The sequence below is a fragment of the Callithrix jacchus genome, chromosome 2, assembly GCF_049354715.1.
Source record: "Callithrix jacchus isolate 240 chromosome 2, calJac240_pri, whole genome shotgun sequence".
In the NCBI taxonomy this organism is placed as follows: domain Eukaryota; kingdom Metazoa; phylum Chordata; class Mammalia; order Primates; family Cebidae; genus Callithrix; species Callithrix jacchus.
The window spans coordinates 17,573,653-17,626,393 of record NC_133503.1 but is presented as its reverse complement, the minus strand read 5'-3'; the positions used below and the strand labels follow the sequence as shown (position 1 = coordinate 17,626,393).

Sequence of the window (52,741 nt, the reverse complement as noted above, 5' to 3'; positions counted from 1 at the left end):
GCCCTCAGACATCACTGGTCACCCAAGGGCATCTCAAAACCATCTATGGAACTCCTGCAGAAAGCCCTCCCTCCCTCCTCCTCTTCCTTCCTTCCATCAGGTGTCTTTTCGGGACTTACCCCTTCAAGGCCTAACCCTGACACACTATCTATGGAACATTGATTCCCACTCCCCACCCTAATCCCCAGAACCTTCAGCAGTGCCTAGCGCAGGTAGGACTCAATCATCACTTGTCCACTGCGTGAATGGCTCTTGGCACAAACTTCCCTGTCCTTTTCTGCCCCAGCACCAAATGAATGGCACCACCCAGTGCCCAGGCCAGAAACATGAAGTTACGCTTGATTTCTCCACTTTCTTCCTCCTGCCTGCAAATCCATCAGTCAAACCTCCCTCCCCTGGACCACAACTGTACCAGCCTTCTCTCTCCCTCCGGAGCTTCCCCATCCATTCTCTCCCCTGTGGCTAGAGGTCAGTTTCTCCCTGGGGTACATTTAAGCCTCAGGAAGCAGATCCCTGTCCTAAGCCCACCCCATCTCTACCCCTTGGTCTGGATACCCTTGGGCTCACCATGACGCTGATGTGTCGCCCTGTGTCTCCCTGCCGTCTGCAGGGTGGCAAACATCCGCAGGCCCCAGCACATCCTGGGCAATCAACACATCTATTAGAATGAACAGAAACTACCCCTTTCTGAGCCTGTGGTCTCATCTGTAAAATAGAGATTACTAATCCCAGCACTTTGGGAGGCTGAGGCAGACAGATCAAGAGGTCAAGAGATCGAGACCATCCTGGCCAACACGGTGAAACCTCGTCTCTACTAAAAATTCAAAAATTAGCCGGGTGTGGTGGCGCGCACCTGTATTCCCAGCTACTCGGGAGGCTGAGGCAAGAGATCGTTTGAACCCAGGAGGCGGAGGTTGCAGTGAGCCAAGATTGCGCTGCTGCACTCCAGCCTGTGCGACAGAGGGAGACTTGGTCTCAAAAAAAAAAAAGATCGCGAGATCCCATAAATAAGGGGTTGAATAAGGAATTTTTATTGTTTCAAGCAGCAGACAGTGCGGGATGGGTGCTCAATAAATGGGAGCTCAAAAAATCCGCAAAACTGTCCAGAGCCGCGGCAATTCCTTGCAAACTGTTGGATGCTGCTGGGCTCAGCCCACCAATGGCGGAGTTTGTGTCAGATTCTCAGATCTTACTAAATGTAGGGACTAGAGCACGATAAAGCTGTTAACGAAACAGACACCAGAACCGGGGCAGTAGCACTTTGGGGCGAGCGACACCCTCTCCCAAGGCCCCAGGCGCCCAGTTTCCGCCGGAAGGGTTTCCGCGGTCGAAGGGCGCTGGGATCCCGAGTGCCGAGGTTCCGGGGTCGCTGCACTCCGCAGTCCCCAGGCGCCGACAGTCACCCCAGGCCAGAGCACCTATGCCCCGCCCCAAGCGCTCCACGCCAAAGCCCATTGGCCAGCAACCTGGCCGTTAGTCCATGTGATGCGTCACGTGACGCAACCGCGGAAGCCGGGTGCACTCACGTGATACGGTCCGGGAAGTCGGCCGGGTTGCTGGGCTGCTGGGCTGCTGGGCTGCTGGGCTGCTGGGCTGCTTCCCGTGGAGTCTCCGTGGTTCATGCCCGCTTGGAGGCGGCGGCGGCGAGATGTTCTCCGCAGGAGCGGAGAGTTTGCTCCACCAGGCCAGGTGCGGGACAGCTGCAGCCCCGGCCCTCCTTCCCGCACTTCTCCCTAGGGGTTCCCGGAGGTGGGGCTCACAGGGTAGGGGACCGGGCGCGCGCCTTGCAGGACCCGACTGGACCCGTCCTCGAGACTTGGGGATCCGGGAACGCAACATGACAGCCAGGCTTGGGGTGAGGAGGTCGGGGAGGGCCATGGTGGGTCCTCGGAAAAGGTGACACCTGAGCAGTCTTGGCGATTGAAGGCTGAGTGAAAGCAAGTGGGGCGGGGCCCAGGCGGCAATTTGGTCAAAGGCTTCGTGGTGAGAACCCCGCGTCTGGCGGGTAATCGGGCATCCAGGAGCTTTCGTGGCCTTACAGTTGAGGACACAAAGTCACAGAGAGGTCGGAGGGCTGCTTAGGAGTAAGGCTGTGTGCCACGGAGCTGGACGCCATCGAGGGCTTCAGGGAACCGTGGGAAGGTTTTATCACTTAGAAAGGTCGCTCTTGCGCGGTTGTATTGACTAGGCTAAGAAATCCCCCACCAGGCTGGTACCAGGCTGTCTCTGGACTCCCACTAACGAGTGGGTTGCCCCTTCCTCACCTCTAACCAGTCATGGGGGAAAACAGTGTAGGCCAGGACTGAAAACACTCACAGTCCACCAAACAGGCAAAGCTTGATACTACATGCTTAAAAGCAGAAAATGCAGCCAGAACTACAGCCCCTTGGTAAATGCAAACAAACAAACTTGGGGAGGCGGGAGGCTGAGACAGGAGAATTCCTTGAACTCAGGAGGTGGAGGCTGCAGTGGGCCAAGATGGCGCCACTGCACTCCAGCATGGGCAACAGAGCGAGACTCCATCGCAAAACAGACAGGCAAACCTGGATTCAGAGCTGGAGCAATTGGGAAAGATTCGGATGGATGAAGTTGCTATGATTATAGTGAGTGAGGGCCTGAAGGCAAATCAAGTTCTAAAGTCCGAACAGGACAAAAATCTCAGATCAAAATAACCCTTAAGACTCCACTCATAGCCAGGCGTGGTGGCTCACGCCTGTCATCCTCGCACTTTGGGAGGCTGAGGTGGTGGATCACCTGAGGTCAGGAGTTCAAGACCAGCCTGGCCATCATGGTGAAACCCCATCTTATTAAAAAAAAAAAGAAAAAGAACAAGAAGATTCCACTCATTAGGAAAGTGCTTGGTGAATATGCAGTATCATCTCCCAGTAGCTCAACGCCGGCAACCTTCCCTTTAGTCCTCGACAGATATGTCATTTGAATTTAGGGACTGTATGAAAATGAAAAATATGGGCATCTCACTCAGCATGCAATATATTCATCCCAAAGTCCTTATCAAGAGACAAGGAAAAACACCAACTGAGAACTCCATTCCCAAGTCACCTGCTACTCAAGGTCATAAACTTGTAACATGAAAGACAAAAGGAACAGTCCTCACTAGTTATTTATTTATTTATATTTGAGAAAGTATCTCCCTCTGTCACCCAGGCTGGAGTGCAGTGGCACAATCTCAACTCACTGCAACCCACGCTTCCCAGGTTCAAGCAATTCTCCTGCCTCAGCCTCCCAAGTAGCTGGGATTACAGGTGCCAGCCACCACGCACAGCTAAGTTTTTGTATTTTTAGTAGGGAATGGGTTTTGCCACATTGGCCAGGCTGGTCTGGAACTCCTGACCTCAGGTGATCTGCCCGCCTTGGCCTCTCAAAGTGCTGGGATTACAGGCACAAGCCACCAAGCCCGGCTGAGCCCTCACTACTTAAATACCTGTTTCTCTGCCTCCTTGGCTAGGGTGGGCAGGCATTTTTGAGGATAGAGTGTGGTTGAATTTCCCTACGTAACATACATGAGTTCTACAGTTGCCCTCTGTTAAGGTTTAAAGAAGGTTAATGTATCAGGGCTTAATGGTTTTCACAATAAATTTAAGCCTGTGATTTCTGGTGATGTTTTAAAATAAACAGCTATAGTTTGAGGGTTAAGGTTTGGAGTGGGCCAGGTACAGTGAGTGGCTCACGCCTGTAATCCGAGCACTTTGGGAGGCCGAGTTAGGAGGACTGCTTGAGGCCAGGACTTCAAGACCAGCCTGGGCAACATAGCAAGACCCATCTCTACAAAACAGAATTTTTTTTAAACTTAGCCAAGTGTGGTGGCATGCACCGTAGTCCCAGCTACTTGGGAGCCTGAGGCAGGAGGCAGTATCATCCCACTTGAGCCAAGAAGGTTGAGGCTGCAGTGAGCTATGATTGTGCCACTGCACTCCAGCTCAGGTGACAGAGGGAAGCCCTGTCTCCAAAGATAGCCAAAAATATTTGGAGTGAACTTTAGTTTCTCTCTAAATGTGCCAGAGATATGGGAAGCAAGGGTGGAAAAAGTTATCAAAGATAGCTCTGTAAGCTGAAGGATAAATGGAGAAAGCAGAAAGCGAGTCAAGGATTGAGGCGTGGAGCGATGCCCAGCAAGGTCAGGATTTCCAGGAGGTAGAGCCACTGACCGGAAGCTGGGGTGTGTTTCAGGCAGAGGGTCCTTGTGAAGGGGCAGAAGCAAGAGAAACAGGACATGGAGGCTGCAGAAGGAAGCCGGGGCAGGGGTCTTCTAGGCAGCATTAGGGTCTGTAGGGGTTTGGATTTGAAAGCAGTGAGGAGCTATTGAAGGGTTTGGGTGAGTTGGCTTTTTAGAAGGAAGCTTGGGATTTGGAGAATATGCTGAAGGGAATTAAATTGGGATGAGGAGTTCCACCTTCTGGGAAAGATTCTCCATTTTTTTTTTTTTTTTTTTTTGAGACAATGTCTCACTCTGTCAGCCAGGCTGGAGTGCGGTGGCGGTGGCGCAATCTTGGCTCACTGCAGCCTGATCTTCTAGCTCAAGCAGTTCTCCCACCTCAGCCTCTCAGGTAGCCAGGACTACACCATGCCTAGCAAAATTTGTTTTTAAATTCTTTTGTAGAGACAGGGTCTCACTGTGTTGCCCAGGCTGGTCTCAGACTTCTGGGCTCAAGTGATCCTCCCGCCTCAGCCTCCCAAAGTGCTGGGATTACAGGTGGCCTGTAGAGGGCACAGCCACTTAGGGGACTTCTCAGGGAACCTCCAGAGTCGCCTGGCACAGCAGACCCTTTGCACATTATCGCCTCTTTCTTTTAGACTGGAATAGAAACCTAAAAACAGGTTTCCATTTGGGAATTTATTCAGTATCTTACCTGTGACTTACTAGAGAGTTTTAAATTAAGCCAGTTACTTATTCTAGTTACCACTTATAACGGGCTTACCTTACAATATGTCATAACACTTGTTCTTTAAGATATGAGATGTTATTCTCGTTCCCATAAGTGAAAGGCTCTCAAGAGTAGGAAATTTAGTCTAGAATACGTTGCTTTTCAAAAGATGTCTTCAATCTTTTTACTCCTAAAAAGAAGCAATTTAAGTCCTTCTGCTCCTGGAATAACAAAATCTAAGTACCCGAGTCTCCGTGAGTGAGACTGTCAGTAAGTCACAGTGATGGATGGAGAAATCATAGGGTGAGAGGCGCCGGTTTGGCGAATCAGTGAATTTGTCTCAAGAGGCGTTGAGTGGTGGAACCGTGTTCCTCCCAGATACGGCTTCTCTCTGTTTTTTATTGTTTTTTTTTTTTTTTTGAGATGGTGTCTTGCTTTGTATCGAGGCTGGAGTGCAGTGGCTCAGTCTCGGCTCACTGTAACTTCCGCCTCCCAGGTTCAAGCGATTCCTCTGCCTTAGCCTCCTGAGGAGCTAGGACTACAGGCATGTGCCACCACACCCGGCTAATTTTTTGTATTTTTAGGAAGAGACGGGGTTTCACAGTGTTAGCCAGGTCTTGCTATCCTGACCTCATGATCTGCCTGCCTTGGCCTCTCAAAGTGCTGGGATTAGACGTGTGAGCCACCGCGCCTGGCCTCGGCTTCTCTTTTCTAAAGAGGGATTTTTCCCCACTCCAAGAGTTATTCTTTTTTTGGTTCAGAGCAGTGAGTGCTTCTGGGTCCTGAAGTCCTCTTCTCTGTCTAGGGAAATCCAGGACGAGGAGCTGAAGAAGTTCTGTTCCCGGATCAGTAAATTGCTGCAGACGGAGGACTTGGGGCCAGACACCATTGACTCCCTGCAGAGGCTCTTCCTCATCATCTCAGCGACAAAGTACCACCGGAGGTGAGAGTGGCCACGGCTCAGGCCAGCTCCCAACGCAGCGGCCCCAGGAAAACCCGCCCCATGCCCAGTAGGTCAGCGCAGATGCTCCTTCGTTGGGGGTGGGGAGATTGAGTTATTTGTCCACTCAAACTGATGCTGAAGGTCCATCCTCACATAAAACACTCTGTCTCCCTGCCCGAGGATGCCTGGCCAGGTCCTCTGGGGCGCTGGATGCTCCTGCCATGGGCATGATGTGTTGCTGCCCACTGTGGGCATCTGGCCTTGCAGGCTGGAGAAGACGTGCATAGACCTGCTGCAGGCTACCCTCAGCCTGCCTGCATGCCCCGAGCAGCTCCAGGTGCTCTGCACTGCCATCCTGCGAGAGATGTCCCCCTGCGACAGCCTCAGCCTGACCTGGGATCACACTCAGAACAGCCGGCAGCTGAGCCTGGTGGCCTCCGTGCTCTTGGCCCAGGTAACATGGCAGTCACCACCCCAGTGGGCCATCCAGCCCCAGGGTTCCTGGGGCCTCAGGTGCACCCATCAGGCCGGCCTATGTCCCCTCACACGCACCAATGTGCCATGTGGGCCTGGTGGACTCAGGTCCCTGTGCGACTCAACAGGGCGTGTCACGGCCTCAGGTGTGCCAGACACTCAGCACCAAGATGCGCCTAGAACAAACAGACACCTGCCGGTACCCCTGCCTCCTGTGCCCCCTGTTCCTGGGGAAGCTGTCATCCCAATGCCCTGTTGATGACTCAGTGAGGTTGCAGAGCCGGGGCTGCTCTGGTGGCATTCTGAGACCCGCGTAGGGTGGCATGGATGACGTGGATAGAGCCGCAGGTTCAGCTCCCTGGGCCCTGTTCCAGGAGTTTTCAGACCTGGATTTGTGCTGTAAGGGGCACAGTAGAGGTGATGGAGTTCGGTTTCTCAGGCCTGGCCTTGAGGCAGCACATCGGGGAAGGCCAGGCCTCCAGACCTTTTTTGTTTTTGCTGTTGGTGGTGGTTTTTTTAGAAACAGTGTCTCACTGTTTCTGCTGCCCAGGCTGGAGTGCCATGGCATGATCATAGCTCACTGCAGCCTCGACCTCCCTGGCTTAAGCAATCCTCCCACCTCAGCCTCCAAGTAGCTGGGATTACAGGCATGCATCTCCACACCTGGCTAAGTTTTGTATTTTTTGTAGGGACCTGGGGTCTCACTTTGTTGCCCAGGCTGGTCTCGAACTCCTGGGTTCAGGCAATCCATCTCCTCGGCCAGGAGTTCTTCCCAAGTCCATGTCCTCCCTCCCTCTGTGTTGGGAGCAGGCCTGGACACTTAGTGTGGGGATCTAGGGGTTCACAGGCTGCCTTTGTGTGAGGGAAGCTGCTGCCTCTGCTCGTGGGTTGCCCAGGGCTGTGGAGTCTGCAGGAAGGGTGCCACAGAGCCTGTGGTTGCTGTGTGAGTGAGAGCTCGTGGGCACCAGTGTACCGGGCGCTGTGCTCCATCATTGGGGTCATCCTCATGGTGCCCAGCTCCCTCACCTCACGGAGCCCCTGCAAGCCACCTCCAGGCCCCCAAGACCCCGGTAACGCTGTGGTGCCTCCTCGCCTTTGCGGCAGGATGACTCTGGCTCTTCTTATTCATTTCCTGCCCTTGCCTGGAAGCAGCCCCTTTTCCTCCAGCAACTCTCATTTATTTTGGTAAAAGATGAGCTTGCAGAACTGCTGCCAGGCGCCAGTGGTGTACCTCCCACGAGGCACCTGGCCTCCCGGCCACCCAGCGGTGTACTTCCCACCAGGCACGTGGCCTCCTGGCCATCCAGCGCCCTCCTCCGCTCCCTGACTGCCTGGCCCGTGTGCCGGGTGCGCCTGGTGCCGCTCAGACATTTCAGCATCTGGCTGTGCAGAGTGAGGTGGGCGGTTTAAAGACAGGACTCCACACTGGAGGCCCCGCAGGATGGGGTGTCCTGGGGCTGCAGCCACACCCACGGTAGCTTCCACTGTGTTTTTAGCATTGAATTAGCTACGTACCCCCCAGGCCTCCTCCAGCCTCAGGGATGCAGTTTGCAGGAAAAGAGGCTGGAGGCAGAGCAGGCAGCACCTTGCTGCCCTGGGTGGGCCTGGGCACAACGGCCGACCTGACACCCCTTGGGCCTGGGGTCTCAGGGACCGACGCTTCTCAGGAGTGTCACGCGGACTTCCGAAATGGGCGGAATTGGTCTCTGGCAGGTGACATGGGCCAGTACCCCAGCGTTTGCCCCATGTTTGATTTGAAGGGTGACAGAAATGAGGAGGTCCGAGCCGTGGGCCAGGGCGTGCTGCGGGCCCTGGAGAGCCGGCAGCCAGAGGGGCCCAGCCTCAGACACCTCCTCCCCGTCATGGCCAAGGTCGTGGTCCTCAGCCCAGGCACCCTCCAGGAGGGTACGTGGAGCCCCTCCCAAGAGGCTGTTTGGGGTCTGCCCTCCCAGGTCCTTCCCTACAAGGCCTGTGGTGGGTGGGGGCGTGGGGGTGGGTGGGGGGACAGGGAGGCTCAAGGCCTGGGACCCTGCAGGACTCTGTTTTCTGAGGAAATCAGCCAGCATCCCAACATCCAGAGGATTTAACCTCCTCTCCCCATGCCACCCCACCCGCTGCAGGCCAGACCACCCTGCTCAGCAAGCGGCTGGTTGACTGGCTGCGCTATGCCAGCCTCCAGCAGGGGTTTCCGCACTCTGGCAGCTTCTTCTCCACGCCCAGGGCCCGGCAGGTAAGGGCGGGGCTGTTCTGGGACCGTGGGGAACAGAGTCACAGACAGCCCCTCCCTGGGAGCTCCTGTGCCCACTGCAGCCAGCCCTGCCCAGCAGGTCCCCGTCCATACCTGCTGTCCTTGCACAGGGTCCAGGACAAGCCTGTCTCTGCTGTGGGGCTTGGTTCATGCAGGGCCACAGTCCCCCGACCTGTGTGGCTTTGGGGGTCTGTGTGTGGGTTCATTCCCGGGGCCTGCGCAGGAGGATGTGGGATGTGCGTCTGCCTGGGGGTCAGGTGGGGACGGGTTTTTGCATCACACAGGGTGGGCCGCTGCCCTGGCTCACGTTCAGGCAGCTTCTCCTCCACCCTCCTGAGGAGCTTGTGTTCAGGTCGGCATTTTCCCGGCCTCCACCCACCCCTGCCTGTCCCTCCCACAGCCAGGCCCCATCACCGAGGTGGACGGGGCGGTGGCCACCGACTTCTTCACAGTGCTATCTACTGGCCACCGCTTCACAGAGGACCAGTGGCTGAACGTGCAGGGTTTCTCCATGCTGCGGGTGTGGCTGCTGCACAGCGGCCCCGAGGGCCCAGGTGCCCTGGACACAGGTGTGCTGGGGATGGGGCGGTGTCAGACGGGTGGGAGGTGGGTGCACTGTGGGTCGGTCAAAGGGGACACAGGCAGAGGTTGGGGGACACAGGTGTGCCCAGAATACAGCAGAGGTCAGGGCTGGGCAGAGAACACTCCTGGCCAGTGTGGTTGGGGTCCAGGGTCAGCACTGGGGTCCTCTGTGGACGCCTCGTGACCATCACGCAATGTGCAAGAGAAGCAGTCACCGTTTAAGGCAGGCGCCCTTCAGACTGTTGGAGTGGGAGTGACACCGCTGCTCCTCCCAGCTGCTCTGTGGACTTGCTGGGGAAGAAGCCTCAGCTCTTCTGAAGGGCGGTTGTGATGGGGAAGCTGCTGGGTGGGTGGACGTCTCAAGATGGCGACACTGCACACCCCTGGGAGGGGCCGGGGCCGGTGCTCCCTTCCTGCCCTTCCAAGCAGGGGTAGCAGGCATGTCCCAGCCCAGGAGCCACATGCCAGCCTGCTGAGCATCCCCTCCTCTCACAGATGATGGGTCAGAGCAGGAAGGCTCCACGCTGTCGGTGATCTCTGCCACCTCCTCCTCTGGCCGCCTGCTGCCACCCCGGGAGCGGCTTCGGGAGGTGGCCTTCGAGTACTGCCAGCGCCTCATTGAGCAGAGTAACCGGCGTGAGTCCCCCACCCAGGCACTGGCCCCCCCGGCTCCACCGACCTGCCATGCAAGGTGACCCAAGGCCCGCAGATTTTCCTCAAGCTGCTGCTCCAGAGGGTGGGCCCTGGGGAGCCAGTTTGGAGCAGGGGCGTTTTGTTTCTGGGGTCAGCCCCAGTGCTCTTCAGGCTCCAACCCCAGCCCCCAGCCCGGCCCTGTCCTGCCTGGGCCCCTCAGCCTCAGTCCCACTCAAGTCCTCCTGGGGGCCTGTCTGCCCCTCTGCTCGCAGTCCTGCCTGGAGCTTCCAGGACACACGCCACCCCCTCATTGGGCTTCTCTGAGGCTGAGGCAGAGCTGGCTAACCTATTCCCATCCTTCCAGGAGCCCTGAGGAAGGGGGACTCCGACCTGCAGAAAGCTGTAAGTGGCTGGGGACGGGGGACGGGTGGGGGGGAACGGGGCGGGGTGTGGGAGGCGATAACTCAGCCCGTCTGACACGGCCTGTGTCCCGCAGTGCCTGGTGGAGGCCGTGCTGGTGCTGGACGTGCTGTGCCGGCAGGACCCGTCCTTCCTGTACCGCAGCCTCTCCTGCCTGAAGGCCCTGCATGGGCGGCTGCAGGGGGACCCAGCCTCTGTGCGGGTGCTGCTGCCCCTTGCCCACTTCTTCCTGAGCCATGGTGAGCCCCGGGGGGGTGATGACAGCTCTCGGGGCTCTGCCTCTGCCCTTCATTTTAGGACAGGATTTCTTCTTCCCTTTTTTTTTTTTTTTTTTTTTAAATTGAATAGAGACGGGTCTTCCTGTGTTGGCCAGGCTGGTCTTAAACTCCTGGCCTCAAGCAGTCCTCCTGCCTTGGTCTCCCAAAGTGCTGGGATTAGGGGCATGAGCCACTGAACCCAGCTCATTTTTTTTTTTTTTTTGTGAGATGGAGTCTCACTCTGTCGCCAGGCGCCAGGCTGGAGTACAGTGGCACAATCTCGGCTCACTTCAACCTCCGCCTTCCAGGTTCAAGCCATTCTCCTGCCTCAGCCTCCTGAGTAGCTGGGATTACAGGCACACGCCACCACACCCAGCTAATTTTTGTATTTTTAGTAGAGACAGGGTTTCACCATGTTGGCCAGGATGGTCTTGATCTCTTGACCTCGTGATCCGCCCACCTCGGCCTCCCAAAGTGCTGGGATTACAGGTGTGAGCCACCGTGCCTGGCCTTTTTTTTCTTTTTTGAGACGGAGTCTCACACTCACCCAGGCTGGAGTGTAGTGGCGCGATCTCGGCTCATAATCTCCCTCTCCTGGGTTCAAGCAATTCTCTTGCCTCAGCCTCCCAAGTAGCTGGGACTACAGGCGTACGCCACCACACCCAGATAATTTTTTGTATTTTTAGTAGAGACAGGGTCTCACCATGTTGGCCAGGATGGTCTTGATCTCTTGACCTTGTGATCCGCCCGCCTTGGCCTCCCAAAGTGCTGGGATTACAGGTGTGAGCCACCGTGCCCGGCCGTCGTGTTTCTTTTTTATGGATCCCTGTGCTAATGTTGGTAATTTTCAACCTTTTAAATAGGAAAATAGAAACTCTTTGCTGTGTCCCTAGCCCATGAAATTCAAAAGTCTAGGAACTAGCACATTCCAAAAAATGTGCCATAGTTTGTGTGACTCATGAGCTGGCCGTGTTGCTGGGAGAGGGAGACTGAGTGCGGCTTCCCCAGTGTCCCGGCGTAGGACGTAGGACAGAGCCCTTGGTGTCCTGGAGAGCAGGCCTGAGACTCAGGGGCCCTAACCAGCCACAGAGCGGTGCTGCCAGGACCAAGTCTAGGTCAGGACATGTGCGTCCAGCAGGCGTGCACCCTAACGGGCCCTGGTCTTGCAGGGGAGGTGGCTGCAGTGGACTCGGAAGCCGTCTACCGGCACCTGTTCACCAGGGTCCCATCTGAGCAGTTCCACAGCCCCATGCTGGCCTTCGAGTTCATCCAGTTCTGCAGGGACAACCTCCACCTGTTTGCCGGGCACCTCAGCACCCTCAGATTGAGCTTCCCCAACCTCTTTAAGGCACATTTGGGCATCCCTGGGTGCCAGGGCGGGGGTTGGGCTCCTCTCCTCTTTCCAGTGGGGTTCAGGGCAAGTCCTGACTGCGCATAGCACCCTGTGGATCCTGGGCCTGGAATGTGGGGTGCAGCACGAGGTAAGGGCCCAGGGTGCCCATGCAGCGTCACGCCTGCCCAACAGCTCTGAGCTCTGTCCAAACCACTGCGCTGTGCCTGCAGTTCCTGGCCTGGAACAGCCCACCCCTCACCTCCGAGTTCGTGGAGCTCCTCCCAGCCCTGGTGGACACCGGCACGGCGCTGGAGATGCTGCACGCGCTGCTGGACCTGCCTTGCTTGACTGCAGCGCTGGACCTGCAGCTCAGGTGGGCCCCGACCCTCTGCCAGCACCACCCCGCCCAGCCAGCTGGTTGTGCACACTGAACTCTCCTCACCACTCCTGACCCCTACACTGGGGACCCTCCTCCCCACCCCCAACACCCAGCCAGTCCTGCCCTGCAAAGTCACCTTCAGGACAGGGCGAGTTTGTCACTCTTGGCCACCTGCCAGGGGCAGCCCCTGCACCCTGGAGTTCTCACCCATCTTCATGCCCAGGCCTGGAGCCTTCCCGTGCCCCCAAGCCCTTCCCAGCATCCAGGCGCTGTGATGTTACAGACACTTGCTGTGTGTCTCCCAATAAGGGGTGTGCCTGTGGGGGCAGGGGCTGCATGGGACCCTGAGTGGCCTGTGCTGCATCCCGGCCAGGCCTTGGGCATCTGTTCACACAGGTCATCGCCAGCTCCATCCGAGAGGCCACTCTGGGACACCTCTCTCAGGGTCCCCAGCTGCCTGGAGGCCTTCCGGGACCCACAGTTCCAGGGTCTTTTCCAATACCTGCTGCGCCCCAAGGCCAGTGGCACCACTGAGAGGTAGGGGCCCTCAGGCTGGGGAGCCGCCAGAATGGGGCTTGCTGCTGGGCCCTGGGCTGAGGCTAGGGTGCCTTATGCCCCAGACGAGGCTGTGTTCCCACCCCAGGGAGCAGCTGTCACGACCGTTGCAGAGGCCCTCCTTCTGCAGCATGGTCTGCTGGGTGGGGGCCTAGGGCTCAGCTCTCTCTGCTGCCCAGATCAACCCTCAGAAGCCTGGGGGTCGGCCCTGTGGGTGCTCCATTTTGCAGATGGAGAAACCAAGGCTGAGCCCAGGAAGCAGGAAGCCCAGGACTGGTCCACAAACCTCCTGCCCTTGGCCCACACCAGCCTTTGCCTCACCGGCTCCACTGTCCCCAGTATGCCGACACCGGGGGTCTCCCTGAACCCAGGAGAGCAGGTGGTCCTGAGAGGCGAGAAGCGAGGATGAGAGTGGGCACAGCCACATAAGAGGGGGTAGTGGTGACGTGGCCCCGATGCCGGGCCCTGGCCTGCAGTCACCAGGTAAGGGAGTGGGCGGCTCTCACAGCCACACTGTGTCCCCAGGTTGGCACCGCTCCACCAGCTGCTGCAGCCCATGGCCGGCTGCGCCCGCGTGGCCCAGTGTGCTGAGGCCGTGCCCACACTGCTGCAGGTGTTCTTCTCAGTGGTGACCCAGGTGAGCCCGCTGACTGGAGCCCCCCATTCCCACAACCAAGGGGCAAGCCAGAGCCAGCCAGCAGGTTCCCCTGAGCTCTGCAGAAGGCTCATCCCACCACACCCACCGTCCACAGCCACATGCTGCAGCCCTGGCAGGCCCCGTCCCCCATGCTGGCAGATCACATCCCCAATCCTGGCAGGCCCCATCCCCACTCCCGTTCCAGCAGGCCCTGTCCCCGTCCCAGCAGGTCCCTTCCACCTCTTTCCGGCAGGCCCCATCACCCATCAGCGGGAAAGTGAGCAGCCCTGGTGCTGGCAGCACAGCTGGGGCAGAGCAGTTTGTCCCCCTGCTGCCCTGATACCTTTAACATCTGCATCTGAGGCCAGAATAAAGGCTCCCAAAGGCTGGTAGCTGCCTCCACCCACACCTGGTCGCTGGCTCCCACCTCTGGGAGCGCTACAAGTGGGATGCCAGCACAGGAGAGCCGAGAAAGGGGCAGGCTGGCAGGGGGCTGGGCACAGGGCTGGGCATCCCCTGGGCATACCCTTGGCCAAGCAGGACATGCCCCCAGCCTTGCAGAGCAGGTGTTGGCAGAGGAGCCTCAGAGCAGAAGCAACACTTCTCCAGGGGCTCCTGGGTGTTGGAGAAGGCAGTGGACGAGAAGTTTCCCGCCTCTCGGCTGCCCCCAGGCCTCACCCCAACCCTAGGGCCTACAGTGGGGGTGGGGCTGAGCCTGTCTCTGATCCCAACCCCCAGGTGGCTGATGGGGCCCTGACCAACCAGCTGGCGCTGCTGCTCCTGGGCAGGAGTGACTCTCTCTACTCGGCGCCAGGGTACGCGGCCCGTGTGCACAGGTGGGTCCCTCCTGCGCTCCCGCCGCAGCCCTGGGCAGGCACCTCCTGGACCCCTCCCCTCTCCCTTCCCTTCAGTGGTTGCAGCTTCACCCCTAGCTGGGCCCTCAGCAGCCTCAGACCCTGCCATCCCCACCCTCGGCCCCATGCCCAGTCCTGGGCGCTTCCTCTCTGTCCCTGTCCTTCCCTCCGCTGAACCTGTCATCTTTGGGGCTGGCTCAAGTCCCTCTTGCACACCCTGTCCCCCGGGTCCTTCTCTCACTCTGAGCTGGGGCCCCAAGGCCAGTGCAGGTGCTAGCCTTCTCCCCAGTGAGGTGAACAGTTTCTCTAGGGATGGCAATCATCTGTTATGTCCCTATCTGAGGGTGCAGACTGCACCTGCCACTGACACTTCCTGGCTCCCTCTGAGCCCTCGGCCTGGATGGGGTAGGGGGTGGGGACAGGGTCAGGGGTCTGCACAGAGCAAGCACGGACCTGGCCCTTGGGCAGGGTGCTGAGCTCCCAGTTCCTGGACCTGTGTAAGCTGAAGCCCTCCCTGGTGGTGGAGCTGGCGAGAGACCTGCTGGAGTTCCTGGGCAGCGTGAATGGCCTCCGCAGCAGGGCGAGCCTCGTCACCAGCGTGGTAAGGCAGGCGCTGGCTTCCCTCCACCACTCCTGACCCAGGAGGCCTAGGTGGGGGCTTAGCCTGTGTCCCTGGGCCTAGGTGTGGGCCATCGGCGAGTACCTGTCAGTGACCTACGATCGGAGGTGCACCGTGGAGCAGATCAACAAGTTCTTCGAAGCCCTGGAGGCCCTGCTATTCGAGGTCACCCAGTGCCGCCCCTCTGCCACCCTGCCCGGCTGTCCCCCACAGGTGGTCACTGTGCTGATGACAACGCTGACAAAGCTGGCCTCCCGGAGCCAAGACCTGATCCCCAGGTGCCTGGGTGGGGAGGCAGAGAAGCCCCTGGCTTTCCTGGGGAAGGAAGAGCTGAGGCTTCTGAGGTCTTCCTGTCCAGGTGTCGTGAAATGGCCTCAGCAGCTCAGGTTCTGGGTGGGCACAGCTGGCTGGGCTGAGGTGGGCCCTGCTGAGCTAAAGCCACACTGGCTGGGCACTTTGGGGCTTGGCCCCTCCACACAGACCCTATCCCTGGGAGAGGAGTATCTGCAGCTCACAGCTGGGATCCTCTTCCCCAGGACCTCTCTGTTGCTGTCAAAGATGAGGAACCTGGCTCAGAGCCCAGCCGCCAGCTCCACGCACAGCGAGGAGGGCATGGAAGCCATCCGCACCCGGGCCACAGAGCTGCTGACCCTGCTGAAGATGCCCAGTGTGGCCCAGTTCGTGTTCACGCCCAGCGCGGAGGTGTGCAGCCCCCGCTATCACCGTGACGTCAACACAGCCCTGCCCCTGGCTCTGCGCATAGTCAGCCGGCTGGTGGAGAGGGAGGCTGGCCTCCTGCCAGGGTGAAGGGACAGTGGCCAGGGACACCGGCACAGATTAAGAACCTGGGGCTGCCAGCTTGCTGTTAGGGCCAAGCTGTCAGCTTTCGTGATGGAGAGGAACTCAGGAGGACATGGGAGTCCTGGGAGAGAGGCAGGGCCCAGGCTGGGCTTGGCACCCTCAGAGACACTCAGGGCTGACCCCCTTTTCACCCTCTGGGCTTTGTCTCCAAGCCTTTTGCTCCTTGGCCATGCTGAGCTGAGCTGAGGGGAGCTGTGGAGGCTCTAATGGGAGGCTGAGGCCTTGTGGCTGGGCTGGGTGGAGGCTGCTGGGTCTATTTCCTGTTCTTTGTTCTTGGGCAGTTTAGGGGCAGGAAAAGCTGCAGTAAAAATAAATCTCCTTTAGCAAGTGTCTCTGTGAACAGTGCTGTGCACCCTGGGGAGAGGGCCAGGGATGGGAGCCCCTGCAGCTGCTGCCAGTCCTGGGGGCGCTGCCAGGCCAGGCTGCTGCCAGCTGCTGCAGAAAACAGGGCATTCGTGCAGTCCAGAAGGCAGTGGCACGAGTTCCCGGGGATGGTCACTCTGCTGCGTGGTGCACTTGGTCAGTGTCCCTTTTGATGCTCTTGAGGAAGGGGCCGGGGAGGGCTGCAGCCTCCGGCCATTCGGAGGGGAAGGCTCAGGGAGCCACCTGCACGAGGGCTGAGCTCGGAGCACTGGCTTTGCATGAAAGGGAGCGCCTGAGCGTGCGACACCGGCCCCGCCACCTTGCCGGGCCCTGCGCTCCTATCTGCCGGGCCTTGGAGGCACAGCTTTGTCCGGCGTTCTGCCTGGCGCCTAGGACGGGCTCAGCCACCAGGGGGCGCCATCGCCTCCCACCCTCAGACCCATCTCGGGCTCTGGCCCCGCCCCCAGATTCCCCACCGCTTCGCGGCCAAGAAACCACTGGCTGGAAACGGCCGGGGGATCCTGCCCCTAGCCCGGCTTCTGGACTACAAAGAGGGCGGCTGACGCGCAGGGGGCAGAGCGGGGGACACCGTGTGGGCTCTGGAGCTCCCCAGACGCCCGGGCCCAACCCGCTGGGTCCTCACCGCTAGGTTCCAGCCCAGGGAGCGCTCGCCTGCCCCGCAGCCTGGGGTCGCGTTCTGAGCGCCAGGGCGGATGGTGTCCCCCGCGGCGGGGTGGGCTGGCCCCAGAATAGCCCGGGGCCGCTGAGCCCGGGGCCGCAGGAAAGGCAGGCGCTTCCGTCAGCTGTGTTTGTTTTTCCACGTGGAAACAGCAGCGCACGTGTAGAACTGTGCACACCAAGGTGTGCGTGCGCACGTGCATGCATGTGCGCGGGTCTCGGGATCGCCTGCAGCAGGGGGTGTGAGGGCGCTGCTGGGCCAATCCTGAAGTTCAGAGAGCGTGGGGCCGCCCCTAGCTTTAAAATGAGTCTCCCACAGAGTCCCCAGCTCCCCTCTTGCCCTGAGATGGGGCTTCACTGACCTGAAGACGTCGGTGCTGTCCTGGCTCCCAGCTCCCAGGCACTGATGGGGCCACTGCCCAGGTCACCTGGTACTACTACCACAGCCTGTGTAGCTGCGCCGGGCTTAGGACGGGGAGTGTGGCTTGCAGGGCTGCCCAGTTCATCTTGGTGACTCGGAGGGCACGACCCCAGCCCAAGGAGGAGTAGCCTCCTGGAGGGGAGGGGTTCCAAGAGGCAGCTGGGAAAGGGGCAGAGCTCACCAGCTCTCAACTGTTTTTTTAATAAACTTTAAAAATTTAGAATCGTTACAGATTTACAGAAAAGAGGAACCTTAGAAACATACTAAGTGAAAGAACGCAAACCCTAGGTCACATGTTGCATGACTTCATATTATGTCAGAGGCGTTGGAACTAGAGCAACTCCATCTTGAATGGCGGCTGGGTAAAACGAGGCTGAGACCTACTGGACTGCATTCCCAGAAGGATAGGCATTCTTCGTCTCGGGATGAGATAGGAGGTCTGCACAAGATGCAGTTTCAAGATACAGGTCACAAAAACACTCCTGATAAAATAGGATGCTGTAGAGAAACTGGCCAAAACCAAGACAGCAACCACGGTGATCTCTACTCATCCTCGCTGCTCATTATGCGCTAATTATAATGTATTAGCATGCTAGAAGGCACTCCCACCGGCACAGTGGTAGTTTCCTAATGCCATGGCAACATCAGGAAGTTGCCCTATATAGTCTAAAAAGGGGAAGGACCCTCAGTTCATGGAAATCTTCATCCCTTTCCTAGAAAACTCGAATAGTCCACCCCTTCTTTAGCATATAATCAAGAAATAACTCAGTATACTCTGTCTGGCAGCCCACTCTGCTGCTCTGCCTATGGAGTAGCCTTTTTTTCTTCTTTTTTCATTTTTTTTTTTTTTTTGAGACAGAGTCTTGCTCTGTCGCCCAGGCTGGAATGCAATGACACAATCTCAGCTCACTGCAACCTCCACCTCCTGGGTTCAAGCCATTCTCCTGCCTCAGCCTCCCGAGTAGCTGGTATTACAGGCACCTGTCACCACGCCTAGCTTTTTTTTTTTTTTTTTTTGACAGAGTCTTGCTCTGTCACCCAGGCTGGAGTACAATGGTGTGATCTTGGCTCATTGCAACCTCTGCCTCTCAGGTTCAAGCAATTCTTCTGCCTCAGCCTCCCAAGTAGCTGGGATTACAGACATGAGCCATCACACCCGGCCAGACCCGCTAATTTTTGTATTTTTAGTAGCGGCGGGATTCACCATGTTGGCCAGGCTGGTCTCGAACTCCTCACCTCAGGTGATCCCCCGCACCTTGGCCTCCCAAAGTGCTGGGATTAGAGGCATGAGCCACCTCGCATGGCCAATTGTTTTGTTTCTTTATATTCTTAATAAACTTGCTTTCACTTGATGGACTTGCCCTGAATTCTTCCTTGCTCGAGGTTCACGAACCTTCTCTTGGGGTCTGGATCAGGACCCCTTTCTGGTAACCCTGATGTGAGATAGCCACAAGACGTGTAGCCACAGAGGCAGCAAGTGGGTCTGTGGTTGCCGGCGCCTGGGCACAGGAGGGAATGAGGAGTGCCTGCTGAGTGGCCATGTCTCCTTTGCAAGTGACAACAATGTTTTAAAACTAGACAGTAGCTATAGCTGCATAACACTGTCAATGTGCTACATGCCACTGAATTATACACTTTAAATAGTTAACTTTATGTGAATTTCACTTCAAAAAGTGGTGACAACTGAATACTGTACAAGGCGTAGCTGGCATATTAATAGTAACAAGTCAATGTCAGTTTTCAGGCTTTGCTGCCGTGCGGCAGTGGGACAAGCTGGTGGAGGTACACAGGACTCTGCTATTTTTACGGCTTCCTTTGGATCTATAATTATGTCAAAATAAAATGCTTTTAAAACACAAAAACAGGCCAGGCGCGGTGGCTCACACCTGTAATCCCAGCAGCTTGGGAGGCCGAGGCAGGAAGATCACCTAAGGTCGGGAGTTCGAGACCAGCCTGGCCAACATGGTGAAACCCCGTCTCTACTAAAAATAAAAAATTTAGCCGGACGTGGTAGCAGACACCTGTAATTCCAGCTACTCAGGAGGCTGAGACAGGAGAATTGCTTGAACCTGGGAGGCAGAGGTTGCAGTGAGCTGAGATCGCATCATTGCATTCCAGCCTGGGCAACGGAATGAGATTCTGTCTCAAAAAATATATATATTTATTTATATTTTATTATATAAAATCTATATTTATACTTTATTATATAAAATCTATATTTATACTTTATTATATAAAATCTATATTTATATTTTATTATATAAAATCTATATTTATATTTTATTATATAAAATCTATATTTATATTTTATTATATAAAATCTATATTTATATTTTATTATATAAAATATATATTTATATTTTATTATATAAAATATATATTTATATAAATATATATCAAATATATATATACATACACATATATATAGATTTTTTGTCTAGTGTTTTAGGAACCTGGCAGTGGGCAGCCATTTGGAGCCAGGCACAATGTGGAGCCACAAACTGCAGGTCCGTCCGCACAGGGCGCCAGGCAGACACGCTGCACCTTGCCATAGTGCACACCAGAGGGCAGCATGGGGCTGCACGAGGCCCTGTGCCTGGGACAGGCCCAGGACACCAGTTTGGTGACCCCGTGCAGACCCCTGGCCATGTGAGGGGGGCATCTGCAACTGACTGCAGTGAGCCGAGATTATGCCACTGCACTCCAGCCTGGGTGCTAGAGCAAGAGTCCAGCCCCAGAAAAAATTATATATATATATATACACAAGGTATCTCACAACTGTGGGAGCCTCTACAGTGTCTCCACCCTGCCCTTCCCACAGCCTCGATCTTCTGTTCTCTTCCTGTTTTCACTGATCCTGACTTCTGTTTGCATTGTGTATTATCGGACACATTTATTTTTTCTTTGAGACAGAGTCTTAACTCTGTCACCCAGACTGGAGTATGGTGGTGCGATCTCGCTCACTGCAGCCTCCGCCTCCCAGGTTCAAGCAGTTCTCCTGTCTCAGCCTCCCGAGTAGCTGGGATTACAAGTACCCATCCCCACATCACATCTGGCTAATTTTGTATTTTTAGTAGAGACAGGGTTTCACCATGTTGACCAGGCTAGTGGCAAAACCCTGACCTGAGGTGATCCACCCACGTTGGCCTCCCACAGTGCTGGGATTACAAGCGTGAGCCATGGTGCCCAGCTTTCATCAGACACGTTCTTATGAGCATCCAAAATCCCTGCTGAAAACAGTGTGGTTGAAAGAAACGCCTCGCTCACCTGGGACATGGTTGGTCTCTGCTGTTCTCAGAAAGCAGACACCTGTGAAGGCAGACATCAGGTAGGGAGAGAGAATGTGAGAGGCCACGCTTGCCCGGGGGCTCCCAATCAACTGCTGGGGCCACCTCCCCCCTCCCCACCACCACCGCTCTCCCCACCCCGGGGCACAGGTGGGAGAAAGCCTTCTCTGAAGGATCCCCATTACCAGAGCAAAGCCCTCACCTTCGAAATGTGATAGGGACTCAAGCTTATGAGGCCTCACTTGGATTTTTATTTTGTTTTTGAGACCGGGTTTCACTCTGTCACCCAGGCTGGAACGCAGTGGTGCAATCATGGCTCACTGCAGCCTTGGACTCCCAGGCTCAAGCTATCCTCCCAACTCAGTCTCCCGAGAAGCTGGGACTATGTCACATGCCCAGTTAATTTTTAACTTTGTCGGTAGAGATGGGGTCTCACTATATTGCCCAGGCTGGTCTCAAACCCCTAGGTTCAAGCAATGTGCCCGCTTCAGCCTCCCAAAACGTTGGGATTACAGGGTGAACCACCATGCCCGACTGGATTTTTTTCTTAATGAATATGTGTATCTGTGTCTCAGAAGTCAGTGGGCAATTTACTCCAACCCCCACCCATTGCCCCAGAAATGTAATTAATAGAAATTTGTTCTGAAGAAACAGGCCGGGCACGGTGGCTCATGCCTGTAATCCCAGAACTTTGGGAGGCCGAAGCAGGTGGATCACCTGAGGTCAGGAGTTCAGCTTGGCCAATATGGTAAAACCCCATCTCTCCTTAAAATAAAAAAATCAGCTGGATGTTATGGCGTATGCCTGTAATCCCAGCTACTCAAGAGGTTGAGGCAGCAGACTTGGGGAGCAGAGGCTGCAGTGAGCCAAGATCGCGCCATTGCACTTCAGCCTTGGTGATAGATCAACACTCCATCTCAAAAAAAAAAAAAAAAAAAAAATATATATATATATATATATATATACACACACACACATATATAGAAAACTTTTTTGGGGGGGATGAGGTCTTGTTCTGTTGCCCAGGCTGGAGTGCAGTAGTGGGGCATAATCTCAGCTCCCTGCAACCTCTGTCTCCCGGATTCAAGCGATTCTCTTGCCTTAGCCTGCCAAGTAGCTGGGATTACAGACATACACCATCATGTCTGGCTAATTTTTTGTATTTTTAGTAGAGACAGGGTTTTACCATGTTGGCTAGGCTGGTCTCGAACTCCTGACCTCAGGTGATTCACCTGCCTCAGCCTCCCAAAGTGCTGGGATTACAGGTGTGAGCAACCATGCCTGGCCTATTTTTATTGTAGAGGCCAGGCACAGTGGTTCACCCTTGTAATCCCAGCTACTTGGGAGGCTGAGGCAGGAGGACTGCTTGAACCTGGGAGGCAGAGGTGGCAATGAGCTGTGATTGCACAACTACACTCCAGCCTGGGCACCAGAGCAAGACTGTCTAAAAAAACAAAACGTGTGTGTGTGTGCGCGCGCGTGTGCGCACATGCGCACACGCCTTTTGCAGAGTCAGGGTTCGGCTATGTTGCTCAGGCTTTTTTCCTCCTTCAGATAGGGTCTCAGTCTGTTGCTCAGGCTGGAGTACAGTGGCACCTTCACAGCTCACTGCAGCCTCTGCCTCCCGGGCTCAAGTGATCCTCCAGCCTCAGCCTCCCAAGTAGCTGGGACTACAGACATGTAACAACATTCCTGGCTAACTTTTATAATTTTTTGTGGAGACGGGGTTTCACTGTGTTGCCCAGGCCAGTCTTGAATCCCGGGCTCAAGTGACCCTCAAGCCTCAATCCACCAAAGTGCTGGGATTACAGGCATGAGCCACCTCACTGGACGGATTTTTTTTTCTTAATATAATGGTATTTTCTAATTTCTTAAATGATAAATTGGTGCTGTTTCATGTGTAAATATTTCATAAGAATATACATGTATCCTCATGCCTGTAATCCCAGCACTTTGGGAGGCCGAGGGAGGCGGATCACAAGGTCAGGAGATCAAGACCATCCTGGCCAACATGGTGAAACCCCATCTCTACTAAAAATACAAAAAAATTAGCTGGGCATGGTAGCACGCGCCTATAGTCCCAGCTAATTGGGAGGCTGAGGTGGTAGAATTGCTTGAACCCAGGAGGTGGAGATTGCAGTGAGCCGAGATCGCACCACTGCACTACAGCCTTGGTGACAGCACGAGATTCCGTCTTAAAAAAAAAAAGAGAGAATATACATGTATCATCTTACTGTGTTTTCTCCCAATGGGCTTCTATCAAAGTCTTTCCCCAGGCAAAAGGAAAAGCAGGAGAGGGCTGAAGGGGGAGAAAGTGGAATGGGGCAGCTCTTAGCTATGAATTGCAAAACAGTGGCAGAAGCCCCTGCCGGGTGCACGGGAGCCCTGGGACTGAGTGCCAGCTTGCCCGCTACTGAGCCTGATGGTTCTGAATGTCTCTCTCACACCCATTTATTTTTTTAGTCTTTGACATAAGAAGGAGAAACAAAAAACCCAAGTTAAGAAAGCAAATTCTGGCCAGACACAGTGGCTCACGCCTGTAATCCCAGCACTTTGGGAGGCCAAGGTGGGTGAATCAGCTGAGGTCAAGAGTTCGAGACCAGCCTGGCCAACAAGGTGAAACCACATCTTTACCAAAAATACAGAAATTAGCCGGGTACAGTGGCGGGTGCCTGTAGTCACAGCTACTCAGGAGGCTGAGGCAGGAGAATCGCTTCAACCCAGGAGGTAGAGGTTGCAGAGTACAGAGATAAAAAAAAGAAAAAAATCTGACTTTACTATAGCGTAAGAGTTTACTCGTGCTTGTTCAATCCACCTTATTTTGCTGCTGTTGTTTTTGTTTTGTTGAGCAGCCTAAAGCCATGGCTTTTCGCTTCTGCCTCTACTGGTAAGTGATAAAGAGGGATGAGGAAGGGGCTTTACCGCCCCAATCAGAAACAGGAACTAAGACGCCATGACTGTATTCTCTTCCTTGCAAACCCCTGGTTCCATGTTGGTAGAAGCCAGGTCCAGAGGTGCCGGTAGGATGGGCAGAGCTGATGCTCGGGTGGCACAGGCAGAAGAGGATGATGGTAAATGCAAATGATCCAGAGAAAGTGTGGGTCCGCAACTATCCTCTGAGCACCAAGGAGATGCTCTGCCCATAGCCCGTAAGCTTGCACTCAACTAAAACCAAGATGATCCCTCGATGTGAGCACCCATGTTTGCTCTGTCCCCAAGTGGGCTGGGGCCATTTCAGGTACATGGACCTTGGGTTTTTTTAATGGAGTCTCGCTCTGTTGCCCAGGCTGGAGTGCAGCAGCACAATCTCAGCTCACTGCAACCTCCGCCTCCTGGGTTCAAGCAATTCTCCTGCCTCAGCCTCCCGAGTAACTGGAATTACAGGCGCTTACTGCCACACTCGGCTCATTTTTGTATTTTTAGTAGGGACAGGGTTTTGCCATGTTGGCCAGGCTGGTCTCGACCTACCATCCTAGGTGATTTGCTCACCTTGGCCTCCCAAAGTGCTGGGATTACAGTTGTGAGCCACCGTGCCTGGCCTCACCTCCCAAGGTGGACCTTGGGAGCTGCCACCCTCCATATGACCCTCCAGCTTCAGTCCTAAGCTATGTGAAGAGGTCTCAGAACTGGGGTCTCCCTTTGCATAGTAGATTCCTGCTCCCCGTGCTCAGCTTCTTGACAGGAATGCTTTTACTCCCGGCCTGCCTGGGTCTTGAACACTTGGGCAGATATACCGGGCTGCCAAGGCTTTGCTCCCCAGCTGAGAACTTACCTTCAGGCAGGGACTCGAGCTTCAGCCTCTGAGCTCTTGGGACCAGGGTACAAACAAGCTTGATGTGCCGAGAGGAGGGAGCCACCTTAGTGACAAAGTCTCATCCTGAGCTTTCGCAAAGACACTAGGAAATCCTGAAATTAAAATGACGCAGTGAGCCTCACATGAAAATATTAGCAAACCTGTCATTTTGGAAGGCTGAGGCAGGAGAATTGCTTGAGGCCAGGAGTTCGAGACTAGCCTTGTCAACAGAGACCCCGCCTCTACAGGGGGAAAAGAAGACACTAGCAGGATACCTTTACCGCTGATGGAGAGAAACCAATCGGTGGCAGAAGGGAACGTCAGAAGCCTGCAACACGAGTCTAAGTTCATGCTCTGTTTCTGGCTTTGAAAATGGAGGGACTGGTCAGGTGTGGTGGCTCACACCTGTTACCCCAGCACTTTGGGAGGCTGAGGTGGGCAGATCACTTGAGGTCAGGAGTTCGAGAGCAGCCTGGCCAACATGGTGAAATACCGTCTCTACTAAAAATACAAAAATAACCAGGCGCGATGGCTCACACCTGTAATCCCAGCACTTTGGGAGGCTGAAGGGGCGGATCACCTGTGGTCGGGAGTTCGAGACCAGCCTGACCAACATGGAGAAACCCCATCTCTACTAATAATACAAAATTAGTGGTGTGCATGCCTATAATCCCAGCTACTCAAAGACACTGAGGCAGGAGAATTGCTTGAACCCGGGAGGTGGAGGTTGTGATAAGCTGAGATTGTGCCATTGCACTCCAGCCTGAGCAACAAGAGCAAAACTCTGTCCCCACGAAAAAATAGAAATACAGATACAAAAATTAGCCAGGCATGGTGGTTAGCACCTGTAATCCCAGCTACTCCTGAGACTGAGGCAGGAGAATGCTTGAACCAGGAGGTGAAGGTTGCAGTGAGCCGAGATGGCACCACTGCACTCTAACCTGGGCAACAGAGCGAGATTCCATCTCAAAAAAAACAAACATAAAAATAAATAAAATTAATACAGATGTTCTGTGGGTGCTCACGAGAATGACTGGGGCTGGGTAAACCAGAGAGACTTCCTTGGGAGTGAAGGTCTGGTGAAGAGATGTGGCTGCCGTGTGCCAAGGGAAACACACAAAGACCTCTCCAGAACTCTTCTGAGGAACAAAAGCCTCAAGCTGCCAGGGGAATGGCAGTCAACCCTGTTGCCCCCAGAGCAGAGGCGAGACCTTGTGCTTTCCCCCTCAAACAGGGGCAGGAATATGTCCTGGGCTCTGACTTGGAGGTGTCCTGACACCAGGGGAGGGACAGGATCACTGTATTAAGAGACCCAGGGCCCACCTAGGACTGAGACAACAAAGAGAACTTGTCCACCCACAGGCCTGGAGATGCAAACAGCAGCCGTCAACAGGAGGAGGGGGTTAAGAGAGGAAGGTCACTTACAGCACAAAGCCTTGCTAGGGAATTGTGAAGCTGGTGGTCCACTGTGGTAACCATGGTGACAAGCCCACCTCCCACTCGACTCCTGGCTGGACGGCTCAATCACCCTCCGGGCCTCCCTGCTCCTTACACAGTAACAGCTCAGCAGAACCAGCCCATGTCCTAGTCTCTACTGTCATCCTACGCACATCTAGCCTTCCAGAAAAAAAAAAAAAAGGCCAGAGACGGAAACTGAGAGAAAACAACCCACTGCAAAGAAGCAAAGCAACAAACAGATGTTAATTTCATCTCAGGTCAGCATCAGCAAGTGCATGTCCACAGCAAGTGCGCTGCAAATGAATACAGAACCAAAAAGACACAAGAAAGAGAAACGAATACATCGTCCATCACAGTAAAAGATATTTTTTGCTTTTCTTGATACAGGGTCTCACTCTGTCTCCCGGACTGGAGTGCATGGTGTGACCTCAGCTCACCGCAACCTCTGCCTCCAGGCGCAAGTGATTCTCCTGCCTCCACCACCCAAGTCGCTGGGACTGCAGGCGCCCACAACTACCACCCAGTTATTTATGTACTTTTAGTAGAGATGGGGTTTCACTATGTTGGCCAGGCTGATCTCGAACTCCTGACCTCAAGTGATCTGCCTGCCTTGGCCTCCCAAAATGCCGTGATTCCAGGCCTGAGCCACGGTGCCCAGCCATCACCATAGTAAAAGATTTTAATGCCGTTTTTAGAAACTAAGATGTAGAATACAAAAAATAGCAAGGATATATAAGATCTAAGTAACAGGCTGGGCGCAGTGGCACGTGCCTGTAATCCCAGCACTTTTGGAGGCCAAGGCAGGTGGATTACCTGAGGTCCGGAGTTCGAGATAAGCCTGACCAACAAGGTGAAACCCGGTCTCCAATAACAATACAAATTATCTGGATATGGGAGCACACACCTGTAATCTCAGCTACTTGGGAGGCTGAGGCAGGAGAATCACTTAAACCCAGACGGCAGATGTTGCAGTGAGCCTAGATCGTGCCACTGCATTCCAGCGTGGGTAACAGAGTGAGACTCTGTCTCAAAAAAAGAAGATCAGATCTAAATAACAATTTAAAAGCCTGAGCTATTGGCTGTAGACAAAATAATGCACTCAAATGATGAGCGAATGTACTTTTTTTTGAGATGAAGTCTCCTTCTGTCACCCAGGGGAGTGCAGTGGCTCGATCTCAGCTGGCTGCAACCTCCACCCTCCTGTGGTCAAGCAAGCACATCCTGCTAATTTTTGTGTTTTCAGTAGAGATGGGTTTTTACCATGTTGGCCCGGCTGGTCTGGAATTTCTGGCCTCAAGTGATCTGCCTGCCTTGGGCCCCCAAAGTGCTGGGATTACAGACGTGAGCCACTGCACCTGGCCAGAAATACCCTTTAAAAAGGAGAGGAGGGAGCGCCGGAGCGAGGCTGGCGAGAGTCTCGGCGGGCACGTGGGGCCATGGTCGTGGCCCCCTGACAGGCCGTGGCCGCCTCCGTGAAGCGAAAGAGCGAGGGCGGTAGACCTGGGCCACCTCACCCCACTGCTTGCGGCGCTGCTCGTCGACCTCGCCGGGCGTGAAGAAAAGCCGCATTTCCGCGCAGCAGGACCCGCGCCGCCTGGACCCCGAGGACGACGTGTACCTGGACATCACCGATCGCCTTTGTTTTGCCAATCTCTACAGCAGACCAAAGAGTGCATCAAATGTACATTATTTCAGTATAGATAATGAACTTGAATATGAGAACTTCTACACAGGTTTTGGACCACTCAATCTGACAATGGTTCACAGATATTGTTGCAAGATAAATAAGAAATTGAAGTCTATTACAATGTTAAGTAAGAAAACTGTTGGTTTTTCCAGCTCTGGTCAGAGAAAGCAAGCAAATGCTGCCTTCCTTGTTGGATGCTCCATGGTTATATATTTGGGGAGAACTCCAGAAGCAGCATATAAAATACTAATCTTTGGAGCTCCATCCTATATTCCTTTCAGGGTTTCTTAAAGTGTTGCCTGTGAACTGGTGCCCGTCTGTGATGTTTTGTTACCAACCAATGATGGGATAAATACAGAAGTTGAGGTGGAAGCCAGATGCTGTGCTGTGAGGACAGCCAGGCAGCCCCATGGAGAGGCCCATGTGGCAAGGCATTGAGGACGTCTGCCAATAGCTACATGGATGACCATCTTGGAAGACGCTCCAGCCCTGGGTAACCTTCAGATGACTGCTCATAGCTTGTCTGTAATCCCATCAGAGATGCTGAGCCTGAGACACTCAGCTAAGTCACTTCTAGGCTCCTCACCCACCGAAACAGTGTGAAGTAATAAATGTTTATCGTTTTAAGCTGTGAAAAAAATAAAATAAAAAGGAGAGGAGAAAAGGTCAATTTCCCTTTTGGCAAATAAGACAATTTAATCTAATTTTTTGTTTTCTTTTTAGAAAATCCATACCGTGAGGGCCAGACACTGTGGCTCACATCTGTAGTTTCACCACCTTGGGAGGCTGAGGCAGGCAGACTGCTTGAGCCCAGGAGTTTGAGACCACCCTGGGTAACATAGGAAAACCCGGTCTCTACTACAAATACAAAAATTAGCTGGGCATTGTGGTGTATCCTTTTGTCCCAGTTAATCTGGAGGCTGAGGCACAAGAACCGCTTGAACATGGGAGGCAGAGGTGCAGTGAACTGAGATGGTGCCACAGCACTCCAGCCTGGGCAACAGAGAGAGACAAATAAGACAAAGTTAAAATTTGGGAAGAAAGAAGGAAGGGAGGGAGGGAGGGAGGAAGAGGAGGAAGGGAGAGGAAGGGAAAAACAAAGGAAGGAAATCCATGCAGTCCAAATAGCAATAACCAAGAAGCTGATAAAAGTAAAATAAATATATATCTACATATAATATTGCAGGCCAGGCACAGTGGCTGACGCCTGTAATCCCAACACTTTGGAAGGCAGAGGTGAGTGGATCCCCTGAGGTCAAGAGATCGAGACCATCCTGGCCAACATGGTGAACTCTTGTCTCTACTAAAAATACAAAAAAAAAAAAAAAAAAAAAATTAGCCAGATGCAGTGGCACAAGCCTGTAATCCCAGCTACTCAGGAGGCTGAGGCAGCAGAATGGCTTGGACCTGGGAGGTGGAGGTTGCAGTGAGATAGCACCATTGCACTCCAGCCTTGGAGATGGAGGCTACAGTGAGCTATGATCTCATCACTGCACTCCAGCTTGGGGAACAGGGCACATCTCTGTCCCCAAAAAATAAAAGAAAGAGAATATATTTATATTTTGCCAAAATCCTGCCCTCTACAGGCAGCTAGTCCAATGGGACCGGGAGAAATCAGGGCAAATAACCTCATCCCAATGTACATTATAATAGGATGTCACTGGCGTGCTATGGGCATACAGAGGTGGGAAGATGAGGGAAGGCATCGCAGAGGCTGTGGGGTGAACTGATGTCAAAAAATGGGTGCTTTCCTTCAGAACCACACATGTGCAGGACCCCAGACAGAAAACATACATGCAAAGTCGAGTGGCGGGCATTTGGAAGGAGTAGTGAAACCAAGCCAGGAAACACCAGGATGGCGAGCCGGTTTGGCTGCAGAGAGATTGTAGAGATGGTGGAATTGGCACTGTGGCCCTGGCCTCGGTTTGAAAAGACATCAGCTAGGGAAGCTGTTCAGGTGGGCAGTGGGGGGTCAGACCTGTGCGGCTTTGGAGAGACGTTCAGGTGGTACTAGGAAGCCCCCTGGCTTGGGGACAGGCTCCACGAGACCCCAGGAGGGAGCATTTGGCAGTGCATTCGAGTGATGCGATGGAGACCTGAATTATTATTTATTTGGAGACTCTGCCTCTAAATGAATAAACAAATAAAGCAGACGGATAATGAGCACAATATATTTTACCGTAAAAATGCACTCTCAAAGAATACACGAATAACAGATCCATTATGCCATTCTTACACAAATCCCAAAAGGATTAAAAAAAAAAAAAAAAGACAATGTAAAATACTGTTTACAAACACACCTGAAAGGTATGTCCTCTTAAAGATAGGCAAAAATTAAACCCCATGGAATCCAGTAGTACTTCCCTGGGGATGAGCATAGATTTGCATGGATACATCTGCAAGGAATGTCTGTGTGTCTAGCAAGTTAGGTAACCTTTCTCTGCTGTCATTGTCTCATCTGTCCCTAGACACTCATATTCTAGGTCATGGTTAGGTGATGACTGCTGTTCACCTCTCCAGACTCAGAACCCGTCACTGCCACATGGATGGTGTGGGAAACACCTGACCCTGCCCTGGTGCCTCCTGGAGACAAAAGGACATTCCCTTTCCTCCCTGCCAGGAAGCTCAGCACATTGCTGCAGGGGTGCTGGGTGCTGTGGGGCCAGAGTGGAACCAAGTCCAAATCATTCTGCTCACTGCACTGCCTCCAAGAAATCTGGAGAAAGAAAAGTGACTTCATTTTGGAGAGCCAGCAAACCAAGAACATGACAGGTGGATGTCCTACTTAGCTATCTTAAAAGGCATGAATCTCAGGCAGGCGGATCACAAGATTAGGAGTTCGAGAGCAGCCTGGCCAACATGGGAAACCACGTCTCTACTAAAAATACAAAAATTAGCCAGGCATGGTGGTGCAGGCCTGTAATCCCAGCTCCTTAGGAGGCTGAGGCAGGAGAATCACTTGAACCGGGGATGGGGAGGTTGCAGTGAGCGGAGATCATGCCACTGCACCACTGTACTCCAGCCTGGGTAAAAGAGCAAGACTTCGTCTCAAAACAAACAAACCAAAAAAAAAAAAAAAAACAAACAAACTGAAAAAAAAAACAGGCATTAATATAGAGGCCAGGTGTGGAGGCCTGTAATCCCAGCATTTTGGGAGGCCAAACTGGGAGGATCATGTGAGCCCATTAGTCTGAGACCAGCCTGGCAACATGGGTAAACCCTGCCTCTACCAAAAACAAAACAAAACAAAACTTAGCTGGGCGCGGTGGCGTGCACCTGTGGTCCCAGCTACTCGGGAGGCTTAGGCAGGTGGATCACTCGAGTCTGAGAGGCAGAAGTTGCAGTGACCTTTGATCACGCCATTGTACTCTAGCCTGAGTGACAGAGCCAGAAAAAAATAAAAGTAAACTTAAAAAAAGGCGTGAATCTCAAGCTTCCTTTGATATTGGGGAAAGGGGAACAAGGAGAGGGCTGAGGTCAGGAGGCAACTGGTCACCACAGACATCTGGGTGCTGGCGGGAATCTGGGTTTTCGTGGGAGTCCAAGGAGGTTGCCAAACTTTTTTTCCTTTTTTTTTTTTTTTTTGAGATGCAGTTTTGCTCTTGCCGCCAAAGGCTGGAGTGCAATGGTGGCACGATCACAGTCCACTGTAACCTCTACTTCCCGGTGGAGGTGATTCTCCTCCCTCAGCCTCCCGAGTAGCTGGGATTACAGGCTCCCACCACCACACCAAGCTAATTTTTGTATTTTTACTAGAGACACGGTTTCACAATGTTGCCAGGGTGGTCTCGAATTCCTGACCTCGGCCTCCAAGAGCTGGGATTTAAGGCTGGTGCTGCCTGGCGGAAGGCTGCTAAACTTCTTTATCCTTGGTCAGGTCACAAAGGTCCTCTACATCTTTAACACAACCTTGTTTTTTTGTTTGTTTGTTTTTGAGACAGAGTCTCACTCTGTCACCAGACTGGAGTGCAGTGGTGGCAGGATCTCAGCTCACCGCAACCTCCGTCTCCCAGGTTCAAGTAATTCTCCTGCCACAGCTGCACAAGTAGCTGTGACTACAGGCGCACGCCACCATGCCCAGCTAATTTTGTATTTTTAGTAGAGACAGGGTTTCATCATCTTGGCCTGGATGGTCTCGTGATCCACCTGCCTCAGTCGCCCAGAGTGCTGGGATTAGAGGTGTGAGCTGGGACAGGGAACAGAGGGATGCGGAGACCGTGAAGATGCTTTTGGATAATGGTCTGAGGTTGGGACAGTGGCAGGAGACACCATTAACCCCACGACACCACTGACCCCAGGAGATCCAGACACTACTGACCCTGGATGTCCAGGAAAAGAGACCAGCCTGGCAGTTACATGTGTTCTTCTTCAAACTAGTTGCCCAGTTGGAATGACCGATGACATCAGAGATTCCAACCTTCCTGATTGGACCGCATTCCGTGGGCGCTCGGAAACCCAGGTACACAACAGTATCTTCTCAGAGCGGTTCTCCACTCCTGACTTCTCCCCAGCCTTGAGAATAGATAACGCACTTTTACTGGTCCTAATAGAGTGTGGAAGAAGGCTTTGGACAGAACAGAAAACAGGTTCCGTGGGAGGGAACACAGTTTGGGAGACACCATGGCCAGCTGTCAACTGCAGCCGCAGCTTGAGGAGAGGAGCCCCCAGCCTAGCATCTCGGGGTATCCCCTCCTGGAGGTGACAGATGATGAACTGCCAGGACCATCAGGTGAGGGGACTGCAGGAAGAAGAGATGGGAGAGGATTGACTAAGAAGAAGGAAGAGGGCCGGGCGAGGTGGGGCATACCTGTAATACCAACAGTATGGGAAGATGAGGCGGGTGGATCACCTGAGGTCAGGAGTCAGAGAGAAGCCTGGCCAATATGGTGAAACCTTGTCTCTACTAAAATACAAACATTAGCTGCGCGGTAGTGGTGCATGCCTGTAATCGCAGCTACTTGGGAGGCTGAGGTATGAGAATCGCTCGAGCCTGGGAGGTGGAGGTTGCAGTGAGCCAAGATCGCGCCAATGCACTCCAGTCTGAGTGAAAGACTGAGACCCTGTTTCAAAAAAAAGGAAGGGCCCACAAGTTGGGAAGAAGCTCCTGAGGAGGGTGTGTGGGATGAAAGGAGGGACTCAGGCCAGGCCCAGTGGCTCACACCTGTAATCCCAGCACGCTGGGAGGCTGAGGGAGGCGGATCACTTAAAAACAGGAGTTTGAGACAGCCTGGCCAACATATTGAAACCCCGTCTCTACAAAAAGCACAAAAATGATCTAGGTGTTATGGCGGGCACCTGTAAGCCGAGCTACTTGGGAGGCTGAGGCAGGAGAATCACTGGAACCCAGGAGATGAAGGTTGCAGTGAGCTAAGAAGGCACCACTACTCTCCAGCTTGGGTGACAACGCAAGACTCTGTCTTAAAAAAAAAAAAAAAAAAAAAGAGGGACTCAGAGAGCCAGGGACCAGGGAAGGAAATGAGGAAGCATTCTGAGGAGAAATGGAAGAATGGGGAGGAGGAGAGGCACATGGGGTTCAGCAAGGGAGAAGCCAGCAGCCTGCGGGGCTGGGAGGATGGAGAGCGGTTTGGGGTTTTGGGTCGGGGTCTAAGGTGATCAACTGCAGAATCGTTAATTACACGGTGGCCTGCTTTCTTTACTCAGTCCCTTGGGTAGATCCCGGCACCCCGAGTGAGTTCCTTTACTGGAACATGAAGAGCGAGTGGTCGGACGAATCTGAGGAGGAGCCCGAGGAGGAGACAGACAAGAAGCCTGAGGAGACCTGGGTGCTGGACCCCCTGTCTGGGCTCAAGACTGAGTTAAAGCAAGAGCCAGTGTCACCCATGCCCCCTGAGGACTACAAGGCTTTCAACAGGCTGCCTGGTAAGAGGACACCCCAGAGAGCACCTCCAATCCTGTTCTTTTAAAAAAGAAGCTTCCCATAACTATACTTTTCACATGGGAAAAATATGGCCCACAGTGGGTGAGCTCTCCATGCAGGAGGACTTGACGTTCCGAAGCATCACTTATGAGGGACGCTTAGGAGGCCATAGAGGACTCGGCTAGACTTGATAAGGGTCTGTGATTGGGATAAGAAAGTCTGGTTTCAGGCTAGGCATTGTGGCTCATGCCTGAGATCCCAGCACATTGGGAGACTGAGGCAAGAGCATCGCTTGAACTCAGGACTTGGAGGCTGCAGTGAGCTATGACTGCACCACTGCACTCCAGCCTGGGTGACAGTGCAAAACCCTGTCTCAGAAAAACAAAGGCCAGGCACGGTAGCTCATGCCTGTAATCCCAGCACTTTGGGAGGCCAAGGTGGGTAGATCACCTGAGGTCAGGAGTTGGAGACCAGCCTGACCAACATGGTGAAACCCTGTCGCTACTCAACATAAAAAATTAGACAGGTGTGGTGGCGCAAGCCTGTAATCCCAGCTACTCAGGAGGCTGAGGCAGGAGAATCACTTGAACCGGGGAGGCAGAGGTTGCAAGTGAGCCGAGATGGTGCCACTGCATTCCAGCCTGGGTGACACAGTGAGACTCTGTCTCCAAAAAATAAATAAAAATAAAGACAAAATAAAAAAACACAGAAAGCACTTTCAGCTGTGCGCTCTGAAACTTAATGTCTCTTGCTGACTTTATTTGCTTTTTAGAGGCAGTCTTGCCCTATCACCCAGGCTGGACTGCAATGGTGTGATCTTGGCTCACTACAACCTCCGCCTCCTGGATGTAAGCGACTATCCTGCCTCAGCGTCCCGAGTAGCTGGGATTACAGGCCAGGATCACACCACGCTGGCTAATTTTTTATATTTTTAGTAGAGACGAGGTTTCACTGTGGTAGCCAGGATGGCCTTGAACTCCTGACCTCATGCTCGCCTCGGCTTCCCAAAGTGCTGGGATTACAGACATGAGCCACCATGCCCACCTCCTATGTTTGTCTTCAAACTGGCTGCCAGCTTGGAATAACCAGTGACATGAGAGATTCCAGTCCTCCTGATGGACTGAACTTTGTTGGCACTTGGGAGCTCAGGTGGACGACAGCATCTTCTCAGAGCTGTTCTCCACTCCCTCCCGACTGCTACCCAGCCTTGAGAATACAGAATGCACTCTTCTGGGTCCTAGTCGAGTCTGGAAGAAGGCTTTGGATAGAACAGGGACTAGGTTCCATGGGAGGAAACAGAGTTTGGGAGAGATCATGGCTAGATGTCAACCACAGCCACAGGTTGAGGAGAGGAGCCCCGAGCCTAGCACCTTGGGGTGCTCCCTCTGGAGGTGGTAGATGATGAAGTGCCCAGACCATCAGGTGAGGGAACTGGAGGAAGAGGAGGTGGGAGAGGATTGACTAAGATAAAGGAAGGGGGCCGGGCGCAGTGGCTCACACCTGTAATCCCAGCACTTTGGGAGGCTGAGGTGGGTGGATCACCTGAGGTCAGGAATTTGAATCCAGCGTGGCCGACATGGTGGAACCCTATCTCTACTAAAAACACAAACATGATCCTGGTAATACTGCTGCACACCTGTAATGCCAGCTACTCAGGAGGCTGAGGCAGGAGAAGCGCTTGAGCCTGGAAGGTGGAGGTTGCAGTGAGCTGAGAATGAGCTCCAGGCTGGGTGAGGGAATGAGACCCTCTGTGGAAAAAAAAATAAGAAGGAAGAACCCAGTTATCAGAAAGGAACACTTGAGGAAGGTATTGGGAAAAAAGAAGGGACTCAGGCCAGGCTCAGTGCCTCACACCTGTAATCCCAGCACTTTGGGAGGCCAAGGTGGGTGGATCACTTGAGGCCAGGAGTTTGAGACCAGCCTGGCCAATATGGTAAAATCCTGTCTCTACAAAAAATACAAAAATGAGCTGGGAATTGTAGTGGGCACCTGTAATCCCAGATACCTGGTGGGGCTGAGGCAGGAGAATCACTGGAACCCGGGAGATGGAGTTTGCAGCAAGCCGAAATGGCAACACTACACTCCAGCCTGGGTGACAGAGAAAGACTTTGTCTCACCAAAAAAAAAAAAAAAAAAAGGAGGGAGTCAGAGATCCAGGGACTAGGGAAGGAAAGGAAGCGTTCTGAGGACAGAAAGATGGAAGAATGGGGAGGAGAAAGAGAGACACATAGGGTTCAGCAAGGGAGAAAGACGGAAAAATGGCTCACAGAAGCCAACAGTCTGCGGAGCTGGGGAGGATGGAGAGTGCATTGGGGTTTTGGGTCGGGGTCTAAGGTGATCAATTGCAGAAGCATTACACCGTGACCTGCTTTCTTTACTCATCTCCTTGGGTAGATTCCAGCCCGCCTAATTTCCTTCCTTGGCAAAAGAAGAGGGACTGGTCGGATGAATCGGAGGAGGAGCTGGAGGAGGAGACAGGGAAGGAGTACACCCCTGAGCCTGAGGAGACCTGGGTGCTGGACACCCTGTGTGGGCTCAAGATGAAGCTCAAACGACAGCGAGTGTCACCCGTGCTGCCTAAGCGCTATGAGGCCTTCAACACGCTGCTTGGTAGGAGGACACCCCAGAAAGCACCTCCAATCCTGTTCTTGTAAAAAAAAGAGGACAGTTTCCATAACCATGCTTTCTCAGTGGGAAATGCACCCCAGTAGGTGAGCTCTCCATGTGGGAGGACTCAGGATCCAAAGCATCACTACTGAGGGACACTTGGGAGGCCACAGACTATTTGACTAGACTTGATAAAGGTCAGTGATAGGATAAGAAAGCTTGCTTTCAGGCCGGGCATGGTGGCTCATGCCTGAGATCCCAGCACATTGGGAGGCTGAGGCAAGAATATCACTTGAACTCAGGACTTTGAGGCTGCAGTGAGCTATGGCTGCACCACTGCACTCCAGCCTGGGTGACAGAGCAAAACCCTGCCTCAGAAGAAAAACCAAGTCCAGGTGCAGAACTCATGCCTGTAATCCCAGCACTTTGGGAGGCCAAGGTGGGTAGATTATCTGAGGTCAGGAGTTCGAGACCAGCCTGACTACCATGGTGAAATCCCATCTCTACTGAAAATACAAAATTAGATGCGCATGGTGGTGCATGCCTGTGATCCCAGCTACTCCGGAGGCTGAGACAAGAGAATTGCTTGAACCCAGGAGGCACAGGTTGCAAGCGAGCCGAGATTGTGCCACTGCATTCTACCCTGAGTGGTAGAGTGAGAGTCTGTCTCCAAAAAATAAATAACAATAAAAGAAAGGAAAACAAAATCAAAAAAATAAAGAAGTTTAGCTGTCCTGTCTGAAACTTAATGTCCCTTGCTGACTTTTCTCATTCATTTATTCATTCATTCATTCATTTGAGAAGGAGCCTGCCCTATCGCCCAGGCTAGTGTGCAATGGTGCAATCCCGGCTCACTGCAACCTCTGCCTCCCAGGTGGAAGCGATTCTTCTGCCTCAGCCTCTTGAATGGCTGGGATTACAGGCCAGCACCACCAAGCCTGGCTAATTTTTTTGTATTTTTAATAGAGATGAGGTTTCACTGTGATAGCCAGGATGGTCTCCAACTCCTGACCTCATGATCTGCCTGCCTCGGCTTCCCAACGTGCTGGGATGACAGGTGTGAGCCACCGTGCCTCACCTCTATGTTTTTCTTCAAACTGTTGGCCAGGTTGGAATGATCAAAGACATCTGCAATTCCAACCTTCCTGATCGGAAGGACTGAACTCCGTGGGTGCTTGGGAGCTCAGGTGGACAACAGCATCTTCTCAGAGCTGTTCTCCATGCCCGACTTCTCCTCAGCCTTGAGACTAGAGAACGCACTCCTCTAGGTCCTAGTACAGTCTGGATGAAGGCTTTGGACAGAACAGGGACCAGGTTTCATGGGAGGGAACAGAATTTGGGAGAGATCATGGCCAGCTGTCAACCTCAGCCCCAGGTTGAGGAGAGGAGCCCCCCAGCCGAGCACCTTAGGGTACTCCTCCCAGAGGTAGTGGACAAGGAGTGCCAGGACCATCAGGTGAGGGGACTGGAGGAAGGAGAGATGGCAGAGGATTGACCAAGAAGAAGAGAGGGGGCTGGGCACGGTGGCTTATGCCTGTAATCCCAGCATTTTGGGAGGTCATGGCAGTTGGATCACCTGAGGTCAAGAATTCGAGATGAGTCTGCCCAAATGGTGAAACCCTGTCTCTACTAAAATAACAAAAATCACCCAGGCAGTATTGGTGCATGCCTGTAATCCTAGCTACTTGGAAGGCTGAGGCAGAATTCTTGAGCCTGGGAAGCGGAGGTTATGGTGAACTGAGATTGCGTCTCTGCATTCTAGTCTAGTTGAGAGAGTGGGACCCTGTCTCAAAAAAAAAAAAAAAAAAAGAAGAAGAAAGAAAGAAAGACCCAGAAGTCAGGAAGGAACATCTGAGGGAGTGTGTGGGGGAAGAAAGGAGGGACTAGGGCCGGATGCAGTGGCTCACACCTGTAACCCCAGGACATTGGGAGGCCAAGGCAGGAGGATCACTTGAGGCCAGGAGTATGAGACCAGCCTGGCCAACATGGTAAAACCTCATCTCTCCTAAAAGTACAAAATAGAGCCAGGCATTATGGTGGGCACCTGTAATCCCAGCTACTTGGGAGGCTGAGGCAGGAGAATCACTGGAACCCAGGAGACGGAGGCTGCAGTGAGGCGAGATTGCACCACAACAATGGGCAATCCAGCCTGGGTGGCAAAGCAAGACAGCCTCAAAAAAAAAAAAAAAAGGACGGGGTCAGAGAGCCAGGGACCAGAGAAGCAAATGAGGAAGCGTTCTGAAGACAGACAGATGGAAGAATGGGGAGGAGGAGGAGAGGCACATGGGGTTCAGCAAGGGAAAGTCAAGAGTCTGCGGGGCCGGGGAGGATGGAGAGTGCTTTGGGGTTTTGGGTCAGGGTCTACGGTGATCAATTGCAGAAGCATTACACGGTAGCCTGCTTTCTTTACTCATCTCCTTGGGAAGGTCCCAGTTCGCCTTGGATCCTTTGCCGTAAAAGGAAGAGGGAGTGGTCGGAGGAATCTGAGGAGGATCCTGAGGAGGAGTCAGGGAAGGAGTGTACCCCCGAGCCTGAGGAGACCTGGGTGCTGGAGAGGCTTCAGGGGCTCAAGATGAAAATTAAGCGGCGGCGAGTGTCAACCGTGCTCCCTGAGCACCACCAGGCCTTCAACAGGCTGCTTGGTAGGAGGACACCCCATCCCGTTCTTTCAAAAAAGAGGAAACTTCCCGTAACCATACTTTTCCCGTGGGAAATATATGCCCCCCAGTGGGTGAGCTCTCCATGTGGGAGGACTCAGAAGTGATCACTCATGAGGGACTTAGGAGGCCACAGACGATTCAGCTAGACTTGATCAAGGTCTGCGATTGGGGTCAGAAAGCTTGCTTTCAGGCCAGGCGCCTGGCTCATGCCTGAGATCCCAGGAGGTTGAAAGGCTGAGGCAAGAGGATCGCTTGAACTCAGGGCTTTGAGGCTGCAGTGAGCTATGACGGCACCACTGCACTCCAGCCTGGGTGACAGAGCAAAACCCTGTCAAAGAAGGAAAACCAAGGCCGGGTATAGTAGTTCATGTCTGTGATGCCAGCCTTTTGGGAGGCCGAGGCAGGTGGATCGATTGAGGTCAGGAGTTTGAGGAGGTCAGGAGTTCAGTCTGACCAACATAGCGAAACCCCGTCTCTACTAAAAATACAAAACTCAGCCTGGTGTGGTGGCACATGCCTGTAATCCCAGCTATCCAGGAGGCTGAGACAGGAGAATTGCTTGAACCCCAGAGGGGGAGGTTGCAGTGAGCCAGTATCACACCACTGAACTCCATCCTTAGCAAAAGAGTGAGATGCCATATGAAATAAGGAAATTCAAAAAATAAAGAAAAACAAGATCAAAAAACAAAGAAAGCAGTTTCAGTTGTGCCCTCAGAAACGTAATGTCTGTTGCTGACTTTTCTGAACCTAAGTATCTCCATCCCTAGAGGGGGATGCCAAGGCCATGGTCACACCCTGCGGTGACCGTCTCAGGAGGAAACGATGGGAATGACTTTCTGACTCTGCAGGGGTCCCTGCGTGTCTGCGGGGAGGGCATCCTGCCTTCTTCCCAGCTCTCCAGCCGGTAGATTCTCACACCCAGGGCCTCCTTTGGCCTCTTCTCAGGGCAGTCTCAGAGCCGGAGCCTCTCTCCCTTGCCCAGTGAAAGTCATTCTCTCCTCTCCCATCCACCTCACCTGCGGCCACCATCCTGAGACTTTCCCCAGGGAGGCGCAGTTCTCCTGGCTGCCCTGTTTCTCCCATGGAAACTCCTTTCTGCTTCTCACACTAACATCTGCTCTCTAATCACAGAGGATCCTGTCGTGAAAAAATTCCTGGCCTGGGACACATATCTGCTGGCATCCGACAAGGTAAGGTCATTCTCCACGAAACTGTGTTCCTGTTCCAACACACAGCCTGGGGGAGGGCACAGCTTCCACACCCACAGTTCCACTCCCCTCTCCTCCACCAGCTCCCACCTGATGCTCCACAGTCTTATTTTATTCTGAGACAGAGTTTTGCTCTGTTGCCCAGGCTGGAGGGCAGTGTCCCGATCTTGGCTCAATGCAGCCTCCCACTCCAGGGTTCAAGCGATTCTCCTGCCAGCCTCCCTAGTAGCTGGGATTGCAGGCGTGCACCACCATGCCTGGCTCATATTAGTGTTTTTTGTAGAGACAGGGTTTTGCCCTGTTGGCCACGCTGGTCTTGAACACCTGACCACAGGTGATCCACCTGCCTTGGCCTCCCAAAGTGCTGTTAATACAGTCATGAGCCACTGTGCCCAGCTCCCTCCCATGGTCTTGAGTCTTGGCACCAACCCAGGTTTTTTGTGTGTGCTTTTTGTTTTTTGCTTTTTTTGAGACAGAGACTAGCTCTGCTCTCTAGGATAAAGCACAGTGGCCTCTAATTCCTGGGTTCAAGCAATTCTCCTGCCTCAGCCTCCTGAGCAGCTAGAACTACAGGCACATGCCACCACCATGCTCGACTAATTTTTGTAATTTTTGGACAAAGAGGGTCTTGCTATTTTGCCCAGGTTGTTCTCAAATTTGGGCTCACATGATCCTCCTGTCTCAGCCTCTCACAGTACTGGAGTCACAGGCTTGAGCCGCCACTCCCAGCTATTCTTGGTCTTTTCATGATTTGTCAGCATCTCCCTCAGGACTCTGCTGGTTTCTTGCAGAGTAAGTGGCCCCTGCAGGAGTCCTTAGGGATCTGAGCCCTGGGCCGCAGTCTAGCCGCAGCCCTGAAGCTCCCGGCCCCTCCACTCTCAGCTCTTTGGGACATTTCTCTGCCTCGCACACACAAGACCCTCCTGACGCCAGCCAACCTAGACACACTCCCTGCAAAGGTCCCATGGGAGCTCACCATCCTGGGAGCATCACCGACAACCTTTCCTCCAGCTTCTCGGATTTGCATCCGACCTTCTAATACCCCTCCACCTCACTATTTCCCAATGAGCACAGTCACCCCAACGCTGAGGTCCCTTCTCTGATGGGCAAACCCTCCCTTGCCCCCATTTCCCCATTGCACAATCTGCCTTTTCCAAGATGTGACCTCTCCCTCTCTGTGTTCCTTTCTCTCCATCAGTACCTGCTGGCCATGGTCATAGCATATTTTAGCCGCGCCGGCCTCTTCTCCTGGCAGTATGAACGCATTCATTTCTTCCTGGCTCTGTGAGTGCTTTGCTCCCTCCTATCCGTCAATATCCAACACCCTGGGATAGCAGGGCAAGTCGGATTCCAACCTCTCGTTTATTCTTTTTTTTTTTTTTGAGACGCAGTTTCGCTCTTGTTACCCAGGCCGGAGGGCAATAGCGCGATCTCGGATCACCGCAACCTCCACCTCCTGGGTTCAGGCAATTCTCCTGCCTCAGCCTCCCAAGTAGCTGGGATTACAGGCATGAGCCACCGCGCCCGACCCTGTTCTTTCCTTTATTTGTCCTCTTTACTCTGTGTATAAACAAGATAGGCTTATACAATGGCGTTCTTAGACTGTTCCTTCTGAAAACAAACTCAGCCCAGGTGCAGTAGTTCACGCCTGTAATCCCAGCACTTTGGAAAGCCAAGGCAGGCAGATCACCTGAAGTTAGGAGTTCAAGAGCAGCCTGGACAATATGGTCAAACCTGGCCTATACTAAAAATACAAAAATTTGCCAAGTGTGGTGGCATGTGCCTATAATCCCAGCTACTCAGGAGGCTGAGGCAGGAGAATCGCTTGAACCTGGGAGGCAAAGGTTGCGATGAGCCAAGATTACGCCATTGCACTCAAGCCTGGGTGACAGAGCAAGACTATGTCTCAAAAAAACAAAAAAATTAGCTGGGGCTGCTGATGTGAAGCTGTAATCCCAGCTACTTAGGAGGTTGAGGCAGGAGAACTGCTTGAACCAAGGAGGCAGAGGTTGCAGTACGCTACGATTAATTAAGCCACTGAACTCCAGCCTCAGTGAAAAAGCAAGATGTTTTCTCAAAGCAAAACCAAACTCAAATGCCAGTTTAAAAGTAAAAGAATAAAACCAAAGGAACCATCCACCCCTCCTAAGGGGAGAGAAAAAGGAGCAGACACGACGCCTCCCCCAGCACAGCCACTTCTGGTTCTTCTGTCTCTCTCCTTCCCACATCAACCCCACATGCAATGGTTCATTGTCCTCCTCCGGGTTCCCATGACAGAGGCCACAGTTCAGGCCCCCTCGCATCACTCCAATCCACTGACAAATGCTCCCTGCTGGGGTCTCCTGGAGCCTGTCCCCAAGCCAGGGGGCTTCCTGGTGCAGCCGGAACATCTCTCCAAAGCACAGGTCCGACCCCCACTGCCCACCTGAACAGCTTCGCTAGCTGATGTCTTTTCAAACCGAGGCCAGGGCCACAGTGCCAATTCCACCCTCTCTACAATCTCTCTGCAGCCAAACAGGCTCCCCATCCTGGTGTTTCCTGGCTTGGTCTCACCGCTCCTTCCAAATGCCCGCCACTCGACTTTGCATCTGTGTTTTCTGTCTGGGGTCCTGCACACGTGTGGTTCTGAAGGGAAGCACCCATTCCTTGACATCAGTTCACCCCACAGCCTCTGTGATGCCTTCCCTTATCTTCCCACCTCTGTATGCCCATAGCACACCAGTGACATCCTATTATAATGTGACATTGGGATGAGGTTTTTTGCCCTGATTTCTCCCAGTGCCATTAGACTAGATGCCTACAGAAGGCAGGATCTTGGAAAAATATCAATGTATTTTATTTATTTTATTTTTTTCGTGACAGAAACTCGCTCTGTCCACCAAGCTGGAGTGCAGTGGTGAGATCAGAGCTCACTACAGCCTCCATCTCTTGGGCTCAAGTGATCCTCCCACCTCAGACTCCTGATTAGCTCAGACTATAGGGCTGTGCCATCACACTTGGACAATTACTTAGGTATTTATTAAATTATATATATATATATATATTTGAGATGGAGCCTCGCTCTATCAACCAGGCTGGAGTACAATGTCACCAACTTGGCTCACTGCAACCTCTGCCCCCGGGTTCAAGCAATTCTCCTGCCTCAGCTTTCTGAGTAGCTGGGACTACAGGCCCATACCACGAGGCCCAGCTAATGTTCCGTATTTGTAGTACAGACGATGGTGTTTCGCTGTGTTAACCAGGATGGTCTCAATCGCCTGACCTGGTGATCCACCCGCCTCAGCCTCCCAAATTGCTGGAATTACAGGCATGAGCCACCACTCCCATCCTATTTATTTATTGAGAGAGAGTCTCGCTCTGTCTCCCAGGCTACAATGCAGCAGACCTATCTCAGCTCACTACAACCTCAGCCTCCTGGGTTCATGTGATTCTTGTGCCTCAGCTTCTGGAGTAGCTAGGACTAAGGTGTGTGCCACCACACCAGGGGATTTTTGTATTTTTAGTAGAGATGGGGTTTTGCCATGTTCAACAGGTTGGTCTCAAACTCCTGGCCTCATGTCACCCACCCGCTTCAGCCTCCAAAAGTGCTAAAATTCCAGGCCTGAGCCACCACTCTTGGCCACCAGTTGGCTTTTTGTCTCCATCCCGAAGGTGTGAGGGGCACCCTTCAGCAGGCATCTGTCCAGCAGGGCCCTCCTGAGGAAGGCATGGCTCTCTGCAGGGTGGGTGCCAATCCTGACCTAAGGTCCCCCGCCCTCCTCTCTGGGAAGCTGACCTCAGCCAGAGGTCTCTCCTGGTGGTGCCCCTGAGCAGCAGTCTGATTTCTGCCCCCAGCTACCTGGCCAATGACATGGAGGAGGACAACCAGGGCCCCAAACAAGCCATCTTCTACTTCCTGTATGGGAAGGACCGCTCCCAGCAACGATTATTCCAGAAGCTTCGGTTCCAGTTCTTCTGTTCCATGCGCTGCAGGGCTTGGGTTTCCCCGGAGGAGCTGGAGGAGGTGGGTGGGTGTGGGGAGGTGGAGAGGAATCTGGTGGTTGGAGGCTGGATGAGGGGATGGAGGGGTATCCTGGAGGGGTCCCCATTTTCTCAAGGGGCGTTTGTTTTTGCAGATCCACGCTTATGACCCAGAGCACTGGGTGTGGGCACGAGATCGTGCCAACTTTTTATAGAACTACAGCACCGTGGAGGCCTGAGGTCATCGGCCTGAGAGAAGATATGTCTGCATCCCCCGGAGTCAAGGCAGAATATTGTGTCTATTTAGGAAATCCGAGGAACCCAATTGCTTGATCCAGCTTCAAGCCTGGGCAACTTGGCGAGATCGACTCTCCACAGAAATTCACAAATTAGCTGGGTGATGTGGGAGGCATCTCTATTCCCAACTACTCAGGAGGCTGAGGAAGGAGGATTGCTGGAGGCTGGAACACTGAGGCTGCAGGGAGACCTGATCCTGCCACTGTACTCCAGCCTGGTCGACACAGTGAGACCCTGTGTCAAAATTGATCAGAAATACTGAGTTCCGGGAGGTTCATTAGGACTGACACACTTGAATGACCTATTTGGGTTGAGGATTCAGTGAAGATTCGGTTTATATCTTGTGCAGCTAACCACGTTGAGGATTCAGCATGAGACTTCAACATTACGAAGTAGGATTATGGATTAGGCTCCGGGACTCGTGGTTCGTGATGTTGTCACATTAGAACCGTATCTAGCCTGGTTACCAGTTTAGATCTTAAGTGACATGAAAGGCCCACATGTGATGAAGTCTAAAGCCTCATTGTCTGAGGGTGCTCTACTCCCTGGGCAGACCCACACAAAGTCCCGGCAAGGAAATAGATAACTGGGGATGGCCTTGGGTGTATTAAGTGAGTTTTGGAGTCGGGGTCACCAAAGTGTGCGTATCACAATTGAACAGCAGGCTAGAGAATGAAGGGCAGGAGATGAAACTGGATTGATCAATCGCTCTGAACTCTAGTTAGAATTGACATGAGACGTGAATGACCTTCCTAGAGAACTGCTACCTTGAAGCCTGACCTCCTCTCTCACTTCCAGAACACCGGGCCCGGGGAGATGCGGATTTTCAGCACGAAGTTTATTCCAATGCAAATGACAGACAGACACCAGGAAGGAGGAGAGGAGCCATTTGTGCAGATCATCTAGAAGAACCTGGACTGTTCTAGAAAGAGCTCAATAGCGTGACCACGCTGTCCTCCTAGGGGTGGAGGGGCGGGGAGATGGTACTTTTAGGAGTCTGTGGAGGACAGTGAGAAACCAGGGGTGTTTCTGGTTCCACCCCTTCCTGCGGCACCACCTCCCTTTTTATATTGCTGAATTCCAGCCTCTCCAGGAGCATCTGAGGGCACAGTACAGGCGCTCAGATTGGCACAGAATTATTTGTAAAGTATGAGTGCCATCGGATTGTAACAGGTAGCTTCATGCATACTATGCATTTTTGTGGTTTTGGAAGTGTTGGCCATTGAATTATTCCTATGTTTATTTCAAATAGTTTGGAAATTGTTTTACTTTTGAAAGCTTGCTGTTCCTGTAGAGTTTTTGATGAGAATTATAGCTGTTACATATACAGAAATAGTTTTCTTTTTTTAAGAAAAAATTGTTTATCCTAAATCTTTTATTAAATTGTTTTATCTATTATGATATGTGCTCCTGAAGCGAGCACTCTTTATCTATGATACTTACATGATAGTCTATTATATTTATAGCTATGTGGTAGTTCCCGTAAATCTTCTAATAGAAATTTTTAATTCCTGTTTAGTGTTAGTTACTGAATTGTGAGAATTCAATGGTGATTTTTAACATGTCTTAGATATATTGTAATATGTTTAATATATACTATACATTTTATTGGTTTATTTTGAAAAAGATGGGCATAGAATTATTACTACATTTATTTAAAGAGTTTGGAAATACTGTTTTTGAATAGATGCTGTTTCTATAAAGTTGTGTGATGGGTGTTATAGCCATTACGTATATATAAATACAATTTTGTTTTCCTTTTTAAGAGAGGATTCTTTCTATCCTAAAGCTTTTATCTGCCAACATTTTTATCTGTTATTACACGTACTCCTGACGCGAGCCCTCTTTTTATCTATGATACTTACTTAATATATCTATTACCTGTATAGCTAAGTGGTGGTTCCCCTAAATGCTTGTAAAAATAAATTTGGATTTTATGTTTAGTGTATGATTTGAAATGTGAGAATTCAGATGTAATTTTTTACCTTCTATTGACCTGTTTGTAAATTACCTTGAAGAGGATGTGTGTTTTGAAGGAGGCCATGAGCTGTGTGTTTTCAAGGGAACCTGTGCATCTCCTGGGAAACCTAGTAAACATGAAGTTTTCTCGTCTTCACAGTGAGTGCGATCAGATTGCTCCAGATGGCTTATTTGCCGTCAAGTGACATTTTTCCTTAATGAGGTTTTGGTTATTTGAATGTATTTATTGGCTCTGGAAGATAATTCTGTATTTTTTTTTTATATAGAAATAACATAAGTCTGGAAACAGTGCTCACACCTATAATCCAGCACTTTTGGAGGTTATGGAGGGAGGATCACTTGAGGCCAGGGGTTTAAGACCAGCCTGGGCAACATAGCAGCTACATCTACTTTTTTCCTAATTTTTTTTAAAAATTAGAAGAGAAGGCTAATCCCAAATTAGGGTTTTGCTTTGGTTTGGTTTGTAGAGACAGAGACTTGCTCTCTTGCCCAGGGTGGAGTACAGTATTGCGATCTCAGCTTACTGCAACCTCTGCCTCCCGGGTTCAAGCGATTATCCTGCCTCAGCCTCCCGAGTAGCTGGGACTACCAGTGCCCATCTGTATGCCTGACTAATTTTTGTAAATATTACAGACAGGGTTTCGCCATGTTGGCCAGGCTGGTCTCAAACTTCAGACCTTAAGTGATCCATCTGCCTCGACCTCCCAAAGTGCTGGGATTAGAGGCATGAGCCACGGCGCCCGGCTGACTTCCAGAGTTTTAATAACAGACATGTGGCTGAAGAAGAAAAGGAAGCCATGGTCTGTAGACGGCAGGAGCTTCGTGAAAAGAGGCCACTGAAGGGCAGGACGTGAAGTTCTCTACCTACAGGAAACCAGCCCAGAGCCTCCCACAGGGACTTCAGTACAGAGGGCCAGGAAAATCTGCATGAACCCAAGCCCTGAACCTAAGACAGGACAAGGCCTTTACTGTTTCTGCAGACTCACAAGATGCAATCTCTGTGGTCCATGCGCATGGGATGATCTGGAATAAAGGGGACCTCATGCCTGTAATCCCAGCACTTTGGGAGTCTGAGCAGGGCCGATCACCTGAGGTTGGGAGTTTGAGACCAGCCTGACCAATGTGGAGAAACCCCATCTGTACTAAAAATACAAAATAAGCCAGGCATGATGGCACATGCCTGTCAACCCAGCTACTTGGGAGGCTTAGGCAGGAGAATCCCTAGAATCTGGGAGGTGGAGGTTGCCATGAACCACAATCGTGCCATTGGGCTCCAGCCTGGGCTACAAGAGCAAAATTCAGTCTGGAAAAAAAAAAAAAAAAAAAAAAAAAAGGGCCGGGGGCGGCGGGGGGGCGCCTTCTAAATGCAAATAACATGGAATCAAAGGTGCAACAGAAATACTGGCACTGATTTGGGCCGCAGAAAGGCCTAAACAGGTAACTGCAGTCCATTGCCAAGGTCATGAGCGGGGTGACTGAAATACCAAATTTCAGAAGCCATGGCCAAGACAGCTGCACGGGTGGGGAAGTCCTCCAAATGTCTCTGCTTCCTTCAGTAGCTCTTTATAAAATAAGGCGAGGTACTCCACTGATGAATTTCTTTTTTCTTTCTTTTTTTCTCTTTTGAGACAAAATTTCACTCTTGTTCCCTGGGCTGGAGTGGGATGGGGTAATCGCAGCTCACTACAACGGCTGCCTCCCAGGTTCAAGTGATTCTCCTGCCTGGAACTCTCAAGTAGCTGGGATTGCAGGCGCCTGCCACTACACCCCGATAACTTTTTGGATTTTTAGTAAAGATGGGTGTCCCCATGTTGGCCAGGCTGGTCTTTAACTCATGACCTCAAGTGATCCACTCACTGCAGTCTCCCAAATTGCTGGTATTACAGGTGTGAACCACTGCACCTGTCCCTGTCTGGGGCATTTTAAAAGCCACTGGAGATAGACATCACCTGAGTTCCATAAGGTGGCCCCTAAATAGAAGAGGCAGGATATGAGTGCCTGCAAATGTGAACCGGGTTATTGTAAAAGATGCCCATGACTCCTTACACTACTGGAAGGCGGCGGGACACAGCTTGCTGTCGGCATTATAAGCACCCCAAGATGAAAGGAAACAATGTAATAGATAAAGCGGCTGACCACTGTGTCTATCATCAGAATATCAATGCTCCAACCAGACCTCTCATACCTCTTATTTTTTTTTTTGAGCCAGGGTCGGTCTCTCTCTCTCTCAATCCCCCAGGCTGGAATGCAGTGGTGCAATCTCAGCTCCCTGCAACCTCTGCCTCCTGGATTCAAGCAATTGTCCTGCCTCAGCCTCCTGAGTAGCTAGGACTATAGCACATGCCACCACCAGGCCTGGCTAATTTTTGTACTTTCAGTAGAAACGGGGCTTCATCATGTTGGCCAAGGTGGTCTGGAACTCCTGAGCTCAGGTGATCTGCCTGCCTCGGCCTCCCAAAGTGCTGGGATTACAGGCATGAGCCACCACATCCAGCCAACCACTGAGATTACCTGGTTTCTTCCTCTGCTGGGGCCCCTCGTGGCCACTGTTCTCCTATTACTTTACCTTTTTTTTCTTTTCTTTTGTTTTCGTCCTTCCTTCCTTCTTTCTCTCTTTGTTTTCTTTTTCTTTCTTTCTCTCTCTCTCTCTCTCTCTTTCTTTCTTTCTTTTGAAACAGTGATTTGCTCTTGTTGCCCAGTCTGGAGTGCAATGGTGCCATCTCAGCTCACTGTGACCTCCACCTTCCGGGCTCAAGCCATTCCTTCTGCCTCAGCCTCCTGAGTAACTGGGATTACAGACATGCACCACCACGCCCTGCTAATTTTAAATTTTTAATAAGAGACAGGGTTTCTACATGTTGGTAAGGCTGGTCTCAAACTCCTGACCTCAGGTGATCCGCTTGCCCCGGCCTCACAAAGTGCCAGGATTACAGGCGTGAACCACTGCGCCCAGCCTCCCTGGCCTCTCCTTTCACTTTTCAGTCCTATATATTAAACTGATGGTAAGCTGTTTTTCCTCCAGGTGCCAACACTTCCATCTTCAGTTTGTATTACAACAACAATACCAGCCCTTCCAGCAACTCCGGGGGACCCCAAAACTCGCCTGGACTCAGTAGCCCAAGAGTTTCATTCCTCTAATTTTAGGGGACTCAGTGCCCCTGGTCAGCATGAAGTAGATACAGAAACATGAACTCCACCCCTCTTCCCTCATGAATGAGGAGTGGAATACGTTGGCAGGGGGTTGGGGGCACAGTTTGTAAATGGGTAACTCTATCAGACCAAATCTAGTTCAACTGGCGTTTTTTTTTTTTTTTTTTTTTTTTTTTTTTTTTTGAGACGGAGTTTCGCTCTTGTTACCCAGGCTGGAGTGCAATGGCGCCATCTCGGCTCACCGCAACCTCCACCTCCTGGGTTCAGGCAATTCTCCTGCCTCAGCCTCCTGAGTAGCTGGGATTACAGGCACGCGCCACCATGCCCAGCTAATTTTTTTTGTATTTTTAGTAGAGATGGGGTTTCACCATGTTGACTAGGATGGTCTCCATCTCTTGACCTCGTGATCCACCCGCCTCTGCCTCCCAAAGTGCTGGGATTACAGGCGTGAGCCACCGCGCCCGGCCGCAACCGGTGTTTTTTGTTGGTTTTTTTTTATGGAGTTTTACTCTTGTCGCCCAGACTGGAGTGCAATGGCGAGATCTCAGCTCACTGCAATCTCCCGGTACCCTGAGCATGCCCAGATTAACCAAGCGTGCAACCACGGAGCGAAACCTGAAGGCAATGGCGCGATCTCGACACACCGCAACCTCAGCCTCCCGGGTTCAGGAGATTCTCCTGCCTCAGTCTCCGGAGTAGCTGGAATTACAGGCATGCGCCACCACGCGTGCGTAATTTTTGTATTTTTAATAGAGATGGGATTTCACCGTTTTTAGCAAAACCCCGTCTCTCCTTACCTCAGGTTCTTGAACCCTGGACCTCAGGTGAACCACCAGCCTCAGCCTCCCACAGTGCCGGGATTACAGGCGTGAGGCACCGCTCCAGGCCTCAGTTCAACTTTGATGTAATAAAGTTGTCAGTTGCTTTTCAATTGACAACCATGGACTCCAGCCATGGACTCCCAGGTTAAAGGTCACATACCCTGAGCATGCCCAGATTAACCAAACGTGCAACCATGGACTGGAACCTAAGAGCTCGGACTGAGGAGACGCTACGGGATCCATTTAAGAAGCGGACACCCCCACGGCAGGAGCCAGGAACCAATCAGATTGAGTTTTGGTATCACCCCCGCCCCATGGTAGGATCCAGTCAGATTACACCTCTTAGCATTCTTCATTGCAAGATCCAATCAAATCCTAAACTTACAAAATCTCACACAGTCTCCTCCTGTGTTCTTGCCAGTTGACTTACACAAAAGCTTTATTTCTCCCTCTTTCCCTCTCCCCCAAACGGAGTTTGGCTCTTATTGCCCAGGCTGGAGTACAATGGCACGATCTTTGCTCACTACAACCTCTGCCTCCTGGGTTCAAGCAATGCTCTTGCCTCAGCCTCCCGAGTAGTTGGGATTACAGGCACCTTCCCCCACGCCCAGCTAATTTTGTATTTTTAGTAGAGATGGGCTTTCTCCATGTTGGTCAGGTGGGTCTCAAACTCCGGACCTCCGGTGATCCGCCCACCTCCGCCTCCCAGAGTGCTGGATTACAGGCACGATGTGTGTCTGGCATAGTTTGTGCGCTTGCACTTGCAAGGATGTGGACCAGCTGCACCACCTTTGCTTCTGTCTCCATCCCGCTGCTTCACAATAATCATTATGCCAAAACTGCAACTGTCCCCAGAATCTGATGTGACATTGAAGCTTCCCCTGAAACCTACTGAGGAGCTTGTAAGAAACTGATTTGGCACACACATGGTCCCCACTGCATCTTATCTCAACCCACAATGAGATTTTTTTTTTTTTTGAGGCAAAGTCTCATCGTCACCCAGAATGGTCTTGAACTCCTGGGCTGAAGCCATTCTCCTGAGTAGTGGAGACTACAGGCACACACCACCACACCAAGCTAATTTTTTTATGTTTTGTTTTATTTTGTAGAGATGGGGTCTTCCTATATTGCTCAGGCTGGTCTCAAGCTCCTGGGCTCAAGGGATCCTCCTGCCTTGGCTGGGATTACAGGCATGAGTTGCTGCATCCAGCCCCCTACCTCTCCCTTTTTGGCTTAACCCCACCAAGATAAAGGGAATATGAATATAGTTGAATGTAGAAGAGAGATGCCCACACAGTGTCAGGAGAAACATTACTAATGGCAAAGTTTGGCAGAGCAAAACTGAGCCCACCTCCTGCATAGACAGACACGCCTCGGGAGGGGAGTCAAGGAGGAAAAGGCTTTGGGATTGAAGGAAACATGCAACAGAAGGTGGAGACGTGGAGCGGGCTGCAAACAGGACCCATTCAAAGTCAGAGTAAAGGCTGGGCACAGTGGCTGATGCCTGTAACCCCAGCACTTGGGGAAGCCAAGGCAGGAGACTCTCTTGAGCCCAGGAGTTCGAGACCAGCCTGGGCCGTGTAGTGAGACCCCCCACCTCTACAAAAAATAAAAATAGGAAAATTAGCTGGGTGTGGAAGAGCAAACCTGTAGTTCTAGCTACTCAGGAGGCTGGGGTGGGAGGATTGCTTGAGCCCAGGAGCTGGAGGCTGCAGTGAGTTACGATGGCACCACTGGACTCCAGCCTGGGGACCTGGGCCAGATCCTATGTTTGCTTGTTTTTAAAGTCCAAATGGGCCAGGTGTGGTGGCTCACGCCTATAATCCCAACACTTTGGAAGGCTGAGGCAGGCAGATCACATGAGGCCAGGAGTTCGAGACCAGGCTGAACAATACGGTGAAACCCCCTCTTTACTAAAAATATAAAAATTAGCTGGGCGTAGTGGTGTGCATCTCCAATCCCAGCTACTCAGGAGCCTGAAGCAGGAGAGTGGCTCGAACTCAGGAAGCAGACGTTGCAGGGAGCCGAGGTTGTGCCACTCTTAGGCTTGGGCGAAAGAGCCAGACTCTGTCTTAAAAAACAAAGAAAAAAGTCCAAATGAAGAGCATAAAACATGAGACCCCTCTCTACACTGTGGGCTGGGTGGTCGCTCACCCCAGCCTGGAAGAGGGAAAGGAAAGGTCTGAACTTTGAGGTGCTGAAAATGGTTCCTCTCTAGAAAGCTGTACCCTGGCCAGCGACACCACAGCTGTGTCTCCCAGAGCTGGAAGCATCCTCACTCACACCTCAGGGAGAGAGGACAGTATTCCCAGGTGCACATCCAAACCCACCCAAGGGAAAAGTCCTCAAGGTGAGGGTCCTGCCTCTGTCCCCAGGACAAGTGTGAGGAGCCCTGCCTCCTGGTGGTCGCACTCAGAACTGTATCACCAACACCTGCTGGTTCCTCCCAGAAATACCCACTGGGCTGCCTTAGGACCCCGGGACACTGCAGGCAACGTAAGTGCTCTTGTGGGTTACAGTATAATAAGGAAGATGGGCAAACACCTTATTGAAATAGTTGGCTGGGTGCGGTGGCTCATGCCGTTGATCTCAGCACTTTGGGAGGCCGAGGCAGGAGGATCTCCTGAGGTCAGGGGTTCAAGACCAGCCTTTTTCTAGTAAAAGTACAAAAATTAGCCTGGTATAGGGGGCCTGTGGTCCCAGCTACTTGGGAGGCAGAGGCAAGAGAATTGGTTGAACCCGGGAGGCGGAGGTTGCGGTGAGCCGAGATCGCGCCATTGCACTCCAGCCTGGGTAACAAGAGCTAAACTCCGTC

General features: G+C 52.5%; 2 protein-coding genes and 1 long non-coding RNA gene across 10 annotated transcripts; 2 read left to right on the top strand and 1 right to left on the bottom strand.

The window, feature by feature from the left end:
* Window positions 1–1,518: 1,518 nt before the first annotated feature.
* On the top strand, window positions 1,519–16,008 carry AP5Z1 (adaptor related protein complex 5 subunit zeta 1). Of its 4 annotated transcripts, none has more exons than XM_035292000.2 (17): window positions 1,519–1,689; window positions 5,689–5,826; window positions 6,094–6,280; window positions 8,061–8,205; window positions 8,421–8,530; window positions 8,949–9,117; window positions 9,626–9,766; window positions 10,128–10,165; window positions 10,260–10,422; window positions 11,610–11,788; window positions 12,004–12,146; window positions 12,549–12,689; window positions 13,233–13,344; window positions 14,083–14,180; window positions 14,667–14,799; window positions 14,881–15,095; window positions 15,354–16,008. In XM_035292000.2, exons 1-17 carry the CDS (start codon window positions 1,649–1,651, stop codon window positions 15,622–15,624), a joined length of 2,424 nt encoding a protein of 807 aa, XP_035147891.1. In that variant the 5' UTR covers window positions 1,519–1,648; the 3' UTR covers window positions 15,625–16,008. The 4 variants fall into 4 exon arrangements, with proteins under 4 accessions (XP_035147891.1, XP_035147893.1, XP_035147892.1 ...); XM_035292002.3 differs by having other exon boundaries at window positions 5,689–5,897; XM_035292001.2 differs by lacking the exon at window positions 11,610–11,788 and having other exon boundaries at window positions 11,966–12,146.
* LOC128930345 (uncharacterized) lies at window positions 14,207–50,080 on the bottom strand. 5 transcript variants are annotated; one of them, XR_008478310.2, is made up of 7 exons: window positions 49,903–50,080; window positions 28,100–28,358; window positions 27,704–27,993; window positions 27,193–27,331; window positions 24,200–24,333; window positions 20,408–20,449; window positions 14,207–17,579 (listed from the first exon to the last, which is right to left on the bottom strand). It is a non-coding gene; the product is annotated as an uncharacterized LOC128930345 (long non-coding RNA). The 5 variants fall into 5 exon arrangements; XR_008478309.2 differs by lacking the exons at window positions 27,704–27,993; window positions 28,100–28,358; XR_008478308.2 differs by lacking the exons at window positions 27,193–27,331; window positions 27,704–27,993; window positions 28,100–28,358.
* LOC108590025 (putative speedy protein-like protein 3) lies at window positions 31,823–46,372 on the top strand. The gene is made up of 8 exons (XM_035292061.3): window positions 31,823–32,094; window positions 33,027–33,245; window positions 35,638–35,853; window positions 38,277–38,492; window positions 39,642–39,700; window positions 40,917–41,002; window positions 43,553–43,721; window positions 43,834–46,372. The coding sequence occupies exons 1-8, from the start codon at window positions 31,986–31,988 to the stop codon at window positions 43,891–43,893; spliced, it is 1,134 nt and encodes a 377-aa protein (XP_035147952.1). The 5' UTR covers window positions 31,823–31,985; the 3' UTR covers window positions 43,894–46,372.
* Window positions 50,081–52,741: the final 2,661 nt, after the last annotated feature.

Coding starts and splice junctions, on each gene's coding strand:
- AP5Z1 (XM_035292000.2), top strand. CDS start 1,649: ATGTTCTCCGCAGGAGCGGAGAGTTTGCTCCACCAGGCCAG. Junction 10,166..10,259: donor ACTCCGACCTGCAGAAAGCT/GTAAGTGGCTGG, acceptor TGTGTCCCGCAG/TGCCTGGTGGAGGCCGTGCT. Junction 15,096..15,353: donor AGCCAAGACCTGATCCCCAG/GTGCCTGGGTGG, acceptor CCTCTTCCCCAG/GACCTCTCTGTTGCTGTCAA.
- LOC108590025 (XM_035292061.3), top strand. CDS start 31,986: ATGGCCAGCTGTCAACTGCAGCCGCAGCTTGAGGAGAGGAGCCCCCAG. Junction 39,701..40,916: donor ATCTGCTGGCATCCGACAAG/GTAAGGTCATTC, acceptor TCTCTCCATCAG/TACCTGCTGGCCATGGTCAT. Junction 43,722..43,833: donor CCCCGGAGGAGCTGGAGGAG/GTGGGTGGGTGT, acceptor TTGTTTTTGCAG/ATCCACGCTTATGACCCAGA.